The 72,089-nt window shown below is 42.5% G+C and overlaps 2 protein-coding genes across 4 annotated transcripts; both read left to right on the forward strand.

Annotated features, from left to right (window-relative positions):
* Window positions 1-25,256: 25,256 nt before the first annotated feature.
* Window positions 25,257-50,326, forward strand: LOC126991643 (uncharacterized). Of its 3 annotated transcripts, XR_007745721.1 has the most exons (3): window positions 25,449-25,996; window positions 33,529-34,232; window positions 50,082-50,326. XR_007745721.1 is itself a non-coding variant. In XM_050850353.1 (2 exons), the coding sequence occupies exons 1-2, from the start codon at window positions 25,449-25,451 to the stop codon at window positions 34,175-34,177; spliced, it is 900 nt and encodes a 299-aa protein (XP_050706310.1). In that variant the 5' UTR covers window positions 25,257-25,448; the 3' UTR covers window positions 34,178-34,477. The 3 variants fall into 3 exon arrangements, 2 of the variants coding, with proteins under 2 accessions (XP_050706310.1, XP_050706309.1); XM_050850353.1 differs by lacking the exon at window positions 50,082-50,326 and having other exon boundaries at window positions 25,257-25,699; window positions 33,529-34,477; XM_050850352.1 differs by lacking the exon at window positions 50,082-50,326 and having other exon boundaries at window positions 33,529-34,477.
* LOC126991644 (uncharacterized) lies at window positions 47,804-49,878 on the forward strand (the record flags this gene model as incomplete). The annotated part of the gene is made up of 3 exons (XM_050850354.1): window positions 47,804-47,834; window positions 48,472-49,081; window positions 49,378-49,878. Coding segments are annotated over exons 1-3 (1,142 nt in total), but the record flags the coding sequence as incomplete, so codon positions are not given.
* Window positions 50,327-72,089: the final 21,763 nt, after the last annotated feature.

Below are 72,089 nucleotides of genomic sequence, written 5' to 3' on the forward strand. Positions count from 1 at the left end.
TGCTTAGGCATATCTGTGAATTCTGGGTACTTAAATGCCAAGGCATTATATTTTTTACATACATTACAAGAGCTTAGTGTGCTCTTGACTGCCATCCTACCCTTAGGTATCCAGTACCCTTGTTCCCGTAAATATTTCAAGGTAGTTCCAATGCCTAAATGTTGCATTTTGTTATGACAATCATTAATTATCAATATAGTTAACCTGTGCTCCTTAGGGAGAAACACAGGGTGATGTATGTCATACTTGAAGTATTGACACCTACTTATCCTGCCTTTGGACCTTATAATGCCTCTTTCTTCAAGAAATAAGTTGAGGTTAGATACCAGAGGAGGATTTTTTTTTCATTTGCATTATTTGGATTGTTCAAGAAATTCAGTTCATTCTGGAAACGCTCAGTTTGAGCCACCTTTACCCAATACTCTAAGGCTTTCTTTTTAGGATCACAATTCTTTATTTTATTTAGAAATTTATATAGGTAAGCTGTGCACTTCAACAAGCCCTCAAAGGAAGATTATTTATTTATATTTATTACTCCTGTATTTACATTAGGCGATTGAGAGGTACAAGCAGTGCATATTTTGCCTTTTTGAGAAGGTGCTATGCTCAACAAAGGGTATTGAGGCCACAGTTGGTAATCATTAGTAAGCCACTGTGGTCCCTCCAGCCAGAACTTCATTTTATCCAGATATTTGCTATAAGATAACCCTTTGGTTAGCATATCTGCTGGGTTATCTTCAGTGTGTACATAGTGGTATGCTACAGGTAACTTGAATTTCTTACTTATTTCAGTCTTCAGGCCATCAGCTTCTAACACTCTGTTTTTCAATAATTTGGATTTTACTTTAGTATCCTTAGTTAGAAGCCAATTTAGCACCACCTGAGCATCCACACAGATATTTATAAATTGAATTTGGATGTGTTGATGAGCCTCTAAAATTGTAGGTAAGCATTTGAAAGCTAATATCACACCCATGAGCTCTAGAGTGGGGATGCTGTGTTCATTTCTCTATTTAATGGAGCTACCTTAGACTTAGAGTGTAGGTATGTACTTCTACCCTCTCCATCTAGAGCGTAGGCAACAAAGCCATACGCTTCAGCGGAACTGTCTCAAAAATATGTAGCCCATATGTGTTTAGCTCGTTTAGAGCTTGTCTAGAAATGATACTTCTGACAGCATCTCCAAGTCTCTACTTAATTTTTCGTCTCAGTACAGATCTCTTCAGGAAGGGTTCGTCCCAGCCTCCTTCTAGTTCCCATTTTTCCTCATTAATAATTTTTCTCTTAAGGTCACAGGTAGAGCCAAATTCAAAGGATCAAATAGTTCGGAAGTTTGAGAAAGGACATGGCGTTTTGTGTTTGCTTCTGGATTTATTTTGCATGTAGCTATGCTCAGTGAATCCTGCTGAACATTATATCTATACCCTAGCACCTTTTCTTCTTCGCTGGAGTGTTCTACTAATCTTCCATCACTTTCCATCTGTTCTCTCAATTCAGTTGAATTGGAATTCTAAGCTCTTAAGGTAAATCCACCTGCCTTCATTCTTTCATATGCCAGATTATATAATTTCTTCATTTCTGTTATTTCATTTCCTGTTACCAATAGATTATCTACATAAAAATTATTTGCCAATATTTTGCTTAATTTGTCATCAGGAAATGAACTTGCATGATGTTTCATCACATAGTGCAAGATGAATGGGGAAGAGGTGAACCCAAACACTATGGTCTTGAGCCTGTAGGTGACCAGTTTGTTGCCTCTTTTCCAAAAGAAGCAAAACCTGTTTTGGTCTACTTCATTTTTTAATTTAATCATCAAAAAGGCTTGTTTTACATCACTGAGCATGACTGATTTATTGGTGCGAAAATATAAAAGTAATTGAAGAATGTTATTCATTAAATCTACACCTGGGTAGGCAGCCTCATTAAGAGAAGGTAATTCCTTCTTGGTTTTTAATGAACAATTGAACACAGGTCTTATTTTAGTTGTTACTTGTTCTTCCATTTTGATGACAGGTCTATGAGGTATTCAAATCTTTTCATTATACTGAGAAGGGTTTACTTCAATTTCTTCTATTATGCCGTCAGCCAGCTGTTGGTCAAATACAGCTTGATGCTTTTCTAGTAACCCCTTTCTTTTTAAGTGGTCCAGAGTTCGGTCCAACACGTTAAGTGCAACAGAATGATTTGAAGGAACATAACCTATTTTGTCTGAATACCATGACAACTCAACATTATAACGACCCTCTTTGAAAGTAATACCATCTTCAAACTTTTTTTTTTTTTTTTTTTACAGCTAAGGAGACAGCTCAAGGGCGCAAAGGAAGAAAAAAAAGAAAAGCCCTTACTCACTGCTCCCGAGCAGAGGTTAAAGGTGTCCAAAATCAGAGGTTAATTTCGGGAGGAGGTGTCCTGATACCCTCCTCTTGAAAGAGTTCAAGTCGTAGGCAGGAGGAAATACAGATAAAGGAAGATTGTTCCAGAGTTTACCAGCGTGAGGGATGAAAGAGTGAAGATGCTGGTTAACTCTTGCATAAGGGGTTTGGTCAGTATAGGGATGAGCATGAGTAGAAAGTCGAGTGCAGCGGGGCCGCGGGAGGGGGGGAAGCATGCAGTTAGCAAGTTCAGAAGAGCAGTCAGCGTGGAAATATCGATAGAAGATAGAAAGAGAGGCAACATTGCGGCGGAATTTAAGAGGTAGAAGACTATCAGTATGAGGAGGAGAGCTGATGAGACGAAGAGCCTTAGCCTCCACTCTGTCCAGAAGAGCTGTGTGGTGGAGCCCCCACACATGAGATGCATACTCCATACGAGGGCGGACAAGGCCCTGTATATGGACAGCAACTGTGCAGGGGAGAAGAACTGGCGGAGACGGTACAGAACGCCCAGCCTCGAGGAAGCTGATTTAGTAAGAGATGAGATATGAAGTTTCCAGTTGAGATTTTGAGTTAAGGATAGACCGAGGATGTTTAGTGTTGAGGAAGGTGATAGCTGGGTGTTGTCAAAGAATAGGGGATAGTTGTTTGGAAGATTGTGTCGAGTGGATAGGTGGAGAAACTGTGTTTTTGAGGCGTTGAAGGACACCAGGTTCTTCTTGCCCCAATCGGAAATAATAGTAAGGTCTGAGGCTAAGCGTTCTGCAGCCTCCAGCCTTGAGTCGTTAAGTTCCTGAAGGGTGGGTCTTCTATTAAAAGAAGTTGAATAATGCAGAGTGGAATCATCGGCGTAGGAATGGATAGGACAGTTCGTTTTGGAAAGAAGATCATCAATGAACAACAGAAAACGAGTGGGAGATAGGACAGAACCCTGTGGGACACCACTTTTAATAGATTTAGGGGAAGAACAGTGACCGTCTACCACGGCAGAAATAGAACGGTCAGAAAGGAAACTGGAGATAAAGGTACAGAGAGAAGGATAGAAACCGTAGGAGGGTAGTTTAGAAAGCAAAGATTTTTGCCAGACCCTATCAAAAGCTTTTGATATGTCCAGCGCAATAGCAAAAGTTTCACCGAAACGGCTAAGAGAGGATGACCAAGAGTCAGTTAAGAAGGCTAAGAGATCACCAGTAGAACGCCCCTTGCGGAACCCATACTGGCGATCAGATAGAAGGTCAGAAGTGGAAAGGTGCTTTTGAATCTTCCGGTTGAGGATTGATTCAAAAGCTTTAGATAGACAAGAAAGTAAAGCAATAGGACGGTAGTTTGAGGGATTGGAGCGGTCACCCTTCTTAGGTACAGGCTGTATGAAGGCATACTTCCAGCAAGAAGGAAAGGTAGATGTTGACAGGCAGAGGCGAAAGAGTTTGACCAGGCAGGGTGACAGCACGGAGGCACAGTTTTTAAGGACAATAGGAGGCACTCCATCAGGTCCATAAGCCTTCTGAGGATTGAGGCCAGAGAGGGCATAGAAAACATCATTTTGAAGAATCTTTATAACAGGCATAAAGGAGTCAGAGGGGGGATGAGTAGGAGGAATATGCCCAGAATCGTCCAGAGTGGAGTTTTAGAAAAGTTTGAGAGAAGAGTTCAGCCTTAGAGATAGATGAGACGGCAGTGTTGCCGTCAGGACTGAGAGTGGAGGAAAGATGAAGAAGTGAAGTTGGAGGAGATGTTTTTGGCTAGATGCCAGAAGTCACGGGAAGAGTTAGAGAAAGCAAGGTTTTGACATTTTCTATTAATGAAAGAATTTTTGGCTAGTCGGAGAATAGATTTGGCACGATTTCGGGCAGAAATGTAAAGTTCATAATTAGCATTAGTTTGAAGGCTCTGGTACCTTTTGTGAGCTACCTCTCTATCATTGATAGCACGAGAACAAGCGTGATTAAACCAAGGCTTTTTAGCGTGAGGAGTAGAGAAAGAACGAGGAATGTATGCCTCCATTCCAGAGACAATCACCTCTGTGATGCGCTGAGCACACACAGAGGGGTCTCTATCCTGGAAGCAATAATCATTCCACGGGAAATCGGAAAAGTACATCCTCAGGTCGTCCCACCGAGCTGAAGCAAAATGCCAGAAGCATCGCCTCTTCGGTGGGTCCAGAGGGTGTACAGGAGCGATAGGACAGGATGCAGAAATAAGATTGTGATCGGAGGAGCCCAACGGAGAGAACAGTTTGACAGAATAAGCAGAAGGGTTTGAGGTAAGGAAGAGGTCTAGAATGTTGGGCCGATCTCCAAGACGGTCAGGAATACGTGTAGGGTGCTGGACCAACTGCTCTAGGTCGTTGAGGATAGCAAAGTTGTAGGCTTGTTCACCAGGATGGTCAGTGAAAGAGGATGAAAGCCAAAGCTGGTGGTGAACATTGAAATCTCCTAGGATGGAGATTTCAGCGAAGGGAGAGTGGGTCAAGATGTGCTCCACTTTAGAATTCAAATAGTCAAAGAATTTTACATAGTTGGTAGAGTTAGGTGAGAGATAAACAGCACAGATGTATTTAGTAATAGAATGACAGTGAAGTCTTAACCAGATGGTGGCAAATTCAGAAGAGTCAAGGTCGTGGGCACGAGAGCAAGTGATGTCGTTGCGCACGTAGGCGCAACATCCAGCTTTGGATTGAAATTTAGGATAGAGATAGTAGGAGGGAACAGAGTAGAGATTGCTGTCAGTAGCCTCAGAAACCTGTGTTTCGGTAAGGAAGAGAAGGTGAGGTTTAGAGGAGGAGAGATGATGTTCCACAGAATGAAAATTAGAGCGAAGACCGCGAATGTTGCAGAAATTGAGAAGAAAGAGGTTCGAGGAGTTATCAAGACACCTCTCGGGTCGGCAGCCAGAAGGGGAGTCCTCCATGGGGGAATTTGTGGTCCCCCCCCCCAGTCGGGGACTCCGAGGCTTGGTGTATGTGCGCCATTTTGAAATTTTAATTTTGGGAAAAGGTGTATATGTTGTGTGAATGCGGTGTGGTGTGGATAGAGAGAGGATCTGTCTTTAGAGAGCATGCTGAACTACTCTCCGGTGTTGGTGAGACAATAGGGAAACGGTTAGTGAGGACATGGGAAGGGTCTTTGGAGGGCTTCAGCTCCCTTCTCACCTCCCATATATACCTCACCGGGAGTGGCTTGCGCCCGTTCGGTAGGTGTCTTCCTACCTACTCCAGCCGCTTTATTTGTTCGCTTTCTAGGGACAATAGGTCTTGATCAGTGGTTTTAATTCCTAAGGACTCGAGACTAAAAAGATGTTCCAGTCCATTGTCCACTTCCGTGTCCTCTAGAAGGTGATCAAGTGGGTTGAAATATAATTTTATAGGGTCCAAAACGGCATTTACCATTGTTTTAGTTTTGTTGCATAGGTTTTTCTCATCCTTTTTTGTTAGGAGACGCATAACAAATTGCTGTTCTGCTGGACTTCAAAAGTTAAATACATTTCCAATGGGAGCTACTTTGTTGTGCAAAACTAAACATTTACCTCCTAATTTCTCTTGCCAGGACACTGATGACATAGACTGTAGAATGTCAATGCCCTAGCATATCAACTTGGATAGTTTCATGGTTCTTGGCCTCATAGAAGTGTTCATCCAACAATTTTATGTTATTTTCCTTGAATTTGCAAATGACTGCGTTCATCCCTGGAACGTAAAAATTAATGTCCAAGGTCTTGTCCACCAATAAGGGAACAAAAGTGAATCGATCTTCTAATTTAATCCCTGTAGCCATTTGTTTGAAGCTTTTTGTTTCTGCACCAATGTAGGTTCCAATATCGCAATGTAGGGAAAACAATTTATTCACATCTGGGCAAAGGTCTTTGGCAGCGGTTTCCGAAATATATGATCTTTGGCTTCCGGTATCAACAAGGCACCTAACCTTTCTACTCTTTCTGCCATTCTTTAAAGTTAAAGTCATCGTTGGCAGCAATTGGCAAGAGTCGAAACTTCTTTGAGCCAGGCACAAGCTTATATTTGTTAATTTGAGGTTTAGCTTTATCTTTCTTGTCGGCCGAGGGACACAAGGGTGTAATATGTTCTTTGAACCGACAGACTCTGCATTGGTATCTAAGTTTACCCTGTTTTCCATAACAGCTGTTCTCATCGTGCCCCGAACCAGCACACCTGGTACACATAGATAATTCTTTTAGTCGGGCAATTTTGGCTTCCAAGTTGGTAAAGTTCGAGCATTGGCCCAAAGAATGCCCACAATCCCCACATAACTTACAAGTTAATTCTGTGGAGAAGGATTTGTAATTTTGGAGTGTACCCTTTGGGGCTTGGGTTTCTCTGGCCTTCATTGGCGGTTTGTTTTCACCTGAGGAGGGCTTATTGTTGCCTTTATTAAAATTCTTAGGCTTTACTGAACAAGTTTTACTTAGAGTGGTGAGAACTCTGTGATAATTTTCAAAGATATCAGTTATGGTGGGGTAATTCTTGGATAGAAGACGAATAAATTCCCTTTTACTGTTGCTGGCAATTTGTCAAAGATGATGTGGCTGATAAGGGAATGACCAGCTGAGTCTGGCTCCTGAAAGTTAAGGCCATGAGTCTTTAACTCGGCTAAATAGGCCCTTATCTCATTTATGAAAATCTTGGTGGAAGTATATTCAGGGTCAAATGAAGAGCTAGGATAAAATTTCATTATATTCTTATAAGTTTCATCAATAATGAATTCTTTGTCTAAAAATTCTTTCTCCAGCATTTGGACGGCTGTTTTGTAATTAGCATCCGTTATGGATAAATGTTTCACTACAGAGAGAGCATAATCTCTCAAATAGCCAATTAAATAGGCTAGATTGGTAACATCAGTCAGATGCTTTCTCGTCCCAATCACATTATTAAATTGGTTAAAAAGGTATTAAAAGCAAACTTGTCCTTCCCCTTTCCCGAAAATGTTCCACAATTCAATGGGGGAGGCTTACCTGCACTAAAATTCATCTGTGACATAAACTGCATCAGATTCTGTGAAGTAATATCACTTTGAGCACCTCTTAAATCCTGATCCTTATTAAGCTCAACATACCGATCTAATTATATTTCAATCTATAGTGAGAAATTCATTTGATCTTCCAACTCTGAGGCATAGTAAGTTTCATTCTTACTTTCAAGGTCTGTTTGATCCATTACTTTATTTATTGTGTCATCATAGTGTCTCACTTGTACCATTTCTAATTCTATTTTATTGGTCAAGCTCTTACTTAAGGAGGGTGTCAAGGGATCTGAGTTAATTCTTTCAATTGCTTAAGAAGGAGTGTTATTTTTCTTTTAAAGATTCCCCTGCTCCTTCTCAGGGTCTTAATTATCTCTTGGGGAACAGAGTTTTTAACTACTCCTTGGGTGGCTGTTTCCTCAGGGTTTAGCTTTGAATCCATTGTGGCAAATATAGAAGCAAGCTCAATTTTGATATAAACAATCTTAAAGGGTTTCCTTAATAGGGGTGGTTTCAATTAAAAGGACAATTATATAAAAAAGAGACCCCTAACTGTACAAGGAGGCAGTCCCGGACCGGCTAGTTGGCCCTCAATTGCCACTAGCTATTCAACTGAATAATGCTTCGGGCATCTGGGGGTCAACTACTTACTGCCGGTGTTCAAGGGCGTATTTTAAAACCACCCAAGACTGCATCCCCGTAGTACGTACCTCACCAAACCAGTTCCTCGCAGTGAACCACACCCCGAGATACTGAGGGTGGTCGAGGAGGAAGGTCGAAGTACCATTAAGCAACTCATATCACCCGATCTCTGAACCCGTTTGCTAGAACCAACTCGTGGTCCCAACTCCTAAACCGAGACAGATCACGTATACATAAGAATGACCAAACAGTAACACTTTCATCTTTACTTTATGCTGCCTCAGGAGATGAACTAACAAGGCTGTACTCTTTGCTAAATTCAACTGAATCTAGCAAAGAGCAGTTGATGTAGTTACTCACTTCTTTTGAAAATATTGCACTACTTTTGAAAATATGTTGTGATACAGTGAATTCGCCGTACCCAACGGTTATGTTTCTCGCAAGACACTAGAACTGCACCACGACAACTCCACAAAAAAGACACACAAACCACTTACCACTAATTCATCAGGGGTGCCGGGCTTTCCCCTTACAAGCACCTCCTAGCGTTGCAACGATAATCCTAACAGGCCTAATAGTAATATCTATTTGTAATCACTGTAGGAGGCACTTATCTTTCGAAGGGTTTCAAAAGTAGTGGTCTCTTGAATTAAGTTTTGGAGGAGTCCTGTAGTCCTCGGGACTAAGTTTAAGTCAGCACTGTCGCGAGTTAGTGTGGGGCGAAGCGCTGAAGGTGTTGTTTGCTAGAGAGCAGGTGATGTAGTGGGCCAAAAGCCAACCACGTTATTCCTTTGATTGTAAATGTGTTTAGTCTTCAGGCAGTGAATACGGTGATACTGTCTCGGTCTGGGAGCCGATGAGCGAAGCATGTAAGTACCATCCAAGGCTTATTTGAGCTCAGACGACACTCTTAGTTGGCTTGAACTCTTGGCCCGAGACTAGTTCATAAGGGAATAGTTAATTTGTCTAATCCCCTGGTTAATTGACCTAATTCCTAACACCGTTTGCCATAGAAGTGGCTTGCAGGGAAGGATTAAAGCACTTGTGCACCTACTCTTGGATATACGTTCTGTTCACTCCCGATGCAGCAAAGTGGCGATCAATACGTTTCTTGAATGAGTTGATGCTCTCTGCGCTAACCACTTCTGGATGGAGCTGGATGGAATACACTAACACTACAGAGAGAGACAGATCGAGAGACTTATTAGAACCTTTGCTGGAGTGAGCTAGATGTAATACACTAACAGCAGAGTGACAGACAGAGAGCTATTAGAACCTTTGCTAGGGTTGGATGGAGCTGGATGGGATACACTAACACTACAGAGAGAGACATATAGAGGGATTTATTAGAACCTTTGCTAGGGTTGGATGGAGCTGGATGGGATACACTAACACTACAGAGAGAGACATAGAGACTTATTAGAACCTTTGCTGGGGTTGGATGGAGCTGGATGGGATACACTAACAACAGAGAGTGACATGGATAATAGTGGAGATAATTAGTGGCTGATTTTGATCATGAATGTGATAATGAGTAATGATGAAGATGATGAAAATAATGAGGAGGTCAGACAGAGAAATAAATAGGGATAGTTATTAGAGCCTTTGCTGGAGGTGGATGAAGTGGATGGGGTACTCTAACAATAGATAAAATTAAATATGGTGAATTAAGTGTATGGCTGTGATGATGATGATGAGGAGGAGGAGGAGGAGGAGGAGGAGGAAGAGGAGGAGGAGGAGGAGGGAGAGGATGAAAATGATGGTACACTAACAGCAGAGAGCAACAGATGAGGAACAGTGGACTAATATTGACTGATTGTGATGATAATTGTGATGATGATGATGAGGGCGAGGAGGAAAACTATGGTACACTAACAGCAGACAGACAGGATGAAAAAGTAATTGTAATTGTAACTGTAATTATTTTTTTCAAGTGTAATTACTCCAACCCTGGTGACGAGTGCCCCGCCTGCCTGCCCGTCCGCTCGCCTGGCTGCCTACTCTCCTCCTCCTTCCAGCGTGCCAGTGTCAGACCTCCAGCCGGCTACTGAAAGTGAATCAGCTCAGAAGTACCAGCGAGTGGGCTAGTATGTCACCCCCTTTTTCTCTCTTCCTCCTCCTTCTTCCCCCTCCCTACCTCTCTCTTCCTTTGCCCTCTCACATATCCAGCCTCACTATATTGTTCAGCCAGGTCTAGTTTAGTCTTCATCCATCTCTTCTTCACCCTGTTCTTGCATCCATGTCTTTAGTATGTCGCCCGCCACGCCCTTCCTCTCCCTCTCTCCCTCTCTTTCTCTCCCCCTCGCCCACTCAGACATCCAGCCTCACAATATGGTTCATCCAGTTCTAGTTTAGCTCTCATCCATCTCTTCTACACCCTCTTCTTGCATCCATGTCTTTAATATGTCACCCACCACGCCCCTTCCTCTTCCTCTCTCCTCTCGTTCGCCCTCTCTGACATCTAGTTCCACCATATGGTTCATCCGCTCCACTTTAGTCGTCATCCACTTCTCTCGTAACCCTTTTGTTGCATCCATGTCTTAAGGTTGATGGATAAGACTTCATTATTGACTATAATTTTTTTTTCTCGTATGAACTCGGATGTAAAATATCTTTCCTTTGCGTATGACAATGCCTCGCCCAGCACCAGATCTTTCCATCTCCCTTCTTCCCTTCTTCCTTTCCTTCCTTCCTTCCTTCCTTCCTCCCTCCTTTTCTTCTCCATTGCTTCTTTCTTCCTCCTCCCTCCCTTCCTCCTTTCCTTCTCAATTCCTTCTTTCTTTTCCCCTTCCTCTGTTCCTTCCTTTCCTCCTAGCTTCAAAGACATATCAACACAGTATATACCCTACCCTTAAATAAACCCTCCAACCCCCTCTACCCCGCCCTCTCTGACATCACAACCCCCCCCCCCACACACACACACCTGTACACGCCACGCACGCACACACAGCCAGCCAACCATCCACGTGTACATGCTTTTTGTTTGTTTGTTTTATGGACGAAGACTACGGACAATGAGACGCTCGTAAAACACTCTTATACTCCACCGGGACCTCAAGACCTGTATCGCAAATGGGTACGGTGGATGAGTTTTTGGTGCGTGGAGAGCGAGAAAAACTGGATATGGAGGTGGGTGAGTGGAACGAGCTCAGCGGTACCCTTGTGATGGCGGCAAATGAGACTGAGAGTATAAAGGGAAAGGTACTGTAGGTGTGTTTATGAAGGGGATGATATGGTACACAGAATGGGTTAAGAAATAGTTCGTGTACGTTCATTAGGCCTTTTGCAGACACTTTATATCTCTGGAAAGGCAGGGTACTGGAGGTGTTTTTACGGGCGAGGATGTTATGACTAAGAAATGGTTCGTGCACGTTCTTTAGGCCTTTTGCAGACACTTTATATCTCTGGAAATGTATTGTAAGTGTGTTTATGGCCAAGGATGACATGGTGCAGATATAAGGTTAAGAAACGGTTCGTGCACGCTCAATAGGCCTTTTGCAGACTCCTAATATCTCTGGGAAGGTATTGTAGGTGTGTTTATGGACAAAAATGATACAGAATAGGCTAAAAATGGTTAGTGTACGTTCATTAGGCTTCTGCAGACTCCTAATATCTCTGGAAATGTACTGTGGGTGTGTTTGTGGCCAAGGATGACATGGTACACAGAATAGGTTAACCACAGCAGTGTTCCCCTCTTCCCTCCACGGCAGTTCCACACAACTCTTATGACACACTGCTGCCACCTTGATAAATCATGTATAATGTATTCATAATGTATAATTCAGCCTCGAGAATGCCAGACGATAGGGAGGGAAAGGAGGGGAAGGGCAGAACGGTGTGTATATTGAAGGAGAGTAATTTGTCCTGTTTTTCTGCACCTTCGTGACTCAACAAAAGGAAAAAACTCATATCAATAGAAAAAAAAAAGAGAAAAGGGGGAAAAATTAGGAGGGAACGAAAGAATGAAAATAAGAAAATGAAACGAAAAGAACGAAAGAAAAGAAAAATGAAGAGAGGAGGAAGGATGATAAAGAAAAAGGGAAAGAAAGTGACAGAAAAAAAAGGTTAAATACATATATGAGAAAAAGTTTTAGTGATCAAGACGCCATTGGAAGATAAATAAGAGGGAACACAAGAAACAGAAACAGGTAAATAGATAAATAAAACAGCTAACATTTGAACGACTACTCATGAAACGACCTCCACTAGAAACCAACACGGCGCTAAAACATAACCAAACAAATAAACTAATAAATAAACACCCAAAAAACACGCACAGCTAAACATTCTAATCCCCACACATAAAACACCAGCCGCATGCAATAGCCGCCCATCACGCCATTCATATAAACAGCTAAACAAATAAATGGAAAGATTAATATAACACGCGCATGTAAACAGTTTAATGGCTCGACATAAAGCACCACCTGTAGCCAGCACGCCGCTAGCATGATGCACTCCCCCATGACTCACGGAGCGGCGACCACAGAGTTATACACTAGTCGCAGTGATTCCCAACCGGTGTGCCGCGGCACCAAGGGGTGCCGTGAGATCTTTTGAGGGTGCCGCCAAAATTCAGGGGAAAAAATTGCATTAACTTCACTCTCTCTGCTTCTGCTGCTGCTGCACAATTTAGCGATCGAATTTTCAACTTAGCTACTTTTCATTGAATTTGTATAATAATTTGTACTTATGGTAAATTACAATCCAGGAGAACAATACTAATTATATGATTTTGCTGTGTAATAATTGTCTGACATCAGTTTCATAAGTGATGCTAAATCTCTGCACAAGGGCATTCATCAAGTCAATGAAAAGATGGCGACAGTAAGATATGGATATGAAGGAAGGGCAATGGTTACGAGTTATTACTAGGACTGAAATCTTGTAAACTCTGCGGGGTTTTCTTGCGTTAGTTTAATTTTTTGCACTCGACTGCCTCTGCTGTATGTAATAAAACTACAATTAGGTAAATTTCTTTCTCTCTCTCTCTCTCTCTCTCTCTCTCTCTCTCTCTCTCTCTCTCTCTCTCTCTCTCAAGATTAAGTAATATGTATAGTGTTTTGATGTGTTTCTGTTAATATTTTTGAAACTATGAGGTTTGTGGAGAAACGAGAGGGAGGAGGAAGTGGAGGTGGAGGTGGAGGTGGAAGTGGAGGTGGAGATGGAGAAGGAGGAGGAGGTGAAGGTGGAGGTGAAAGTGGAGGTGGAGAAGGAGAAGGAGGAGGAGGTGAAGGTGGAGGAGGAGGTAACTTTATTCTCTTACAGTCCTCATATAAGGCAACCACGAGGTCTGTTTTTTTTTCTTTTTAAAGGAGGAGGAGGAGGAACAAAGAAACACAAAGAGAGAACAAACAACAGCAGGCCTGCTGGTCCTTACGAGGCTGTTTGTGATAAGCTACACTAACTATCTAATCAAAGGTGGAAGATGAAGGACAGCAAAGGCGAAGGCCGTGGTGAGCAAATCAGGGAAGTAAAGTAACGGAACAGGCCTTACTGGCGAGCGTCGCAGGGCTCAGGGCTCCGGCAGGGCGCCTCGGCTCCCCCGGAGCGTCCACGGAGGTGTCGGAGATCCCGAGGGTCCGGGGGTTGGGGGGGCTTGAAGTGGCAGCAAGACATGCAGTTACTGACCTCTTATTAGCCAGACGACGCGTTAATGACACGTTCCAATGGAAGGTTCGACGCATGGGGAGGTACAATTCCCCTAAGCAAGGCAAGTGTCATGCCAACTACGATAAAAAACGAAAAATCCCAAAAAAATACAAAAACAAAAAATCCAAAAAAAAATGTCTTGTTTTGCTTTGTTTAAAGCGTCTTGTATGTTGGTATGGCGGGTCTTCTCTGGGGAGAAGGAGACTAACGCGTTCCAACATACAAAACCAGGAAAAGACGACATGGAAACACCGAGAGAAGGAAGGGGAAGAAGGGAACACCAGAAGAAGGAAAATGAAGAGAAGTAACACTAGAAGAAGGCATATGAAGTAACACAAGAAGAAGGAAGTTGAAAAGAGTAACACAAGAAGAGGGAATTTGAAAAGAGTTACACAAGAAAAAGGAATTTGAAAAGATTTACACAGAAAGTATTGAAAAGAGTAACACAGAAGAAGGTATTGAAAAGAGTAACACAGGAAAAGGTATTGAAAAGAGTAACACAGAAAAAGGTATTGAAAAAAGTTACACAGAAGAAGGTATTGAAAAAAGTTACGCAGAAGAAGGTATTGAAAAGAGTAACACAGAAGAAGGTATTGAAAAAAGTAACACAGAAGAAGGTATTGAAAAGAGTTACACAGAAGAAGGTATTGAAAAGAGTTACACAGAAGAAGGTATTGAAAAGAGTAACACAAGAAGAAGGAATTTGAAGATAAACAACACAAGAAGAAGAAATGTGAAGTAACACCGGAAGGAAAATGCAGAGAAGTAACACTAGAAAAATGAAAATGGAAATGAAAAGAATCATCCACCTTTCGGCCCAAACCAACATCCCAAAATTATGGGCGAGTCTCTTCTGCGAGGAGGGCGGCTCGTTCAGACCCAGGAACACCAGAAAGGATGATAGAAACATCAAGAAAAGGAAAACAGAAAAGTCATCCACCTTTCGGCCCCTGGGGCCGCAGGGTGGGTGACGGGTGAATCTCCTCTGGGGAGAAGGAGGCTAACCCACAGAGTCAAGATAGAGGCTAGAGAAAGGAAATTAAATCATCGAGAATATCGATATTGAGGAGCAGATGAAAGCACATCGATATTGAGGAGCAGATGCAAGCACCTCGATATTGAGGAGCAGATGAAAGCACCTCCATATTGAGGAACAGATGAAAGCACATCGATATTGAGGAGCAGATGCAAGCACCTCGATATTGAGGAGCAGATGAAAGCACCTCCATATTGAGGAACAGATGAAAGCACATCGATATTGAGGAGCAGATGAAAGCACCTCGATATTGACGAGCACATGATAGAACCTCGATATTGAGGAGCAGATGAAAGCAACTCGATATTGAGGAGGAGATGAAAGCACCTTGATATTGAGGAGCACATGATACCACCTCGATATTGAGGAGCAGATGAAAGCAACTCGATATTGAGGAACAGATGAAAGCCTCTCGATATTGAGGAGCACATGATACCACCTCGATATTGAGGAGCACATGATACCACCTCGATATTGAGGAGCACATGATACCACCTCGATATTGAGGAGCACATGATACCACCTCGATATTGAGGAGCAGATGAAACAACATCGATATTGAGGAGCAGATGATAGCACCTCGATATTTAAGAGCAGATGAAAGTACCTCGATATTGAGGAGCAGATGAAAGCACATCGATATTGAGGAGCAGATGAAAGCACCTTGATATTGAGGAGCAGATGAAAGCACCTTAATATTGAGGAGCAGATGAAAGCACCTTAATATTGAGGAGCAGATGAAAGCATCTCGATATTGATGAACAGATGAAAGCACAACAATTTTGAGGAGCAGATGAAAGCACCTTCATATTGAGGAGCAGATGAAAGCACCTTCATATTGAGGAGCAGATGAAAGCACCTTGGTATTGAGGAGCAGATGTAAACAGCTCCATATTGATTAGCAGATGAAAGCACCTCGATATTGAGAAGCAGATAATATAACCTAGATATTGATGAGCAGATGAAAGCAAATCGATATTGGGGAGCAGATGATAGCACCTCGAAATTGATGAGCAGATGAAAGCACCTCGATATTAAGGAGCAGGTGAAAGCATATCGATACTGGAAAGCAGGTGAAAGCACCTCGATATTGAGGAGCAGATGAAAGCACCTCGATATTGAGCAGCAGATGAAAGCACCTCGATATTGAGGAGCAGATGAAAGCACCTCGATATTGAGGAGCAGATGAAAGCACCTCGATATTGAGGAGCAGATGAAAGCACCTTAATATTGAGGAGCAGATGAAAGCATCTCGATATTGATGAACAGATGAAAGCACAACAATTTTTAGGAGCAGATGAAAGCACCTTCATATTGAGGAGCAGATGAAAGCACCTTCATATTGAGGAGCAGATGAAAGCACCTTGGTATTGAGGAGCAGATGTAAACAGCTCCATATTGATTAGCAGATGAAAGCACCTCGATATTGAGAAGCAGATAATATAACCTAGATATTGATGAGCAGATGAAAGCAAATCGATATTGGGGAGCAGATGATAGCACCTCGAAATTGATGAGCAGATGAAAGCACCTCGATATTAAGGAGCAGGTGAAAGCATATCGATACTGGAAAGCAGGTGAAAGCACCTCGATATTGAGGAGCAGATGAAAGCACCTCGATATTGAGCAGCAGATGAAAGCACCTCGATATTGAGGAGCAGATGAAAGCACCTCGATATTGAGGAGCAGATGAAAGCACCTCGATATTGAGCAGCAGATGAAAGCACCTCGATATTGAGGAGCAGATGAAAGCACCTCGATATTGAGCAGCAGATGAAAGCACCTCGATATTGAGGAGCAGATGAAAGCACCTCGATATTGAGGAGCAGATGAAAGCACATCGATATTGAGGAGCAGATGAAAGCACCTCGATATTGAGCAGCAGATGAAAGCACCTCGATATTGAGGAGCAGATGAAAGCACCTCGATATTGAGGAGCAGATGAAAGCACATCGATATTGAGGAGCAGATGAAAGCACATCGATATTAAGGAGCAGATGAAAGCACATCGATATTGAGGAGCAGATGAAAGCACCTCGATATTGACGAGCACATGATAGCACCTTGATATTGAGGAGCAGATGAAAGCACCTCGATATTGAGGAGCAGATGAAAGCACCTCGATATTGAGGAGCAGATGAAAGCACCTCCATATTGAGGAGCAGATGAAAGCACCTCGATATTGAGGAACATATGATACCACCTCGATAATGAAGAGCACATGAAACCACCTCCATATTGATGAGCAGATGAAAGCAGCTTGATATTGAGGAGCAGATGAAAGCACCTCGATATTGATGAGCAGATGAAAGCACATCGATATTGATGAGCAGATGAAAGCACCTCGATATTGATGAGCAGATGAAAGCACCTCGATATTGATGAGCAGATGAAAGCACATCGATATTGAGGAGCAGATGATAGCACCTCGATATTGATGAGCAGATGAAAGCACCTTGATATTGAGGAGCAGATGAAAGCACATCGATATTGAGGAGCAGATGAAAGCACCTTGATATTGAGGAGCAGATGAAAGCACATCGATATTGAAGAGCAGATGATAGCACCTCGATATTGATGAGCAGATGAAAGCACCTTGATATTGAGGAGCAGATGAAAGTACTCGATATTGATGAGCAGATGAAAGCTCCTTGATATTGATGACCAGATGAAAGCACAAGGATATTGAGGAGCAGATGAAAGCACCTCTATATTGAGGAGCAGATGAAAGAACCTCGGTATTGAGGAGCAGATGAAAGCACATCGATATTGAGGAGCAGAATAAAGCACCTTGATATTGAGGAGCAGAATAAAGCACCTTGATATTGAGGAGCAGATGAAAACACCTTGATATTGAGGAGCAGATGAAAGCACCTTGATATTGAGGAGCAGAATAAAGCACCTCGATACTGAGGAGCATTTGAAAGCACATCGATATTGAGGAGCAGATGAAAGCACCTTGATATTGAAGAGCAGATGAAAACATCTTGATATTGAGGGGCAGATGTAAACAGCTCCCTATTGATTAGCAGATGAAAGCACCACGATATTGAGGAGCAGATAATAGCACCTCGATATAAAGGAACAGATGAAAGCACCTCGATATTGAGGAGCAGATGAAAGCACATCGATATTGAGGAGCAGATGAAAGCACCTCGATATTGAGGAGCAGATGAAAGCACCTCGATATTAAGGAGCAGATGATATCCCCTCAATTTTGGGGAGAAGGTGAAAGCACATTGATACTGAGGAGCATTTGAAAGCACATCGATATTGAGGAGCAGATGAAAACACATCGATATTGAGGAGCAGATGAAAGCACATCGATATTGAGGAGCAGATGAAATCACCTCGATATTGAGGAGCAGTTGATAGCACATTGATATTGAGGAGCAGATAAAAGCACCTCGATATTGAGGAGCAGATTAAATCACCTCGATGTTGAGGAACAGATGAAAGCACCTCGATATTGAGGAGCAGGTGAAAGCACATTGATATTGGGGAGCAGGTGAAAGCACATCGATACTGAGGAGCAAATGAAAGCACCTTGATATTGAGGAGCAGATGAAAGCACATCGATATTGGAGAGCGGGTGAAAGCACCTTGATATTGAGGAGCAGATGAAAGCACCTTGATATTGAGGAGCAGATGAAAGCACCTTGATATTGAGGAGCAGATGAAAGCACCTTGATATTAAGGAGCAGATGAAAGCACATCGATATTGAAGAGCAGATAAAAGCACATCGATATTGGGGAGTAGGTGAAAGCACCTTGAAACTGAGTAGCAGATGAAAGCACCTCGATATTAAAAAGCAGGTGAAAGCACATCGATATGGAGGAGCAGATGAAAGAACCTTGATATTGAGGAGCAGATGAAAGTACCTTGATATAGAGGAGCAGATGAAAGCAATTCGATAATGAAGAGCATATGAAAGCACCTTGATATTGAGGATCAGATAAAAGCACCTTGATATTAAGGAGCATATGAAAGCACCTCGATATTGACGAACATATGAAATCACCTCGATATTGAGCAGCAGATGAAAGCACATCGATATCGAGGAGCATATGATTGCACCTCGATATTGAGGAGCAGATGAAAGCACCTCGATATTGAGGAGCAGATGATAGCTCCTCGATATTGATGAGCAGAGGAAAGCACCTCGATATTGAGGAACAGACGAAAGTACATCGATATTCAGGAAGAGATGAAAGCACCTCGATATTGAGAAGATGAAAGCACATCGATATTTAGGAGCAGATATTGAGAAGATGAAAGCATATCGATATTGAAGAGCAGATAAAAGCACGTAGATATTGATCAAAAGATGAAAGCACATCGATATTAAGGAGCAGATGAAAGCATCTTGATATTGAGGAGCAGTTGAAAGACCCTCGATATTGAGGAGCAGATGAAAGCACCTTGATATTGAGGAGCAGATGAAAGGACCTCGATATTGAGGAGCAGGTGAAAGCACATCGATATTGAGGAGCAGATTAAAGCACCTCGATATTGACGAGCACCTGATAGCACCTCGATATTGAGGAACAGGTGAAAGCACCTCGATGTTGAGGAGGAGATGAAAGCACATAGATATTGAGGAGCAGATGATAGCATCTCGATATTGATGAGCAGATGAAAGCACCTCGATATTGAGGAGCAGATGAAAGCACCTTGATATTAAGGAGTAGATGAAAGCACTTCGATATTGAGGAGCAGATGAAAGCACCTCGATATTAAGGAGTTGATGAAAGCACCTCGATATTGATGAGCAGATGAAAGCACCTCGATATAGAGGAGCAGGTGAAAGCACCTTGATATTGAGGAGCAGGTGAAAGCACCTTGATATAGAGGAGCAGGTGAAAGCACCTTGATATTGAGGAGCATGTGAAAGCACCTTGATATTGAGGAGCAGGTGAAAGCACCTCGATATAGAGGATCAGGTGAAAGCACCTTGATATTGAGGAGCAGGTGAAAGCACCTTGATATTGAGGAGCAGTTGAAAGCACCTTGATACTGAGGAGCAGGTGAAAGCACCTTGATATTGAGGAGCAGGTGAAAGCACCTTGATATTGAGGAGCAGGTGAAAGCACCTCGATATTGATGAGCAGATGAAAGCACATCGATAATGAGGAGCAGATGAAACCATATCGATATTAAGGAGCAGATGATAGCACCTCGATATTGATGAGCAGATGAAAGCACATAGATATTGAGGAGCAGATGATAGCACCTCGATATTGATGAGCAGATGAAAGCATCTCGATATTGATGAGCAGATGAAAGCACATCGATATTCATGAGCAGATGAAAGTACATTGATATTAGGGAGCAGATGATAGCACCTCGATATTGATCAGCAGATGATAGCATATCGATATTGTGGAGCAAATGAAAGCACATCGATAATGAGGAGCAGATGAAAACACCTCGATATTGAGGAGCGGATGAAAGCATATCAATATTGAGGAGCAGTTGATAGCACCTCGATACTGATGAGCAGATGAAAGCACCTCGATATTGAGAAGCAGATGAAAGCACCTCGATATTGATAAGCAGATGAAAGCACATCGATATTTGGGAGCATATGATAGCACCTCGATATTGAGGAGCAGATGAAAGCACCTCGATATTGAGGAGCAGATGATAGCTCCTCGATATTGATGAGCAGAGGAAAGCACCTTGATATTGAGGAGCAGATGAAAGCACCTTGATATTGAGGAGCACATGAAAGCAAATCGATAATGAAGAGCAGATGAAAGCACCTTGATATTGAGGAGCACATGATAGATCCTCGATATTGAGGATCAGATGAAAGCACCTCGATATTGAGGAGCAGATGAAAGCACCTCAATATTAATGAGCAGATGAAAGCACCTCGATATTGAGAAGATGAAAGCATATCGATATTGAAGAGCAGATAAAAGCTCCTCGATATTGAGAAGATGAAAGCATATCGATATTGAAGAGCAGATAAAAGCACCTCGATATTGAGAAGATGAAAGCATATCGATATTGAAGAGCAGATGAAAGCACCTCGATATTGAGAAGATGAAAGCATATCGATATTGAAGAGCAGATAAAAGCTCCTCGATATTGAGAAGATGAAAGCATATCGATATTGAAGAGCAGATAAAAGCACCTCGATATTGAGGAACAGACGAAAGTACATCGATATTCAGGAAGAGATGAAAGCACCTCGATATTGAGAAGATGAAAGCACATCGATATTTAGGAGCAGATGAAAGCTCCTCGATATTGAGAAGATGAAAGCATATCGATATTGAAGAGCAGATAAAAGCACGTAGATATTGATCAGAAGATGAAAGCACATCGATATTAAGGAGCAGATGAAAGCATCTTGATATTGAGGAGCAGTTGAAAGACCCTCGATATTGAGGAGCAGATGAAAGCACCTTGATATTGAGGAGCAGATGAAAGGACCCCGATATTGAGGAGCAGGTGAAAGCACATCGATATTGAGGAGCAGATTAAAGCACCTCGATATTGACGAGCACCTGATAGCACCTCGATATTGAGGAACAGGTGAAAGCACCTCGATGTTGAGGAGGAGATGAAAGCACCTTGATATTGAGGAGGAGATGAAAGCACCTCGCTGTTGAGAAGGAGATGAAAGCATATCGATATTGAGGAGCACATGATACCACCTCGATATTGAGGAGCAGATGAAAGCACATAGATATTGAGGAGCAGATGATAGCATCTCGATATTGATGAGCAGATGAAAGCACCCCGATATTGAGGAGCAGATGAAAGCACCTTCATATTAAGGAGTAGATGAAAGCACTTCGATATTGAGGAGCAGATGAAAGCACCTCGATATTAAGGAGTTGATGAAAGCACCTCGATATTGATGAGCAGATGAAAGCACCTCGATATAGAGGAGCAGGTGAAAGCACCTTGATATTGAGGAGCAGGTGAAAGCACCTTGATATTGAGGAGCATGTGAAAGCACCTTGATATTGAGGAGCAGGTGAAAGCACCTCGATATAGAGGAGCAGGTGAAAGCACCTTGATATTGAGGAGCAGGTGAAAGCACCTTGATATTGAGGAGCAGGTGAAAGCACATCGATATAGAGGAGCAGGTGAAAGCACCTTGATATTGAGGAGCAGGTGAAAGCACCTTGATATTGAGGAGCAGTTGAAAGCACCTTGATACTGAGGAGCAGGTGAAAGCACCTTGATATTGAGGAGCAGGTGAAAGCACCTCGATATTGAGGAGCAGATGAAAGCACCTCGATATTAAAGAGCAGATGAAAGCATATCGATAATGAGGAGCAGATGATAGCACCTCGATATTGATGAGCAGATGAAAGCACATCGATAATGAGGAGCAGATGAAAGCATATCGATATTGAGGAGCAGATGATAGCACCTCGATATTGATGAGCAGATGAAAGCACATCGATAATGAGGAGCAGGTGAAAGCACCTCGATATTGAGGAGCAGATGAAAGCACCTCGATATTGATGAGCAGATGCAAGCATCTCGATATTAAGGAGCAGATGAAAGCATATCGATATTGAGGAGCAGATGATAGCACCTCGATATTGATGAGCAGATGAAAGCATCTCGATATTGATGTGCAGATGAAAGCACATCGATATTCATGAGCAGATGAAAGTACATCGATATTGGGGAGCAGATGATAGGACCTGGATATTGATCAGCAGATGATAGCATATCGATATTGGGGAGCATATGAAAGCACATCGATAATGAGGAGCAGATGAAAGCACCTCGATATTGAGGAGCGGATGAAAGCATATCGATATTGAGGAGCATATGATAGCACCTCGATACTGATGAGCAGATGAAAGCACATCGATATTTGGGAGCAGATGATAGCACCTCGATATTGATAAGCAGATGAAAGCACATCGATATTGAAGAGCAGATAAAAGCACCTCGATATTGATCAGAAGATGAAAGCACATCGATATTGAAGAGCAGATAAAAGCACCTCGATATTGATCAGAAGATGAAAGCACATCGATATTAAGGAGCAGATGAAAGCATCTTGATATTGAGGAGCAGTTGAAAGACCCTCGATATTGAGGAGCAGATGAAAGCACCTTGATATTGAGGAGCAGATGAAAGGACCTCGATATTGAGGAGCAGGTGAAAGCGCATCGATATTGAGGAGCAGATTAAAGCACCTCGATATTGACGAGCAACTGATAGCACCTCGATATTGAGGAACAGGTGAAAGCACCTCGATGTTGAGGAGGAGATGAAAGCACCTTGATATTGAGGAGCAGATGAAAGCACCTCGCTGTTGAGAAGGAGATGAAAGCATCTCGATATTGAGGAGCACATGATACCACCTCGATATTGAGGAGCAGATGAAAGCACATAGATATTGAGGAGCAGATGATAGCATCTCGATATTGATGAGCAGATGAAAGCACCTCGATATTGAGGAGCAGATGAAAGCACCTTCATATTAAGGAGTAGATGAAAGCACTTCGATATTGAGGAGCAGATGAAAGCACCTCGATATTAAGGAATTGATGAAAGCACCTCGATACTGATGAGCAGATGAAAGCACCTCGATATAGAGGAGCAGGTGAAAGCACCTTGATATTGAGGAGCAGGTGAAAGCACCTTGATATTGAGGAGCAGGTGAAAGCACCTTGATATTGAGGAGCATGTGAAAGCACCTTGATATTGAGGAGCAGGTGAAAGCACCTCGATATAGAGGAGCAGGTGAAAGCACCTTGATATTGAGGAGCAGGTGAAAGCACCATGATATTAAGGAGCAGTTGAAAGCACCTTGATACTGAGGAGCAGGTGAAAGCACCTTGATATTGAGGAGCAGGTGAAAGCACCTTGATATTGAGGAGCAGGTGAAAGCACCTCGATACTGAGGAGCAGATGAAAGCACCTCGATATTAAGGAGCAGATGAAAGCATATCGATAATGAGGAGCAGATGAAAGCATATCGATATTGAGGAGCAGATGATAGCAACTCGATATTGATGAGCAGATGAAAGCAAATCGGTAATGAGGAGCAGATGATAGAACCTTGATATTGATGAGCAGATGAAAGCATCTCGATATTGAGGAGCAGATGAAAGCATCTCGATACTGAGGAGCAGATGATAGCACTTCGATATTGATGAGCAGATGAAAGGATCTCGATATTGATGAGCAGATGAAAGCACATCGATATTCATGAGCAGATGAAAGTACATCGATATTGGGGAGCAGATGATAGCATATCGATATTGGGGAGCAGATGATAGCATATCGATATTGTGGAGCAAATGAAAGCACATCGATAATGAGGAGCAGATGAAAGCACCTCGATATTGAGGAGCGGATGAAAGCATATCGATATTGAGGAGCAGATGATAGCACCTCGATACGGATGAGCAGATGAGAGCACCTCGATATTGAGGAGCAGATGAAAGCACCTCGATATTGATAAGCAGATGAAAGCACTTCGATATTTCGGAGCAGATGATAGCACCTCGATATTGATAAGCAGATGAAAGCACATCGATATTGAGGAGCAGATGAAAACACATCGATATTGAGGAGCAGATGAAAGCACCTCGATATTGAGGAGCAGGTGAAAGCACATCGATATTGGGGAGCAGTTGAAACCACATCGATATTGAGGAGCAGATGAAATCACCTCGATATTGAGGAGCAGATGATAGAACCTCGATATTGACGAGCAGATGAAAGCACCTCGATATTGAGGAGCAGGTGATGGCTCCTCCATACTGAGGAGCAGATGAAAGCACCTTGATATTGAGAAGCATATGAAAGCACATAGATATTGAGGAGCAGATGAAAGCACCTTGATATTGAGGAGCAGATGAAAGCACCTCGATATTGATGAGCAGATGAAAACACATCGATATTGAGGAGCAGATGAAAGCACATCGATATTGAGGAGCAGATGAAATCACCTCGATATTGAGGAGCAGTTGAAAGCACATTGATATTGAGGAGCAGATAAAAGCACCTCGATATTGAGGAGCAGATGAAATCACCTCGATGTTGAGGAACAGATGAAAGCACCTCGATATTGAGGAGCAGGTGAAAGCACATCGATATTGGGGAGCAGGTGAAAGCACATCGATATAGAGGAGCAGGTGAAAGCACCTTGATATTGAGGAGCAGGTGAGAGCACCTTGATATTGAGGAGCAGGTGAAAGCACCTTGATATTGAGAAGCATGTGAAAGCACCTTGATATTGAGGAGCAGGTGAAAGCACCTCGATATAGAGGAGCAGGTGAAAGCACCTTGATATTGAGGAGCAGGTGAAAGTACCTTGATATTGAGGAGCAGTTGAAAGCACCTTGATACTGAGGAGCAGGTGAAAGCACCTTGATATTGAGGAGCAGGTGAAAGCACCTCGATATTGAGGAGCAGATGAAAGCACCTCGATATTAAGGAGCAGATGAAAGCATATCGATAATGAGGAGCAGATGAAAGCATATCGATATTGAGGAGCAGATGATAGCACCTCGATATTGATGAGCAGATGAAAGCACATCGATAATGAGGAACAGATGAAACCATGTGACACACTGCTGGATGCTGATGGGGTGGTGGGGAAGGGCGAAAAGGAGGCCACTGGCAGGAGGCGTCAGACTCTCATCATCACAATCCACTTGGTGAAGAGAGAGAAGGTCCACAAGCCAGTGGATGATACAACAGTCGCACAAAAAGACTGCACGCAATTGGAGAGCCATGGCAAGAGGGTTCAAACTCTCGTAATTACTCTGCACATGGTCAAGAGAGAGAAAATAAAGGAGGTATACGATGAGCTCCCCTCCGGGCACCAAGGCACGGCTGGGGACGCTCCTTCCAGCAGGAGCAAGGCCGTTACCGGCCCACCGGAAAAGATGCCCCTTATCAGCAGCTTCAAACAGCGGGATGCATCTCAAACTCCGGTCAAGAAAACTATCAGGTTCAACTTCCAAAACCTGAACACTTTCGTCAAAATTCGTGAGCTGTACTGTGCCTACGACTACTGCAAGTATGGCTTCCCTCTCTCCAGCATTCGTCCTGAGCTGAAAAGCCTAAAGGAGAGAGCAGTGGAGCCACAGGAAGAGCCAGCAAAGGAAGCAGTAAACAAACTGCCAGAGGCTCAGAAAACAGTAACAGAGGAAGCAACAGATTCAGCCAACAAAATCAATGAGCCACAACACCTCACAGGGATCCTCAAGAAAGGAAAGACGGCCAGCACCGCTCATAAATGTGTGCGCTTTAACTTCCAGAACCTGAACACTTTCGTCAAGGATCGTGAACTGTACTGTGGCTACGACTACTTCAGGTATGGCTTTCCTCTCTCCAGCATTCGTCCTGAGCTGGACAGGCGAAAGGAGAGAACAGTGAAGCCACAGAAAGGGTCAGCAAAGGACGCGGTAAAGAAACACAACACACGACACCAGCAAACAGTTGGAGCAGCTCGCTGTGCACAAATGAATACCACTACTGAATGGAAGTCTCCTAAAGGTATCCTGAAGATAGATATGAAGCCACGGTCCACCTGTCCAGGACATGTGCTTCAACATTGGTAAACTCCGCGCCCCGTTAAGGAACGTGAGGTGTACCGTGGCCACGACACCTTCAGATACGCCGCGCCGCTCCAAGTCACTCAGCCTCCCAACTTTACCTCGAGGCCTCACCAGCAGCCCGTTAGATCCGCCTCTAACTCGCTGCGTGGCGCACCTCGGCACTTCGAGAGGCCGGCACAGCGGAGCAACGACTCCTTCCAGCAAAACAGTGGCTGGTATGCTGCACACAACTACACCAACAGCCGCCACTCACAGCACCGCCAGCACAACGCCAGCAGCCACGTCCCGCCAAGATACGAAACAAGGCATTTCTACGAGGGACAGACACATCGGGGCACCAACTCCCGCAGCAGAAGTCGTGCCAAGAGAGGCGCAAAGCCGAGTGGTGGCGAGTTTCTGTGAGCACCGGGCGAGTACACAGCGTCGTGATCAAACTCAAATGTTCAGCGACGTACAGGTGACGTACATTCCGGGTGCATTTCTCAACACCCGCTGAACAGTAACTGTCGCTGACTGGTGATAACAGAGACTGAGGAGTGCCAAGAAGCACCACAAACACACTGAGAGGAACGGCTCGCCAGCTGACTAAAATCACCATGCAGAGGAACGCATCCCATGGAACGGTGCCACTTCTGCGGAACAAATTGTTCAAGAGTGTCGCATCTGTGGGGAGTGTTTGGACGCATGTGTGTGCTTACATTTCTTATCTTATATTTCAAATGAAAAAATAGAAAATATTGTCTTACAAAAAACCTTAGGCAGGGATAGTGGGGTCGTGTTGCACCTCAGAACAAGAAACGTTATGTAAGGAGTTGTCTGAACGACCACCTGTTTTAAAACTATATTTAAATGAAAGGTATTAGAATGCTCTTGCCATTATGCTTCAGCTCAGTGTGATGACCTGAGTTTTATTTTCGTTCTCTTTCTCTGCGGAATGATTATAGCTTCCAGGTCTGAGACGCGTGCCCAGAGCGTGACGGAGGTGAGATCGGGATGGAGCCACACATTCCGCGTTATTCATTTATCATGTAAAAATTCCCTGGTTTAGTCACGCTTGTTCGCGTGCTATCAACGATTGAGGCAGCTCACAGAAGGTGCAGGAGCCCTAGAACTTTTGCTAATAATGGTCTTCACATTTATGCCAAGAATCGTGCCAAATTTGTTCTCCGACTTGCCAATAACTCCTTCATCAATAAATCAAAATATTGAAATTTTGCTAACAAAATTGTTTCCATCCACCTGAAAATCGCTCCCACAAAACTCTCTCATATCAAGTGATGATGTCAACACATCAGTCTGGTCGTTCTATTTCTTCACTGACAGGATTTAATCAAAGTCGAACAAAATCAAATGAAAGAATAATAAAAAAAATACGTCCACATAGTACACACTTATGTATCTTTGACCTTTTTATGTTGAAAAGACAGATGAACTTGACGAATTTTACGGGAAATGGAACATTAGAACATAAGAACATAAGAACGTAAGGAGTCTACAAGAGGCCGGTTGGCCTATACAAGGCAGCTCCTATACACTCAACCCCACCTTACCTCACCATCCATGAATTTATCCAACCTCTTCTTGAATGTATCTACGGTATTGGCACCCACAACATGGCTCCCAAGCCTGTTCCATTCGTCCACCACTCTATTGGTGAACCAATTCTTGCCTATGTCTTTGTTGAATCTGAATTTGTCTAACTTAAAACCATTGCTACGCGTCCTACCTGGCTCTTTTACTATCAAAATCTTATTGACATCCCCTCTATTAAAGCCCTTCATCCATTTGTAGACTTCGATCAAGTCTCCTAGCAACCTTCGCCTTTCTAGAAAGTGTAGATTTAAGTGCTTCAGCCTGTCTTCATAAGGCAAGTTTCTCACCCCCTGAATCATCTTTGTCATCCTCCTCTGTACAGATTCTAACATCTTGATATCCATTCTATAGTGGGGGACCAGAACTGAACTGCATAATCGAGATGAGGTCTAACTAATGCTAAGTAAAGTTTGAGGATGACTTCAGCGCTCCTATTGCTTACGCTCCTTGAGATGAAACCAAGTACTCTGATGGCCCGATTTTTAGCCTGAATGCATTGAGCCCTAGGACGGAGGTCATCGCTCACTAGGACTCCTAAAGGTGCGGTCACACTAGCTACTGATATCGCTGGATCCAGCGGTACGGCTTGATCGGCCAGCCATTTGCGCTGCACGAGCTAATGATATCGGCTGCTTTGAGCTATCGATACGGACCGTTTTCACTGGCCGTACTGCTGGCGGCAGCGGTAGCCGAATGGAAGGGAATAAGAAACTATCGTTTATTCAGCATACATGCAATCAAAAAATATTCCATTTCTTTTTTGGGGAGGGACTTTAAATGCGTAATATAAAAGCTAGACGACAATACAAGAAAATTTCCAAATGTATTTTTTTTCTTTAATGGAAATATAATATTCATTTCTGATTTGACCTCGGTGACTTTCTAACGGGTCACCTGTACAGCAAGAGCAAGAGCAAGAGCGAACACACTTGCCAGCCATGGTCTTATCCACTTTCGTTTCACTTTTCTTTTCTTCTTTAAGTCCTCACTGGCTACAAAACAAGTGGCAAGAGTAATTGTGGACAGAGCGAATCCAAGAAGTGCTTCCTCCATAGCGGCTAGTGTTGTTATGATATGATCCGCTAGCTAGCTAGCTAGCGGACTTTGCATGTGGTGTGACCAGACTGCCGCGCGTATCGCTGGCAAGCCAGCGAAAACAAAAGCCAGGCTTGCGTTAACAATAGCAAGTGTGACCGTAGCTTAAGTCTCTCTCACGCCCGGACCTGTTTAGAGGAGTGTCATTTAAGGAGTAATTGTGTGAGGAGTTATTCCTACCTACACTCAAAATGCTACACTTCCCGACATTGAATTCCATCTGCCACTTCCCCGCCCAATCATATAGTCTGTCAAGCTCATCCTGGAGAACCCTAGCGGCCCTGTCTGATTGGACTACTCTACCGATCTTGGTATCATCTGCGAACTTACTGACATCACTACTAATTCCTGTGTCCACGTCATTGATGAAAATAAAAAAAAGGCAGAGGACCCAGCACCGACCCTTGCGGGACGCAACTCGTAACACTGCCCCATCCAAATCCCACACGCGGCTCTGCTGTGTGATTGGCTGTCAGGCCACGAGAAGGGCGGGGCGGAGGAGAGCTGTGCAAAAATGTGACACAGAACGGGAATACGCGATCACACACACACACACACACACACACACACACACACAATGGAAGAATAGTCAGTGAAACATGGTACATCAAACCCGCAGATTCAAATTCAAAATAGGCATACCTACCAACAACATTATAACGATCACCGCCGCTACCACCACTACTAATCACCCACCACTTGGATAACTACCATTAATACCATCATGGCAGGCTCTTCAACCGCCAGAACTACCATACAGCCGCCCCCCACCCATCCATCACCACCACTACTGCAAAAGAGGAAGAGAATAGGAGGAAAATGATAAAAGGGGAACCCAAATATCGAAGGAAAGTTTTTGAGTAGAAAAAAAGAAGAGAAGGAGAAATATGGAAATAATAAGTATGAGTAAGTGAGAGTTTTGAAGGAATAAGAGGAAGAAAAGAAGGAAAAGAAGAGGAACGGAGAAGAAAAGTAAAGGAAAAAAATATTAGATGAGGTGAAAACAAAATATGCAAACACGAAACAAGAAGATGAACAAGAAAACGGGAGAAGGAAGCGGAAGAAAAAATGTCAAGGAATTAAAACTCAAAGAACGTAGAGGATACAAAAAGGAAGTTACGAGGAAGGCGATGGAAGAATTAAAGCAAGGCAGAGTAGGGAGAAGGGATAAGAGGCGAAATAAGACTTAGAATATATGAAAAAGTAAGAGGATATGAAAAGAAATAGAAAAGTTGTAAGAAAACATTAAAAAGGAGAAACTAAACACGGATGGGAAAGAAGAGAAACAAAAGAGAGTATTTAAATGGGTAGAAATTGGGAAGATTAATATTATGAGAATGTAAAACGCAGAAAAGCAAAACGAGGAAGTACTAGTAAAAACAAAAATAACATACAAAATTGAAATAGGAGGAAGGAGGAAGATGAAAGGCAAGAACAATAAAATGGAAAGCCAAAAAAGACAAAACAGACGATACAAACAGAAAAGAAGAAGGATAAAAAATATACGAATAAGGCTGAAAAACAAAATAAAAGGAAGGATAAGTAAAAACACGGATGGGGAGGAGGAGTAAGAGGAAGAGATGAAAGGAAAGAAAACAAAATGGATGACAAAATTTAGATTGAGATAATGAGGAAGTAAAAGAGGGTTTGGAGAATGGCCGCGCGGGAGAAAATATGTGAGCCAAATTAAGAATGAGAGGGTAGGCAGGAAAAAAAAAAAGATTAAACGCAAAATTTGAAGTAAGATAATGAGGTAGCAGAAGAGCGTGACGACTGGAAGGAAGTAGAAGAAAAAGAGGAAGAGGAAGTGATTGAAAGAGGAGGAGAAAGAGGAGATTGAGAAGATTGACGTGCGAGAAAAAAATGTGTAAAGGCAACATAAAAAAAAATGAAAGGGATGAAAAAAAAGATTCAAAGCAAAATTTGGAGTACGATAATGAGAAGGAAGAGCGTGAGGTCTGGAAGAAAGTAGAAGAGGAAGAGGAAGTGATTGAAAGATGAGGAGAAAGAGGAGATTGAGATGGAAGAAAAAAAAGATATGAGATAAAAAGCAAAGTTGGCGTAGGAAGAAGAAGAGGCGAGTCAGGAGTAGAAGGAAGTAGAAGAGGAAGAGGAAGTGATTGAAGGAGGAGATTGAGAAAGTTGACGTGGGAGAGAAAAAGTGTAAAAGCAAAATTTAGAAAGAAATGAAAGGAAGAAAAAAAGAACAAGATTAAAAGGAAAATTTGGAGTAGGGTAATGAGGAAGCAGAAGAGAGTGAGGACTGGAAGGAAGTAGAAGAGGAAAAGGAAGAAGGAAAAAGGAGAATCAAAAAAGGAAAATCAATGGGAAACAGTTTAATTTGAGCAGAAAGTATTGCAAAGACCGTCAGAAAAAAAATGAAAAAAACATAATAAAAAAGGAAAGAGGAAAAAAGGGAAAAAATGGAGAAAAAAACAATGAATAGAAAAGAGTGGAAGATGAAAAAGGAAAAAAAAAGATGAAAACGTAGAATTAAAACTGGGAGAGAATGAACATAAGCAGGAATAAATTAGAAGATGGGTGAGCGGAATGAAAGAAGACTGGACAAAAAAAGGAGAGAGAGAGAGAGAGAGAGAGAGAGAGAGAGAGAGAGAGAGAGAGAGAGAGAGAGAGAGAGAGAGAGAGAGAGAGAGAGAGAGAGTCAGCAGGTGGCAGTAAGAGGTGGTGTTAAGTGTGTGTGTGTGTGTGTGTGTGTGTGTGTGTGTGTGTGTGTGTGTGTGTGTGTGTGTAGTTCAATGCTAACAAGAGACAAATCCATCACCAAGGCTCCTGGAGGGCAAGGCGGGACGATCCAGTAGTTAACAAAGCCTCACGCCGCTGAACGCGTCATCTGTGAAAATTCAGAAGAAAAAAACTACCCGAGAAATCGTATTGTTGCAGCAGCTAAATATTTGTAACTGTAAATATTTTGTACGCCTCCCTTCATTGCCAATAATCAATATAAGGGAAATATATTTGTGTGACATGTTATTATTCTTGTAAGATTAATAATACGAAGTTCTTGCTGGGCTTGTGGGAAGAATTTTCGGCCGAGTGGTTCATTGGGTAAGGTGGGCACGATGCGGCCAGTCCCAGCTCACGGCGGCTTCTCGGTGTGACGAGATGTGTGTTGCGGCGCCGGCAGGTTTAGGTGAAGGTGAGGGGATGAATTATGAGGGTTGGTGTGAGTAGAAGGAGCTAGGAGCATGAGGGCGTGGGTGCAGGGTTGGCATGGGCGTAATACTGGTAGCAATCATTCGGCCTGGGATGAGGGAGGGTTGTGTGGGTTGGTGGCATGAGGAGCATGAGGGCGTGGGGGCGGGATTGGCATGGGCGTAATACTGGTAGCAATCATTCGGCCAGGGATGAGGGAGTGGGTTGTGTGGGTTGGTGTGGGTGGCAGGAGGAGCATGAGGGCGTGGGCGTGGGATGGGCGCACTACTCCCAGCAACATTTCGTCACCTGCATTACGTCCCATCGCCCCAGCGTTACACTTTCAGCCTTTTCTTTGAGCGTCCCCGCCAGTGGTCGGTTTAGCCAAGGCGGCACACGACGAGGAGAAGCCATCCCAGAAGAGGAAGAGTTGATGACCTGCACGTTCCTGCTAAAGATTGTTCATTTACATTAAAATGACTCAGCAAAAACAAGTGAAGAAGTCTTGGTGCTGCGGGTGCTTCGGCTGGCTCTTCGCCAGGCGGAAGCGCCGCAGCCCCTCCGAGGAACCTGACGACATCGTCGAGGAAACCGAAAACGCGGGTGCCCAGGCCGATGCAGGGCAACAGGCCCTGGTCTGCCTGAAGAAGGCTGCTCAGCCTCTCTCAGTGGTGGAGGAGGAGATCCCCTCCGACACCCTGCTGGATGCTGATGGGGTGGTGGGGAAGGGCGAAAAGGAGGCCACTGGCAAGAGGCGTCAAACTCTCATCATCATAATCCACTTGGTGAAGAGAGAGAAGGTCCACAAGCCAGTGGATGATACAACAGTCGCACAAAAAGACTGCACGCAATTGGAGAGCCATGGCAAGAGGGTTCACACTCTCGTAATTACTCTGCACATGGTCAAGAGAGAGAAAATAAAGGAGGTATACGATGAGCTCCCGTCCGGGCACCAAGGCACGGCTGGGGACGCTCCTTCCAGCAGGAGCAAGGCCGTTACCGGCCCACCGGAAAAGATACCCCTTATCAGCAGCTTCAAACAGCGGGATGGATCTCAAACCCCGGTCAAGAAAACTATCAGGTTCAACTTCCAAAACCTGAACACTTTCGTCAAAATTCGTGAGCTGTACTGTGCCTACGACTACTGCAAGTATGGCTTCCCTCTCTCCAGCATTCGTCCTGAGCTGAAAACCCTAAAGGAGAGAGCAGTGGAGCCACAGGAAGAGCCAACAAAGGAAGCAGTAAACAAACTGCCACAGGCTCAGAAAACAGTAGCAGAGGAAGCAACAGATTCAGCCAACAAAATCAATGAGCCACAACACCTCACAGGGATCCTCAAGAAAGGAAAGACGGCCAGCACCGCTCATAAATGTGTGCGCTTTAACTTCCAGAACCTGAACACTTTCGTCAAGGATCGTGAGCTGTACTGTGGCTACGACTACTTCAGGTATGGCTTCCGTCTCTCCAGCATTCGTCCTGAGCTGGACAGGCGAAAGGAGAGAACAGTGAAGCCACAGAAAGGGTCAGCAAAGGACGCGGTAAAGAAACACAACACACGACACCAGCAAACAGTTGGAGCAGCTCGCTGTGCACAAATGAATACCACTACTGAAGGGAAGTCTCCTAAAGGTATCCTGAAGAAAGAAAAGATGCCACGGTCCACCTGTCCAAGACACGTGCCCTTCAACCTTGGTAACCTCCGCGCCCCCGTCAAGGAACGTGAGGTGTACCGTGGCCACGACACCTTCAGATACGCCGCGCCGCTCCAAGTCACTCAGCCTCCCAACTTTACCTCGAGGCTTCACCAGCAGCCCGTTAGATCCGCCTCTAACTCGCTGCGTGGCGCACCTCGGCACCTCGAGAGGCCGACACAGCGGAGCAACGACTCCTTCCAGCAAAACAGTGGCTGGTATGCTGCACACAACTACACCAACAGCCGCCACTCACAGCACCGCCAGCACAACGCCAGCAGCCACGTCCCGCCAAGATACGAAACAAGGCATTTCTACGAGGGACAGACACATCGGGGCACCAACTCCCGCAGCAGAAGTCGCGCCAAGAGAGGCGCAAAGCCGAGTGGTGGCGAGTTTCTGTGAGCACCGGGCGAGTACACAGCGTCGTGATCAAACTCAAATGTTCAGCGACGTACAGGTGACGTACATTCCGGGTGCATTTCTCAACACCCGCTGAACAGTAACTGTCGCTGACTGGTGATAACAGAGACTGAGGAGTGCCAAGAAGCACCACAAACACACTGAGAGGAACGGCTCGCCAGCTGACTAAAATCACCATGCAGAGGAACGCATCCCATGGAACGGTGCCACTTCTACGGAACAAATTGTTCAAGAGTGTCGCATCTGTGGGGAGTGTTTGGACGCATGTGTGTGCTTACATTTCTTATCTTATATTTCAAATGAAAAAATAGAAAATATTGTCTTACAAAAAACCTTAGGCAGGGATAGCGGGGTCGTGTTGCACCTCAGAACAAGAAACGTTATGTAAGGAGTTGTCTGAACGACCACCAGTTTTAAAACTATATTTAAATGAAAGATATTAGAATGCTCTTGCCTGTATGCTTAGAAGGAAGTAGAAGAGGAAGAGGAAGTGATTGAAAGAGTAGATTGAGATAGACGTGGGAGAGAAAAGATGTAAAAGCATAATTAAGAAAAAAATGAGAGGGAAGAGAAAAAAAGAGAAAAGATAAAAAGCAAAATTAGGAATAGGATAAAGAGGAAGAAGAAGAGCGTGAGGACTGGAAGGAAGTAGAAGAGGAAAAGGAAGAAGGAAAACGGAGAATCAAAAAAAGAAAATCAATGGGAAAACGTTAAATTTGAGCAGAATGTAAAACGAAGAACGTCAGAAAAAAACAGTAAAAAATGAGGAGAAAAAAGTAATGAAAGACGAAAGAGGAAAAAAAAGGAAAAAATTGAAAAAAACGATGAATAGAAAAAACTGAAAGATGAAAAAGGAAAAAAAGATGAAAACGTAGAATTAAAACTGGGAGAGAATGAACATAAGCAGGAGTAAATTAGAAGATAGGTGAGGGGAATAAAAGAAGACTAGACAAAAAAAGGAGAGAGAGAGAGAGAGAGTCAGCAGATGGCAGTAAGAATCAGAATCAGAATCAGAATGCTTTATTCCATTAAAGTACAATGTACAATGGCTTTTCTCTTAATTACTAAATACTTTACATGTAGTACAGATATCATATATAAGACTTTCTTTAACTAATCTTTTATCTTAATTACTAAATATTTACATGGGATATCATATATAGGAACTTGCTAGATATAATACATATGTACGAGATAAGTGTATATTATGTCCTTCACGCGTTCTTTAGCAAAAGCCTCCTTGAAGAGCGTGAATAGTTAGGGCTCTCTACAAGCTCGTGAGTGACGGGAGTTCTTTTATATTAGGGGGGGAGCTTGTTCCATGCTCTTGGTCCACTTACTAATAGTGACCGCGCACCATTGTCTGTTCTCACTCTTGGGATAAATAGGTCTTCGTTTTGTCTCGTTACAAGTTCGTTAATTTGTGTTACATATGGTAAGTTTAGTAGCCACTCAGGATAATATTTATGGGTCACTTTATACACCATTATGCACTGATCGAATTTCACTTTTTCTTTCATCTTTATCCACTTTAGTTCTTGTAACACAGGAGTAGAACGGACGAGTATTTTGTAGCACCACGCAGCAACTTTGGCAGCGAAGATTTTCAGTTTTAGCACTAGAGGCATGAGGGTCTCATTGGTGTTGCCCCATATTTTTAGTCCGTAATTGATTAGACTTAACACTAGTGTCTTGATAACAATCACTCTGGTGTCCTTATCAAATATGTCCTTAATTCTGTTTATGAACATTATAACCCCTATTACTTTTTGTTGAGTTGATGTATGTGTGTGTCGAACGTCATGTACTTGTCAAAGTAAACACCCAATATTTTAACATGTTTGCTTATTGGTATATCACTTCCGTCAAAGTTGATGGTCATATCATCTGGTAAGCTCGATAACAGTTGCCGTGTGCCGATAAATATAAATTGGGTTTTGTTAGAATTCAACATAAGGCCACTTTTTAGGAAGTAAGTCTTGGCATTCGACAGTGTTACTTTAGCTCTGGTTATTAGCTGGTCTATGTTATTAATGTTGTCACTGTGGATAAACTGTGTGTCATCTGCGTACTGAACCAGTATACAGTCGCTGATGTGATCTGAGATATCATTAACAAAAATAGTAAAAAGAATAGGGCCAAGGATAGAGCCTTGTGGGACTCCATGTGTTATTAAGGATTTGGGTGATATGTGATTGTTTAGCCGGACTGATTGAGTTCTGTTTGATAGGTAGTCTTGGATCCAGAAAGGGTCTATACGTAGTTTAAGGCATCGCTGCAGTAAAATGTCGTGGTTAACACTGTCGAATGCCTTCGATAAGTCACATAAAGTTATCAGAGTAATTCTCTTGTTATCTAGGTTACTATATACATTATTGGATATTACTGTGAGAGCAGTTTCAGTGGATAGCTCCGGCCTGAATCCGTGTTGAGAGTTAGAAAGTAAAGCATTCCCTTCTAGGTGGTCAGAAAGTTGCTTAGCTACAATTTTTTCTAAGACCTTTGATATTACAGGGAGGAGAGATATAGGTCTGTAATTGGAGTTGATATTACTATCCCCTCCTTTAAAAATCGGGACAACAATGGCATGTTTCCATGGGGTGGGAAATTTACCTGTAGCTATTGAGGTGTTGAATATGCATGTTAGGTAGAAGGCTGTAACAAAAAGGCTGTCTTTTATGAAATTTAAAGAAATGCCATCGCTACCTACAGCTTTGGTCTCCTTTAGTTTGGATATCGTTAGAATTACAGTCTCAACATCAACTGGTTTAGGTCTGAAGAAGTTATTTGTGTCTAAGTTATCAGTAGTGTCATGAGTTACTCGTACGTTGTCTGAGTTAGTATTATTGTTAGTAGAGTCATTTTTGCACCTCTCAAAAGTTTCTCTTCCTACGTTAGCAAAGTAGTTGTTAAAATCCTCCGCCTTGTCATTAATATCTTCGTTAGTGATGATGTTGTTATTAGGTTTATTGTTAGGCACTATACCTCTAATATTACTCCACATTTGTGACGAGTTGCCTTTACTTTGGCGGAATTTATCATGATAGTATGTCTTTTTGCCTTGTGGAGCTTATCCTTAACGCGTTTCTTTTCTTCTTTATATTTGTTGTAAAGTTGTGTGTTGTGTCGATCTAATTTTAGCTGGCCTTGTAAGCTATCCCTGTACTTCATGTTATCTCTTACTTCTTTGTCAATCCAGGGAGCAGGTGGTCTATTTATATATTTAGTCGTCATTGGGGCAACTTGATCTAGGCAAGAATTGAATATTGTGTTAAGTATATTCACCTGTTCGTCAATGTCATCAGTTAACGTGATACTATTTAAGCAGTCTGAGCTGGTTAGCAATGCTTCACAAAAGTTATCTTTATTGTATGTGGCCATGCTTCTGAAAGTTTTCTTTATTTTTGTCCGTTTGGGTTTGCTGATGTCGATTTTTGAGATAATCATGTCGTGATCTGCGATAGTACTGGGAAGGCAATCAGAGGTAACAATACTTTCTTTTTTGTTTGTGATGAGGACATCAAGTAGTGTGGCAGACTGGGGGGTGACACGTGTTGGTTTACTTATTACTTGGAATAAACCGCAAGCTTCAATTATTTTCTGCAGGTTGCTGTTGTTAACTAGAAGGTTATCGTTAAGATCGCCGAAAACATACATGGGTTTCTTTCTTAGGTTAACGTGCTTGAAGACTTCCATTAGATAATCATATGAGGTAGCGGGGGCCTTGGGATGTCTGTATAAGCATCCTACAATGATTGATGGTAGTTTTCTGCTTTGAACTGTGATCCATATGTTTTCGATTCCAGTACAGGGTTCAACATCTGGTGTAATGATCTTGGAGCTTAGAGTATCCTTAACATAAAGACACACTCCACCTCCGCGGCCCTTATCGTGTCGAAATAAATTGTAACCTGGTATTATTATTAGTGAGTCAGGTGTTTGTTGATGAAGCCAAGTCTCACTAACACAGAGAATGTCAATATCACGGTCATATAATAGTAATTTTATTTCCTCGAAGCTAGATAGAAGAGACTGGGCATTGATGTGTTCTATGGAGAGACCGTCCTTAGCTTTACTATAATGTTCAACGGCAACGTCTTCTTCGCCAATGACCTATCCTCTGTAGAAGTTACATAGTCTATTTTTGTGGCCTAATTGGTAACATGTTGTGCACCGTATTTTATGGTCAAACCTGCATGTGTTTTGCGTGTGGTTTGTTTCCCCACTGTTGTAGCACGCTCCTCTTCTGCGTGGCCTTGGTTGGGGTGGTGGTGTTGGTGTGGAGCTGGGGGTGTGGGGGTGGGGGTGGCTTCTAGTCCATCCATGGGAGAGATGCTGTTGAGAGTTGTCATATCGGAGGTGGGAGGTCGGGTAGTGAGGGTTAGTGCCCCTCCTATCGTCAGGTGTGGGACCAGGTGTTGTCAGGTTACTGTCCCGCCTTCCGAGGCCCCCATGAGGATAGGGGTGTGGGGTGGCGCGGAGGATTAAGGTCATTGTTCCGCCTTCCGTGGTTCCCAGCAGGGTGAGGATGGGGGTGGCGAGAAGGATTAGAGTAGGTGCGCCGCCCCGCCCTTCTCCATCCGTCGCTGTCTACCTGGCGTGCTGGTGAGGTGGGGGTGGGGGGGTGGCCAGGTGTCCTCTGTGTTTGCTTGTTAGGATGTTTGTGGAGGTAGTGTGACTGGAGATGTTTTTTTGAGATTTTCCTTGTTCATGTGTCCCTGGAGAGGCGTACACTGGCCAGCCATGGCACGAAGTAGTCTTGTGGCCCCTAGTCTGATAAGCATGGATCCTTGGTGCTGGCCATAAGCGTAGTAGCAATCCTCATCAATGTTACCATCCCCCAGCCTGAATAGCGGGTCAGGGTTTATGATGGGTATTTCATTTTCATTACCCCATTTTTGTAGGTGTTCATTGAAGTCATTTATTTTGGCCTGCAATGTATCACTCTGCAGGCTTGGCACCAGCTGACTAACATAGATGTCCATGTTTTCGTTTTTCGTTTTTAATTCACTGATCAAGGCTCCGAGGTTATCCAGGGCTACTGTGTACTCGGATCTTTCTAGAATGTCAAAAAGGCCAGCGTAGATTATGCAAGTGGCCGGAGACCAGGAGAGTTTTTCTTTCACCCAGCAGCTCATGAGATCATAGTTTGCCTCCCCTAATGTTCTCACACTCCAGCTGTCTGATAAATCCGATACCTGGATGTTGCTGAGATTGACGTCACCAAGAATTAGATGTTTTTTCACTGGAGAGTCATGGTTAGGTTGTGTTGTCTGGTGCACATCACTTGTATTACCACTTGCCTGTGTGTTTTCACTCGCTTTTTCCTCCAGATCACTGATACGGTGGCTTAGGCTAGTTAGGCTCACCGTATTTCTGACCTCAGTATTAACGTCACTATGACCTCCTCTACTTATGATCCTTTCAAGTTTAGTTAGGCGTTCATCCAAATGATGGAAACAGATGTTCATTTTCTTTATTTCCTCGTATGAGTGTTCGATTTCGTTGTTCATACTTTGCAGCATTCCGTACAGTTTATGTATTTCACACTCCAGTTTCTTGTGATTCACTGTAGGTTCTTGAGGGTCATTACTTGAGTTTGAGTTACTGCCGTGTGAGAGAACATTGTCATGGCCACTGCCCAAAGATGCTACACTTTCACTTTCGTTGTTGAGAGATGCAGGACTTTTGTCATGATCACTGCCCTGAGATGCTGCACAGACGGGTTCACTACGGGGGTACACAGCACGTTCACTTTCACTTTCGCTGTTGAGAGATGCAGGACTTTTGTCACGATCACTGCTCTGAGATGCTGCACAGATGGGTTCACTACGGGGGTACACAGCACGTTCACTTTCACTTTCGCTGTTGAGAGATGCTGGACTTCTGCGTTCACAAGAATGATTGTTAACACTACAGCGTTTGTTGGTTGTCGATGTGCTGCACGGTGAAGGAGCTCCGTCGCTGTGGTTTGCCATTATCAATTTCACGAGCTGATCTTTGTTGGCCCACACATTTGTTATTCCTATATTGCGGCAGTGTTTCAGCAGCTGAGCTTTGGTGAGGTTGTGAAGGTATTCTGTGGAAGGATTTGCCATGGAAGGTTCATTCTTGTTTTCCACACGTGTTGTCTCGAGTGCAGAGGTAGACGAATCCATGTTGCTTGCTGATGATGGTATTAGAGATGATGGTATTGCAGTATGCGTCCTTATTAAACAGAGACACGTATGTAGTCGCGTTGCTCTAGTGTGTTATCCCTGAGTAGTGAGGTTTGAGGGATTTGGAGCAAATGTCCCGCGGCTAGCGCGGCGCGGAGCGACCACTACCTCTCCCTACGGGGGGTGTTAAGTGTGTGTGTGTGTGTGTGTGTGTGTGTGTGTGTGTGTGTGTGTATTTGTAGTTCAATGCTAACAAGAGACAAATCCATCACCAAGGCTCCTGGAGGGCAAGGCGGGACGATCCAGTAGTTAACAAAGCCTCACGCCGCTGAACGCGTCATCTGTGAAAATTCAGAAGAAAAAAACTACCCGAGAAATCGTATTGTTGCAGCAGCTAAATATTTGTAACTGTAAATATTTTGTACGCCTCCCTTCATTGCCAATAATCAATATAAGGGAAATATGTTTGTGTGACATGTTATTATTCTTGTAAGATTAATAATACGAAGTTCTTGCTGGGCTTGTGGCAAGAATTTTCGGCCGAGTGGTTCATTGGGTAAGGTGGGCACGATGCGGCCAGTCCAGGCTCACGGCGGCTTCTCGGTGTGACGAGATGTGTGTTGCGGCGCCGGCAGGTTTAGGTGAAGGTGAGGGGATGAATTATGAGGGTTGGTGTGAGTAGAAGGAGCTAGGAGCATGAGGGCGTGGGTGCGGGGTTGGCATGGGCGTAATACTTGTAGCAATCATTCGGCCAGGGATGAGGGAGTGGGTTGTGTGGGTTGGTGTGGGTGGCATGAGGGCGTGGGTGCGGGGTTGGCATGGGCGTAATACTTGTTGCAATCATTCGGCCAGGGATGAGGGAGTGGGTTGTGTGGGTTGGTGTGGGTGGCATGAGGAGCACACACACACACACACACACACACACACACACACACACACACACACACACACACACACACACACACACACACACACACACACACACACACACACACACACACACACACACACACACACACACACAGACACACACACACACACACACACACACACACACACACACACACACACACACACACACACACACACACACACACACACACACACACACACACACACACACACACACACACACACACACACACACACACACACACACACACACACACACACACACACACACACACACACACACACACACACACACACACACACACACACACACACACACACACACACACACACACACACACACACACACACACACACACACACACAATGGAAGAATGGTAAGTGAAACACGGTACATCAAACCCGTACACTTGGACCCAAAATAAGCATACCTCCCAACAACATTATAACGAACACCGCCGCTACCACCACTACTAATCACCCACCACTTGAATAACTACCATTAACACCATCATGGCAGGCACTTCAACCGCAAGAACTACCATACATCCCCCCTCCCCCCCTCACCGAAACTACCACCACAACTGCAAAAGAAGAGGGAAAATAGAAGGAAAATGATGAAAGCGGAATGCAAATTCGAAGGAAAAGTTTGTGAACAGAAAAAAAAGAAGAGAAGGAGAAGTATGGAAATAATAAGTATGAGTAAGTGAGAGTTTTGAAGGAATAAGAGGAAGAAAAGAAGGAAAAGAAGAAGGACGGGGAAAATAAAGAAAGGAAAAAATATTAAATGAAGTAAAAACAAGACTTGCAAAAAGGAAACAAAAAGATGAACAAAAGATGAATCATTCGTAACAGACTCGTCGACATGATGCTTTCAGGAGAATCAGACATCACCGACACAGCTAAAGAAATTTATGCTAGTCTGAATTTCTTTATTAACTTCCAAATTGATTCGAGATTGTTGTTTGACAGAAATATTAACGATAATACTTTAGAGTCAATGTCGTTCCTGATAGACAGATTGAATCAAAGTGAATACGACCTCTGCTCGCCTGGTGCTAAACATGTTTGTTTCATTGACGTCCATTCAGACGCCAGTAAGTTTCCTTTGATGAACACCAAAGGTCATGCGGAATTGTAAGTAAGTGTGGTCAACGCCCCTGGCAGCTTACGTCACCAAAGGTCATGCGGACTTCGAGGTAAGTGTTATGTGCAATCAGCGCTATTGCTTACGTCATTGGTGTAATTATTAACCTTGTCAACAACAATATCCAAATTTGGCATGTGTTAACAACCATCCCTTATTATCAATTGATCGGAAAAATAACAACAAGACTAAAAATCACGCAATGCTTCCTGCCATTTTTAGCATGAGCATAACACTCCTTACGATTTACGTCATCTCAATCAATCGTGCCGAATCCAACAATGTCCAAATTTAGCTTGATTTGGCATACCTTTATTACATGCCAAAATTGGATAACCACGCTTACGTCATTAACAAGTGCGTGATATGCCAAACTACGACTACGTCACAGTATGTATCGATAGGAGGTATTGCTTACGTCACTACATGTGCGATTATCACCCTCGTGTTAGAGAATACGTCACAGTATTGATTGTTAGTGCAATTTATACCCTCGTGTTTTGCAGGTGATTATCACCCTTGTGACTACGTCACAGTATTGTTACGTCACTACTATTTTTGCAGGTGATTATCACCTCGTTATTGTTATAGACTACGTCACATTATTGTTACGTCACTACATGTACATGTGCAATTATCACCCTCGTGTTTTTACAGGTGATTATCACCCTCGTGTTATTGTTAGACTACGTCACAGTTATTGTTACGTCACTATTTTGCAGGTGATTATCACCCTCGTTACAGTGATTATCACAGTATTGTGTTACTGATTACGTCACCCTCGTATTGTTACGTCACTAATACATGTGGAATTATCACCCTCGTGTTTTTTTACAGGTGATTATCACCCTCGTGTTATTGTTAGACTACGTCAAATCCACTCAACGATTTGATTTCTTTAACAAACATAGCCAAAGATTTATGCAGTAAAATATCGACACCTAATACCACAGGTATGTTACGAGAGTAATCGTACGTGGGAGACACCCAGAAGCGAGAGTGAAATATATCCAGTATACTCTGAACGGCATTGACGATAAAGTTGCGAACGAATACGTGAATTGACTTAACACCTCTAAGAATACTAGTCAGTATATCGTTGTTGGTTTTGTCGTTGTATTCACTGTTATTGTTTTTACCGGCTATAAAATCAACAAAGGGTTTACTTGGATCGTTAGCCAATGACGACGAGGAGCGCATGATCGTGTCCGTTAAAATCAAACACTCTCTTTCGGTAGGTAATGGTGGTGGGGAAGAATGCTGCGATGGTCGCTTCACATCCCAAAGGAACTTCTTGTAAGCAAGGCAGTGCTAGTGTCACCATTGACACGCTTCAATTTGTCGTGACTCATTACTTCTTTCAAGACGTACGCTCTTATCTTATCGTCTGACAAATTTAAGAGTCAGCTTTCTCACACGATGTAGTTTGGAAAGCCTTGTTCATGACACTAACCCCGTTGAGAATCTCTATTAAATTTGGCTTCGTTTTTGGATACGATGCTGTTTTGGAATAGTATTTCTTTTCAAGAGAGGCGGTCCTCAATTGTTTGTAAGCACCGATGACAGTTTGTGCGATGGCCCAGTCCGCCTGTTGACTCAATTCATCAGGTTTCTCAGTTCCGTATAGTCGTTTAGCCTTGTTGTACCCCATTAGATTGAAAGCCTTTTTAATTTCAACACAGAGGTCGATCAGGTTAAACATTTTTTTTTTATCTGTTTCACTTAAAGATGAAGTCTTGTTGTCTTTCGAGATACATCTAAAGATAATGTTGTTCAACACGAACGACACGAATAACCCGCGTTGCATGAGACTCGGTTAGACTACATTACACTGTTACATAATACAAACTATATAATGCATGAGACTCGGTTAGACTACATTACACTGTTACATAATACAAACTATATAATGACTTTGTAGTTGATGTAGTTGATGATAATTTGATACAGATCCAGATGTAATAACGTAACTGAGAATAAACTCTATCGAGATGAATGTGTCTTTGACTTTTCTTATTGTCTTTCTCTGCGTTCGGCTTCCCATGGGTGTATTAAATTTGTCAAATCAAATCTTCCAATTGGAGTGTTAACAGAATCGGAAGCTCCGGAAGACTAAAACACACATTCACTTCGATCCCTTAAGGCGAATGTGTGTTTTTCAGTTATGATGCATCCAATTCTTAATTGAAGTGTAAACAGAATTTGAAGCTCCGGAAGACTAAAACACACATTCACTTCGATCCCTTAAGGCGAATGTGTGTTTTTCAGTTATGATGCATCTAATTCTTAATTGGAGTGTTAACAGAATCTGAAGCTCCGGAAGACTAAAACACACATTCACTTCGATCCCTTAAGGCGAATGTGTGTTTCTCAGTTATGATGCATCCAATTCTTAATTGGAGTGTTAACAGAATCTGAGGCTCCGGAAGACTAAAACACACATTCACTTCGATCCCTTAAGGCGAATGTGTGTTTTTGAGTTATGATGCATCCAATTCTTAATTGGAGTGTGAACAGAATCTGAAGCTTCGGAAGACTAAAACACACATTCACTTTGATCCCTTAAGGCGAATGCGTGTTTTTGAGTTATGATGCATCCAATTCTTAATTGGAGTGTGAACAGAATCTGAAGCTTCGGAAGACTAAATTTGTTTCTGAGAAAATGATTTCAGAGTGTCTCCGCAATATGGTACCTCTCATTCATCTCCGGAACATGCATATTGACATTGCCAAACACCACCATCAACAAGGTGGTGGCGGCAGAACGGGAATACGCGATCACACACACACACACACACACACACACACAATGGAAGAATAGTCAGTGAAACATGGTACATCAAACCCGCAGATTCAAATTCAAAATAGGCATACCTACCAACAACATTATAAGGAACACCGCCGCTACCACCACTACTAATCACCCACCACTTGGATAACTACCATTAATACCATCATGGCAGGCTCTTCAACCGCCAGAACTACCATACAGCCGCCCCCCACCCATCCATCACCACCACTACTGCAAAAGAGGAAGAGAATAGGAGGAAAATGATAAAAGGGGAACCCAAATATCGAAGGAAAGTTTTTGAGTAGAAAAAAAGAAGAGAAGGAGAAATATGGAAATAATAAGTATGAGTAAGTGAGAGTTTTGAAGGAATAAGAGGAAGAAAAGAAGGAAAAGAAGAGGAACGGAGAAGAAAAGTAAAGGAAAAAAATATTAGATGAGGTGAAAACAAAATATGCAAACATGAAACAAGAAGATGAACAAGAAAACGGGAGAAGGAAGTGGAAGAAAAAATGTCAAGGAATTAAAACTCAAAGAACGTAGAGGATACAAAAAGGAAGTTACGAGGAAGGCGATGGAAGAATTAAAGCAAGGCAGAGTAGGGAGAAGGGATAAGAGGCGAAATAAGACTTAGAATATATGAAAAAGTAAGAGGATATGAAAAGAAATAGAAAAAGTTGGAAGAAAACAATAAAAAGGAGAAACTAAACACGGATGGGAAAGAAGAGAAACAAAAGAGAGCATTTAAATGGGTAGAAATTGGGAAGATTAATATTATGAGAATGTAAAACGCAGAAAAGCAAAACGAGGAAGTACTAGTAAAAACAAAAATAACATACAAAATTGAAATAGGAGGAAGGAGGAAGATGAAAGGCAAGAACAATAAAATGGAAAGACAAAAAAGACAAAACAGACGATACAAACAGAAAAGAAGAAGGATAAAAATATATACGAATAAGGCTGAAAAAACGAAATAAAAGGAAGGATTAGTAAAAACACGGTTGGGGAGGAGGAGTAAGAGGAAGAGATGAAAGGAAAAAAAACAAAATGGATGACAAAATTTAGATTGAGATAATGAGGAAGTAAAAGAGGGTTTGGAGAATGGCCGCGCGGGAGAAAAGATGTGAGCCAAATTAAGAATGAGAGGGTAGGCAGGAAAAAAAAAAAAGATTAGAAGCAAAATTTGGAGTAAGATAATGGGAAGCAGAAGAGCGTGACGACTGGAAGGAAGTAGAAGAGGAAGAGGAAGAGGAAAAGGAAGTGATTGAAAGAGGAGGAGAAAGAGGAGATTGAGAAGATTGACGTACGAGAAAAAAATGTGTAAAGGCAACATAAAAAAAAATGAAAGGGATGAAAAAAAAGATTCAAAGCAAAATTTGGAGTACGATAATGAGAAGGAAGAGCGTGAGGTCTGGAAGAAAGTAGAAGAGGAAGAGGAAGTGATTGAAAGATGAGGAGAAAGAGGAGATTGCGATGGAAGAAAAAAAAGATATGAGATAAAAAGCAAAGTAGGAGTAGGATAATGAGGAAGAAGAAGAGGAGAGTCAGGATTAGAAGGAAGTAGAAGAGGAAGAGGAAGTGATTCAACTGAGATTGAGAAGGTTGACGTGGGAGAGAAAAAGTGTAAAAGGAAAATAAAAAAAGAAATGAAAAGGAATATAAAAAGAACATGATTAAAAGCAAAATTAGGAATAGGATATAGAAGAAGAAGAAGAGCGTGAGAACTGGAAGAAATAGGAAGAAGAAAAGGAAGAAGGAAATAGGAGAATCAAAAAAGGAAAATCAATGGGAAACAGTTTAATTTGAGCAGAATGTATTGCAAAGACAGTCAGAAAAAATAAATAAATAAAAATGAAGAAAAAACATAATAAAAAGGAAAGAGGACAAAGGGTAAAATTGAAAAAAAAACATTGAATAGAAAAGAGTGGAAGATGAAAAAGGAAAAAAAAAAGATGAAAACGTAGAATTAAAACTGGGAGAGAATGATCATAAGCAGGAGTAAATTAGAAGATGGGTGAGCGGAATAAAAGCAGACTAGGCAAAAAAAAAGAGAGAGAGAGAGAGAGAGAGAGAGAGAGAGAGAGAGAGAGAGAGAGAGAGAGAGAGAGAGAGAGAGAGAGAGAGAGAGTCAGCAGGTGGCAGTAAGAGGTGGTGTTAAGTGTGTGTGTGTGTGTGTGTGTGTGTGTGTGTGTGTGTGTGTGTGTGTGTGTGTGTGTGTGTGTGTGTGTGAAGTTCAATGCTAACAAGAGACAAATACATCACCAAGGCTCCTGGAGGGCAAGGCGGGACGATCCAGTAGTTAACAAAGCCTCACGCCGCTGAACGCGTCATCTGTGAAAATTCAGAAGAAAAAAACTACCCGAGAAATCGTATTGTTGCAGCAGCTAAATATTTGTAACTGTAAATATTTTGTACGCCTCCCTTCATTGCCAATAATCAATATAAGGGAAATATATTTGTGTGACATGTTATTATTCTTGTAAGATTAATAATACGAAGTTCTTGCTGGGCTTGTGGCAAGAATTTTCGGCCGAGTGGTTCATTGGGTAAGGTGGGCACGATGCGGCCAGTCCCAGCTCACGGCGGCTTCTCGGTGTGACGAGATGTGTTGCGCGCCGGCAGGTTTAAGTGAAGGTGAGGGGATGAATTATGAGGGTGGTGTGAGTAGAAGGAGCTAGGAGCTAGGGCATGAGGGCGTGGGTGCGGGTCTGGCATGGGCGTAATACTTGTAGCAATCATTCGGCCAGAGATGAGGGAGTGGGTTGTGTGGGTTGGTGTGGGTGGCATGAGGGCGTTGGGGCGGGATTGGCATGGGCGTAATACTGGTAGCAATCATTCGGCCAGGGATGAGGGAGTGGGTTGTGTGGGTTGGCGTGGGTGGCATGAGGGCGTGGGTGCGGGATTGGCATGGGCGTAATACTGGTAGCAATCATTCGGCCAGGGATGAGGGAGTGGGTTGTGTGGGTTGGTATGGGTAGCAGGAGGAGCATGAGGGCGTGGGTGTGGGATGGGCGCACTACTCCCAGCAACATTTCGTCACCTGCATTACGTCCCATCGCCCCAGCGTTACACTCTCAGCCTTTTCTTTGAGCGTCCCCGCCAGTGGTCGGTGTAGCCAAGGCGGCACACGACGAGGAGAAGCCATCCCAGAAGAGGACAACGTTGGTAATCTTCACTTTCCTGCTAAAGATTGTTCATTTACATTAAAATGACTAAGCAAAAACAAGTGAAGAAGGCTTGGTGCTGCGGGTGCTTCGGCTGGCTCTTCGAGAGCGGGAGCGCCGCAGCCCCTCCGAGGAACCTGACGACATCGTCGAGGAAACCGAAAACGCGGGTGCCCAGGCCGATGCAGGGCAACAGGCCCTGGTCTGCCTGAAGAAGGCTGCTCAGCCTCTCGCAGTGGTGGAGGAGGAGATCCCCTCCGACACCCTGCAGGATGCTGATGGGGTGGTGGGGAAGGGCGAAAAAGAGGCCACTGGCAGGAGGCGTCAGACTCTCATCATCACAATCCACTTGGTGAAGAGAGAGAAGGTCCACAAGCCAGTGGATGATACAACAGTCGCACAAAAAGACTGCACGCAATTGGAGAGCCATGGCAAGAGGGTTCAAACTCTCGTAATTACTCTGCACATGGTCAAGAGAGAGAAAATAAAGGAGGTATACGATGAGCTCCCCTCCGGGCACCAAGGCACGGCTGGGGACGCTCCTTCCAGCAGGAGCAAGGCCGTTACCGGCCCACCGGAAAAGATGCCCCTTATCAGCAGCTTCAAACAGCGGGATGGATCTCAAACTCCGGTCAAGAAAACTATCAGGTTCAACTTCCAAAACCTGAACACTTTCGTCAAAATTCGTGAGCTGTACTGTGCCTACGACTACTGCAAGTATGGCTTCCCTCTCTCCAGCATTCGTCCTGAGCTGAAAAGCCTAAAGGAGAGAGCAGTGGAGCCACAGGAAGAGCCAACAAAGGAAGCAGTAAACAAACTGCCAGAGGCTCAGAAAACAGTAACAGAGGAAGCAACAGATTCAGCCAACAAAATCAATGAGCCACAACATCTCACAGGATCCTCAAGAAAGGAAAGACGGCCAGCACCGCTCATAAATGTGTGCGCTTTAACTTCCAGAACCTGAACACTTTCGTCAAGGATCGTGAACTGTATTGTGGCTACGACTACTTCAGGTATGGCTTCCCTCTCTCCAGCATTCGTCCTGAGCTGGAAAGGCGAAAGGAGAGAACAGTGAAGCCACAGAAAGGGTCAGCAAAGGACGCGGTAAAGAAACACAACACACGACACCAGCAAACAGTTGGAGCAGCTCGCTGTGCACAAATGAATACCACTACTGAAGGGAAGTCTCCTAAAGGTATCCTGAAGAAAGAAAAGATGCCACGGTCCACCTGTCCAGGACATGTGTGCTTCAACCTTGGTAACCTCCGCGCCCCCGTTAAGGAACGTGAAGTGTACCGTGGCCACGACACCTTCAGATACGCCGCGCCGTTCCAAGTCACTCAGCCTCCCAACTTTACCTCGATGCCTCACCAGCAGCCCGTTAGATCCGCCTCTAACTCGCTGCGTGGCGCACCTCGGCACCTCGAGAGGCCGACACAGCGGAGGAACGACTCCTTCCAGCAAAACAGTGGCTGGTATGCTGCACACAACTACACCAACAGCCGCCACTCACAGCACCGAAAGCACAACGCCAGCAGCCACGTCCCGCCAAGATACGTAACAAGGCATTTCTACGGAGGGCAGACACATCGGGGCACCAACTCCCGCAGCAGAGGTCGTGCCAAGAGAGGCGCAAAGCCGAGTGGTGGCGAGTTTCTTTGAGCACCGGGCGAGTACACAGCGTCGTGATCAAACTCAAATGTTCAGCGACGTACAGGTGACGTACATTCCGGGTGCATTTCTCAACACCCGCTGAACAGTCACTGTCGCTGACTGGTGATAACAGAGACTGAGGAGTGCCAAGAAGCACCACAATCACACTGAGAGGAACGGCTCGCCAGCTGACTAAAATCACCATGCAGAGGAACGCATCCCATGGAACGGTGCCACTTCTACGGAACAAATTGTTCAAGAGTGTCGCATCTGTGGGGAGTGTTTGGACGCATGTGTGTGCTTACATTTCTTATCTTATATTTCAAATGAAAAAATAGAAAATATTGTCTTACAAAAAACCTTAGGCAGGGATAGTGGGGTCGTGTTGCACCTCAGAACAAGAAACGTTATGTAAGGAGTTGTCTGAACGACCACCTGTTTTAAAACTATATTTAAATGAAAGGTATTAGAATGCTCTTGCCATTATGCTTCAGCTCAGTGTGATGAGCTGAGTTTTATTTTCTCTCTCATTCTCTGCGGAATGATTATAGCTTCCAGGTCTGAGACGCGTGCCCAGAGCGTGACGGAGGTGAGATCGGGATGGAACCACACATTCCGCGTTATTCATTTATCACGGCAAAACTCCCTGGTTCAGTCACGCTTGTTCGCGTGCTATCAACGATTGAGGCAGCTCACAGAAGGTGCCGGAGCCTTAGAACTTTTGCTAATAATGGTCTTCACATTTATGCCAAGAATCGTGCCAAATCTGTTCTCCGACCTACCAATAACTCCTTCATCAATAGATCAAAATGTCAAAATTTTGCTAACAAAATTGTTTCCATCTACCTGAAAATCGCTCCCACAAAACTCTCTCTCTCTCTCTCTCTCTCTCTCTCTCTCTCTCTCTCTCTCTCTCTCTCTCTCTCTCTCTCTCTCTCTCTCTCATCAAGTGATGATGTCAACACACCAGTCTGGCCGTTCTATTTCTTCACTGACAGGATTTAATCAAAGTCGAACAAAATCAAATGAAAGAATAATAAAAAAAATACGTCCACATAGTACACACTTATGTATCTTCGACCTTTTTATATTGAAAAGACAGATGAACTTGACGAATTTTACGGGAAATGGAACATAAGAACATAAGAACATAAGAACGTAAGGAGTCTACAAGAGGCCGGTTGGCCTATACAAGGCAGCTCCTGTACACTCAACCCCACCTTATCTCACCATCCATGAATTTATCCAACCTCTTCTTGAATGTATCTACGGTATTGGCACCCACAACATGGCTCCCAAGCCTGTTCCATTCGTCCACCACTCTATTGGTGAACCAATTCTTGCCTATGTCTTTGTTGAATCTGAATTTGTCTAACTTAAAACCATTGCTACGCGTCCTACCTGGCTCTTTTACTATCAAAATCTTATTGACATACCGTCTAGTAAAGCCCTTCATCCATTTGTAGACTTCGATCAAGTCTCCTAGCAACCTTCGCCTTTCTAGAAAGTGTAGATTTAAGTGCTTCAGCCTGTCTTCATAAGGCAAGTTTCTCACCCCCTGAATCATCTTTGTCATCCTCCTCTGTACAGATTCTAACATCTTGATGTCCATTCTATAGTGGGGGACCAGAACTGAACTGCATAATCGAGATGAGGTCTAACTAATGCTAAGCAAAGTTTGAGGATGACTTCAGCGCTCCTATTGCTTACGCTCCTTGAGATGAAACCAAGTACTCTGATGGCCCGATTTTAGCCTGAATGCATTGAGCCCTAGGACGGAGGTCATCGCTCACTAGGACTCCTAAAGGTGCGGTCACACTAGCTACTGATATCGCTGGATCCAGCGGTACGGCTTGATCGGCCAGCCATTTGCGCTGCACGAGCTAATGATATCGGCTGCTTTGAGCTATCGATACGGACCGTTTTCACTGGCCGTACTGCTGGCGGCAGCGGTAGCCGAATGGAAGGGAATAAGAAACTATCGTTTATTCAGCATACATGCAATCAAAAAATATTCCATTTCTTTTTTGGGGAGGGACTTTAAATGCGTAATATAAAAGCTAAACGACAATACAAGAAAATTTCCAAATGTATTTTTTTTCTTTAATGGAAATATAATATTCATTTCTTATTTGACCTCGGTGACTTTCTAACGGGTCACCTGTACAGCAAGAGCAAGAGCAAGAGCGAACACACTTGCCAGCCATGGTCTTATCCACTTTCGTTTCACTTTTCTCTTCTTCTTTAAGTCCTCACTGGCTACAAAACAAGTGGCAAGAGTAATTGTGGATAGAGCGAATCCAAGAAGTGCTTCCTCCATAGCGGCTAGTGTTGTTATGATATGATCCGCTAGCTAGCTAGCTAGCGGACTTTGCATGTGGTGTGACCAGACTGCCGCGCGTATCGCTGGCAAGCCAGCGAAAACAAGGTTTGTTGATTTTGTAATTCATCCATGTGCTTCTTTGTAGAATCGGCAGTCAGGTACTCTGATGTGCAATTCGTCTTGTTACACCCATAACATCTGAACTCTAGCAATTCGTCTTGTTAGTTGTCGACATGTCACGACATCGTCTTCTTACACCTCACAGTCTACTACATCTCCACATCTACTACATCTTAACTCTCAGTAAATGTGTGACTTTGTTTAAACAGTCAACTGAAATTCTACTATATGTACATAACCCGAGATTCATGTACATAACCCGAAATGAATCTTATCTTCTCACTTGGTTGCAGCGAAGAGTACGACAACGATTAAAGTAAAAAACAGGATTAAACCAAACATAATTTAGTTCTATAGTGTTCTTTATCCTAAGAATCATATTATCATTTTAATTTATAACCGATAGTATCCTTGTGTGACTGATTAAAACAAAAAGGACAATTGAGATTTTTTTTATTGGAGGTTTTTACGAGGAGGACAACGACATCGGTCCGCCGCCGTCTAAGAAGAAGCGACGACGAGTATGAAACCAAAATTAACATTATAAGATCATACAACGTGCTGAACCAAATATACGATTCTTTGGTAGAAAAAGATAGGTTGAGTCGATATTACAACCTGAAAATAAAATATAACAATATAAAAATTAAACAACTTATCAACGCCATTAATCCTTATCTTAACAACAACAACAGAATTAAGAAACACTTGTTGGACAAATACAAAATTTCCAATCAGAATTGGTTAATGTTTTTGAGAACAAACAGAGGGGACGGTAACGGAGATTACGAAATGTCAGATGCGAATGACACGTCTACAGAAGCCGTTCAGAAATTGATCGCATTATTCCAACCTATATTTCCTAACACGGGTAATGTTGACGAGCCCGTCGCCGATCAATTATTGAATCTGCAAGTAGTCGCGTCCGATTTATAATCTGTCGTTACAGCGTTTGAATTGAATGCCGATGCTGAGTCGATGATGTCTAAAAAAATGTTAAGCTACTTAACGAAAATTCTATTGAACAGAGTGAAAACCATGGAACTGTTCAAAGATTATTGTTCCTCGATTTTGACTAAGTATAGAAATGACGTGAATTGGAAAATAGTGCAAATCAACAAGAAGTATTTCAACAACACAGAACTCGAATTACTTAAACCGATGTTAAAAAACATCGGTGAATATCCCAGTGACTTCGACACTCCGTTCGATGTCGCGTTGCAGTCTCTCATCGATATCGGAGATTTGTTTATCCAAACCTTCTACGGCGACGCTTCCGTCATCTCTCTTTACACCAATGCAATTCTGAACAGTTGGATGACCAATGCCTACAGAGTGGACAACAAGGAAAGACCCTTGGCTCACCACGCAGGTGTGGCTAGGGGGAAAGCTATACCTTTTCCTAGACACATCAAGAAATTGTTTTTGTTCCCAAAACACTCGTTGCCGAAGGACAACAATGCACTTGTTGCCGAATGAGTGCACCGTGTAATGAAATAAAAAAAACTAAGAAAGCAAAATGGTTTTTATTCACACCCAATCTGTAAAACTACACGCCAAGAACTTTTACCTGACAATGCATTACATACACTATTCACACCCAATTGTTTTTATTCCCAATGACAATGCATTGACTATACGGTCTTGACAGGGTATTCGTTGTTATTTCCACGAACCGTATTAAACTCTCGAGACAGCATAGTTTTTAAGTTTGCTTTGAAATCGTTGTTTCTCCTGGCTATAGATTTTTAAGTTGGAACTGCAGTCGGCAACATCAACCTGGACAAAGACGCCAACCCGAACGAAGAAATTACCTTAAATCAACTATTAAAAGATATTCCTCATAACGAAGATGAAAATAAGAAAATAATAGTTTTGGTCAAAAACATCGAAGAGTTTATGAAGGCATGGAAGGCATCGATCGGCTTTCATAAGAGTCTCCTGAGCGGTAACCTAAAATTTGTAAGTCTCTCTGAGGGGGAAGCAAAGGAGACAGAGTGGGGTCCGGATATGCACGGGGGTCTGTACACAACACATGCGTCAAGCAGTCAAGTGCTCAGATGTGCAATTCGCCTTCCTGTTACAATTTATCATCTCAAATCAAATCTTAACTCTATTCTGAATCCATGAGTTCAGTTGACCGTCAAAACAAAGTCACACATTCACTAGCAGGGGTCAGGTGCTCCATCAGAACTTTTAACGCGTCTAATAGTTTAGTTTCATCTGATAATGTATTTATGCATTGTAATAATTCAGTTTTGCATTGTACTAATTCATTAACACATGCGTGAATATGCCTAAATCTCCGTGTAGCTCAGCGGCCAATTTATTGGCTCTAATCTGTTGCTGTGCACACTCATCCGCATTCTTTTTTTATTTCATTTAGTTTTTCTACCGCTTCGTTGAAAATCATGGATGTCTCGTTATTTTTCTCTGTTAATATTCGGTTGACCAAATCATTGAATTCTTGCATTTTTTTTTAAAAATCCAGTTGTTGATTATTGAATTCGGCTTCGTAAAACTCTTTAACTTGATTAATCGCAGTCGAATGTTCGTATGTTCATAAGCGTTTTCTCGCCTCGCTAAAGTGTGGGGTCCAATATTGGACGGGGTCTGTACATTACAATATCATCCACAAATTGAATTTATAATAGTTTCCCCTCGAATTGAATTTATAACAGTATCCCTCGAATTGAATTTATAATAGTATCCCCTCCAATTGAATTTATAATAGTATCCCCTCTAATTGAATTTATAATAGTATCCCCTCGAATTGAATTTATAATAGTATCCCCTCGACTCGAATTATAATAGTATCCCCTCGAATGGAGTTATAATAGTATCCCCTCGAATCGAATTATAATAGTACCCCCTCGAATCGAATTATAATAGTACCCCCTCGAATCGAATTTATAATAGCTCCCCCTCGAATCGAATTTATAATAGTACTCCCTCGAATCGAATATATAATAGTACCCCCTGAAAACTAACAATTGACCTTACAATAGTAACCCCTTCAAACAATAGTAAAGTTCAGAATCGGTAGCGTTATGCGACAAAGTCTCACATGTAACGGGATAGTATCCCCTGAAAAATCACAATTGAGTTTACAATAGTAACCCCTTCAAACATGAGTTCAGAAACTGTTGGTCAGAATCTGCAGTGAACAATCAAAAATTGATTTTATGATATTATCCCAACTCACCATTGAATTTATAATAGTAACCCCATACATTGACTTTATGATAGTACCCCCTGAAAAATAATAATTGAGTTTACAATAGTAACCCCTTCAAACTTTGAGTTCAGAATCTGTTGGTCAGAATCTGTTGGGGTGAATGTGAGACCTTGTCGTACAGGTCGTCTGATTTTGAGTTCAGATAAAAAATAATAATTGAGTTTACAATAGTAAACCCTTCAAACATTGAGTTCAGAATCTGTTGGTCAGAATCTGTTGGGGTGAATGTGAGACCTTGTCGTACAGGTCGTCTGATTTTGAGTTCAGAATCGGTAGCGTTATTCGACAAAGTCTCACATGTAACGGGTATAGCTCATAATCGGTTGATATCTTGGCCAAAAGCGTACATTGGTGCGGGAGGTGGCTTTGATCAACTTGTCCCATCGTCACCAACGCTGGCGGTGCGTCGATCTCCTTCACCATTACATGATTCTGCTTTTTGTTCTCGACGTCCTGCTTCTGAAACACATTCCGTTCATTCGCCAGACGTTCACCACCAGCCGAAGAAGACCTAAGATGCCACCATGACACGACAGAAGAATAAACTAAAACAATCTGTAAATTCTTATTTTTATTTATTACACATAATCATTGCAATGCTTCTTCTTATCTTGTCAGGAGTCTACTTTGCAGACGAAGTCACGCATTCACCAACGTCTCAGAATTGGTCTACATTACAGACGAAGTCACGCATTCACCAACTTCTCAGAATTGGTTTACATTACAGACGAAGTCACGCATTCACATTACAGACGAAGTCACGCATTCACCAACGTCTCAGAATTGGTCTACATTACAGACGAAGTCACGCATTCACCAACGTCTCAGAATTGGTCTACATTACAGACAAAGTCACGCATTCACCAACGTCTCAGAATCGGTCTACATTACAGACGAAGTCACGCATTCACATTTACAGACGAAGTCACGCATTCACCAACGTCTCAGAATTGGTCTACATTGCAGACAAAGTCACGCATTCATCAACGTCTCAGAATTGGTCTACATTGCAGACAAAGTCACGCATTCACCAACATCTCAGAATTGGTCTACATTGCAGACAAAGTCACGCATTCACCAACGTCTCAGAATTGGTCTACATTGCAGACAAAGTCACGCATTCACCAACGTCTCAGAATTGGTCTACATTGCAGACAAAGTCACGCATTCACCCATTGCAGACAAAGTCACGCATTGACCAACGTCTCAGGTGTGGCTATAGGGAAAGCTTTACCTTTTCCGAGACACATCAAGAAATTGTTTTTGTTCCCAAAACACTCGTTGCCGAAGGACAGTGCATGTAAGCATAGTAGCTCGCTGCTGCTGCTGCATGTGTGCTGCTTCGTAGCTTGTTAGTGAATGTAAGCATCTACTACATCTTAACTCTATTCTACATCTTATCTTCAAATATTCATAGGCAAGAGTTCAAATTAATTTATAATAGTACCCCCTGAAAAGCACACGAATGGTTGACTTTGTCTTATATATCGACCGATTCTGAGACGCATGAAAAAAACAAAATTGAATTTATAATAGTAACTCCTGAAAAGTAAAATTGAATGTATAATAGTACTACGCGCACACTAAGTTTATGGACATCGTGTACTGCCCACGAAATTGTCATGAACGTGAAGAGAAAGCGCGTCGTTTTCCGCCTGTCTTCCCACCTCGTGTTAATCGACGGTCTGTATGTACACAACGATAACACCGCCGCCACCGTCAACGAAAGCGGCAGCGGCACCGAGAGTCGAGCGTCTTCCGGGCAACACCCGTCGCTGTTTCAAGCATCTCTCGTCAAATCCGTGTTGGAATCTAACAAAACCGATATTCAGACTTTTACGATTCTTTGGTAGAAAAAGATAGGTTGAGTCGATATTACAACCTGAAAATAAAATATAACAATATAAAAATTAAACAACTTCTCAACGCCATTAATCCTCATCTTAACAACAACAACAGAATTAAGAAACACTTGTTGGACAAATACAAAATTTCCAGTCAGAATTGGTTAATGTTTCTGAGAACAAACAGAGGGGACGGTAACGGAGATTACGAAATGTCAGATGCGAATGACACGCTGACGCCAAACGCAGCAGCCTACCTTAACGTTTTCTTCTGGAGTTCGGATATGGTCGTTTTGTACTTCAGTAATAGTTTTAGGTTTTCTTTGTAGTGTTGAAATAGACTGATTGAAAATGGATATATTCCGTATCCTGTCGTAAAACACTCCGTCAGATACTGGCCCGACGAATTCTTGTCTGATTTGTCTGCTGAGGCGGCAACGTTGATGTTCTTGCAACTGTTGTGTGATTTCTTCACGAGACATATCGAATGATAGTCCACAACGGTTTTTATCGACGGTTCTTTGTTGATGTGTTGAACCAGATTAGAGTGTTCCTACCGTTACAAGTATATTTAGAATAGTATGCCCTAAACATGCGAGTTTGTAAGAATGTCTGACGACTCTGATGAATGTGCGACTTTGTCACGTACGTCGACCTATTCCCCAAAAAGTTATCATTGTTTGTCTGTTCTCTCTCAGTGTGACGTAACCGTGACGACGCCATGACATGAGGCAACGCAGGAGGCGGGGCATGGGGCGGCGACTAAAAAGGCTTGACAAATCAAGGAATCAATATTACAACAAAGTTATTACAATAACTAGACATTGCATAAAACAAAAATTCCAGATTAACTAAGTTTGCTGCTTGACTTCAATGCAATAGTTTATAAGTTTGCTTTGAAACGAGTTGTTTCATCGTATAGTTTTAAGTTTGCTTTGAAACGAGTTGTTTCATTGTATAGTTTTATGTTGCTTTGAAACGAGTTGGCACACAAAGTCACGCATTCACCAGCGACTCAGAATTGGTCTATATTACAAACGAAGTCACGCATTCACCAACGTCAGAATTGGTCTACATTACAGACGAAGTCACGCATTCACCAACGTCTCAGAATTGGTTTACATTACAGACGAAGTCACGCATTCACATTACAGACGAAGTCACGCATTCACCAACGTCTCAGAATTGGTCTACATTACAGACGAAGTCACGCATTCACCAACGTCTCAAAATTGGTCTACATTACAGACGAAGTCACGCATTCACCAACGTCTCAGAATCGGTCTACATTACAGACGAAGTCACGCATTCACATTTACAGACGAAGTCACGCATTCACCAACGTCTCAGAATTGGTCTACATTGCAGGCAAAGTCACGCATTCACCAACGTCTCAGAATTGGTCTACATTGCAGACAAAGTCGTGTATGTTATCATCGAGATAACGCTCTCCGTATTCCCTGTCGAATTCTTGGTCGTTCAGAACCGACATATTGTGAAGAATTTAACAAAAAGCATGCCAACCCGAACGAAGAAATTACCTTAAATCAACTATTAAAAGATATTCCTCATAACGAAGATGAAAATAAGAAAATAATAGTTTTGGTCAAAAACATCGAAGAGTTTATGAAGGCATGGAAGGCATCGATCGGCGATGATAACTCTGATAAAAAAACGATGACAGAACTATATTTCAACGAAGCCGTAGACGCGATTCAGAATATTTATTTCTCTTTTTCTAGCAACGTTTCCTTTTACAAATCAACGCTGAGGAGTCTCAAAAATTTGAAGGAGTGTGTCAACACTTGTATGCATCTACTACATCTTAACTCTATTCTACATCTTATCTTCAAATATTCATTGGCAAGAGTTCAAATGGATTTATAATAGGACCCCCTGAAAAGCACACGAATGGTTGATTTTGTCTTATATATCGACCGATTCTGAGCCGCATGAAAAAAAAAAAATTGAATTTATAATAGTAACTCCTCAAAAAGTAAAATTGAATTTATAATAGTACCCCTTAGAGTGTAAATGAAATACACTGTAGACAAATTTCATTGGTGAATGCGTGACTTTGTCTGCAATGTAGACCGATTCTGAGACATTGGTGAATGCGTGACTTTGTCAGCAATGTAGACCAATTCTGAGACGTTGGTGAATGCGTGACTTTGTCTGCAATATAGACCAATTCTGAGACGTTGGTGAATGCGCAATGTAGACCGCTTCTGCGACACTGGTGAATGTGTGACTTTGTCTGCAATATAGACCAATTCGGAGACGTTGGTGAATTCAGTTCTGAGACGTTGGTGAATGCTTGACTTTGTCTGCAATCTAGACCAATTCTGAGACGTTGGTGAATGCGTGACTTTGTCTGCAAGAAGAAGTCTTAACTTACATTTGCATGCGCGAAGAGAGACCCATGCAAATGTCACACACAACTAGAGAGTTGCTGCGAACAGATTCAGATAGAACAGAATATAGTTAAGATACGATTCTGAACTCTGTAGTGTGTGACACATTCAAGATGTATAGTATTGGTGCTTGTCTGAAATCTGTTAGCACTGTACGACAAGGACGAGAAGGTCTCACATTCACTGGGCAACTTACTCTTCAAACAGATTCTGATAGAACAGATTCTGAATAGAGTTGTCATCGTCACGTTAGACTTTGTCATGTGAGTCTGTACACTCCGATGTTAGGTAGGCAAGAGTTCTTCAACAAAGAAGAAGTCTTAACTTACATTGCATGCGCGAAGAGAGACCCATGCAAATGTCACACAACTAGAGAGTTGCTGCGAACAGATTCAGATAGAATATAGTTAAGATACGATTCTGAACTCTGTAGTGTGTGACACATTCAAGAGGTATAGTATTGGTGCAGGTCATCTCGACTTATGCAAATCATGTAGAGATACATTGGACGGGCATGTAGCAATTACTACATCTTAACTCGAGTGAATGTGAGTTTGTTTGTCTTGTGTAGAGTTGCATTGCATTGTTGGGAGTTGCATTGTTGGACGCACTAGAGCGACAGAGAATACTCGGTTTTGTCATCGGACTCGAATATTGACAGACAGTGCAAGAGATAAACTTTTAAGTTATCGAATTCAAGAGTAATAGACAGTGTAAGTGAAAATGTGTAGTCATGCTCGGACAACACTCACCTCCAATTCTCGGACAACAACGTGGAACGACCGTGTGTGACACACATACCCACACACGTAATACAGACATGTGTAAGTGACACAAATACACACCAGAATCTTTTTTATAATGTGAAATAAAACAAATCATATTACACACAGAAATTTTATTTCTTAACCCTAGGTGGTCACGAACAGACGTGATCTGCAACGAGACGTTGGTGAATGCGTGACTTTGTCTGCAATCTAGACCAATTCTGAGACGTTGGTGAATGCGTGACTTTGTCTGCAATCTAGACCAATTCTGAGACGTTGGTGAATGCGTGACTTTGTCTGCAATCTAGACCAATTCTGAGACGTTTGTGAATGCGTAACTTTGTCTGCAATGTAGACCAATTCTGAGACGTTGGTGAATGCGTGACTTTGTCTGCAATGTAGACTCCTGACAAGAAGAAGCATTGCAATGATTATGTGTAATAAATAAAAATAAGAATTTACAAATTGTTTTAGTTTATTCTTCTGTCGTGTCATGGTGGCATCTTAGGTCTTCTTCGGCTGGTGGTGAACGTCTGGCTTTGAACGACAGAGTGAATCGGAGACTTTGTTCTACACGTCGACAGATTCCTAAACCGTCCGTCATGAACAAGTAAACATTGGATGGACACTCCTGACAAGATTGATTTTGTAAGAAGAAGAAGAAGCATTGCAATGATTATGTGTAATAAATAAAAATAAAAATTTACAGAATGTTTTAGTTTACTCACATCATGTCGTGTCATGGTGGCATCTTAGGTCTTCGGCTGGTGGCGAACGTCTGACTTTGTACAACGGAGTGAATCGGAGACTTTGTTCTACACGTCGACAGATTCCGTCATGAGATTTGTTCTACAGAGTCTGAGACTTTGTTCCACTGATGTCTCTCAGTTGATTGTCTAACTTAGTATGACGGAGAGTGAATGTGAGACTTTGTTCTACATGTTTACAGATTCCTAAACCGTGTGAATGTGCCGTCATGTGGCATATTAAGCCTTCGGCGAACGTCTGACTCTGTATGACGGAGTGAATGTGAGACTTTGTTCAACATGTCGACAGATTGTGGCATCTTAGGCCTTCGGCCTAAGATGCCACATTTTTGGATCGTAAGATCATCGAAAAACGGCACAATGATATCTTTCAAATCGTTATTCAGAACCGATTCGTGACTGTCGATCAATTTAGTTTCTTTTTCTCGGTTGAGTGTGTATAGATTTGTTTTACGACGTCGTTCGATGATCCTGTTGACGCACTCTATCGTTTTAACGACAACGGGATGATCGTTTCGAAGGATGCAATTGTTCGTGTCCGATGTTCTGTCGATGACGAATGCTTTGAGATCGATTCTAGCAGAGAAAATCATCCACGTGATAACCAGACGCGTCACACAGTCTCGCGTCTGAGCGGGAAAGTAAAGTTCACACTTGATGAAAGTTAAATTTGTTATGCTTATGTTGAATCGGATCCTATCGTTCACTTCAACGTGTTTGTTAAACGCTCGTAACTTGATGTAGTCGGATTGAAAATTTGAAAACGTCTGTTCGGTAATCGAGGGGGAGGGAGAATTAATGTTTTGTCGGCAACGTACTCGGTCTAGACTTTGGTGGTGAGTTAAGATAAGGTGAGTTAAGAAGTCTAGTACAATGAACACTATTCAGAATCTGTTCAATCTGTGCGAACAGATTCGTGGTGTCTGTCAGTGTCAGATAAGATTCTGAGTTGCAGATGTTGCTAGTTGTGTGAATGCGAGACTTTATGTCAGCAGTAGACTGATTCTGAATACTATACGAGTGTTGCATGTTTATTCCCTCAGACTTTTCTGACTTGTCACTTTGTCTCAGAGAATGCTGCAGATGTTGTGTGAATATGAGACTTTGTGTCAGTGGTAAACGTATTCTGAATACTATACGTGTTGTTGCATGACTTAAACCCTCAAGAGTTGCAGATGGTGGTGAATGCGAGACTTTGTGTCAGCTGTAGACGGATTCTGAATACTATTGTGTGACCTGCGTGATTCTGAATACAAATCTTACTTTGTCTCAGAGTTGGATCAAATGGGGAGAGGCCGAGAAACGAACGAACGTACGTACGTTTTTCCGGTAACGAGATGTCATGACACCGCTACCGCGTGGCGTGGCGTGGCGCATGGGCGCGGAAATCACGTGTGAGGACTCTTGCGAATCTGACCCTAAAAATATTATCGCCTCATCTTACACAAAACCGAACATACAATACTACCGTGTCGGATCATACGCGCGCGTGTATTGGAAGCCAGACCACACACATCTCTGTATATACATCACCGCGTGTATTGGAAGCCAGAACACACACATCTCTGTATATACATCACCGCGTGTATTGGAAGCCAGACCACACACATCTCTGTATATACATCACCGCGTGTATTGGAAGCCAGAACACACACATCTCTGTATATACATCACCGCGTGTATTGGAAGCCAGAACACACATCTCTGTATATACATCACCGCGTGTATTGGAAGCCAGAAAAAACACATCTCTTTATATACATCACCGCGTGTATTAAAGCCAAAACACACACATCTCTGTATATACATCACCGCGTGTATTGGAAGCCAGAACACACACATCTCTGTATATACATCACCGCGTGTATTGGAAGCCAGAACACACACATCTCTGTATATACATCACCGCGTGTATTGGAAGCCAGAACACACACATCTCTGTATATACATCACCGCGTGTATTGGAAGCCAGAACACACACATCTCTGTATATACATCACCGCGTGTATTGGAAGCCAGAACACACACATCTCTGTATATACACCAGTGTGTATTGGAAGCCAGAACACACACATCTCAATTCAGTTTAGTATAATCCAGAAAGTACATTGGCTATATGGTATGATCATATTTTTACAAGTCTAATATGTGTGTGTATGTGTGTAACGCCCGTACGGAGAGTGGGGTCCGAAATTGGATGGGGGTCGTGACATATGGCAGGTACACAGTTGTGCAATTCTGTTCCTGTAGGACTCAGAGGAGGCAGTTAACGAGCCTGAGAGTGGGGTCCAAAATTGCACGGGGTCGTGACATATAGCAGCAGGTACTCGGTTGTGTATTCATGTTCATGTAGGGAAGGAGTTGACGAGCCTGAGAGAGTGGGGTCCAAATTTGCACGGGGGTCATGACATATAGCAGGTACTCGGTTGCGCATTTCTATTCCTGTAGACTCAGAGGGAGGGCGTGGGAACAGGTCCAAATTGTCACAGGGGTAGCAAGTACTCTTGGTTGTGTATTTATGTTCATGTAGAATTTGGAAGTTATACTCAGGTGTGTGTTTCTGTTCAAGGACGGAGTTGACGCGTCTGGGAGAGTGGGGTCCAAATTTGCACGGGGGTCGTGACATACAGCAGGTGTTCAGTTGTGTGTTTCTGTTCACGTAGGACTCGGGAGAGTGGGGTCCAAATTTGCACGGGGGTCGTGACATATAGCAGGTACTCAGTTGTGTGTTTCTGTTCATGTAGAACTCAACGTGAAGGAGTTGACGAGCCTGAGAGAGTGGGGTCCAAATTTACACGGGGGTCGTGACATACAGCAGGTGCTCATTTTTGTGTTTCTGTTCAAGTAGGACTCAGCGTGAAGGAGTTGAGGAGTATTTGCACGGGGCTCGTGACATAGGAGTCTGGGAGAGTGGGGTCCAAATTTGCACGGGGGTCGTGACATATATCAGACGAGCCTGGGAGAGTGGGGTCCAAATTTGCAAGGGGGTCGGTCCAGCATTAAACGGGTCACAAAGACATGTCTAAGACGTACACTTGAAAAACGATTTAAGTATAATGTACGACATACACTTTCCTCAGAACATGACGCACTTACTAATTCAGAGCGGTACACTGTGCACTTTCGTTCGGTATTCACATGTTGCTACTCATCACACACGATCACATAATTGACGGATGTTCACTAGGTCCAGTGACGGACGGAATTCTTCACACTTCGTGCACTAAAGGTTTGAACAGATTATTGAATTTATATTTACAGACCTTATTGAAGTTCAATCGCAGGCCAGACGCCAGGAGGCGTGAGCTCAGTTGTGTGTTCACATGTGAGCGACGTTTTACTTACTAAAGAAACTTCTCTTCTTGCTTGTTGACATTTGCATCTGCGTGATGTACTTTGATCCATGTCTGTCATTTTAGATCGTATTTAATTGTCATGTCGGTAAACGAACCCGTATATGAAAGACCACACATGCAATTAAATAATTCAACCACATGCAATCACATAATTCACGAGAAACTGCTCTTGACTCGTCATACGAGGCCGTACACGAAAACGAGAGCAATCTCTCAATTACAAAAGTAAACCCATATGGTAAAAATAATACACTGATTATTTTGTTTCATCTTTAATACACCAAGACATTTAAATTAACAAAACATCTCTAAATGTACGTAACAACGGCACAATGATATCTTTCAAATCGTTATTCAGAACCGATTCGTGACTGTCGTTCAATTTAGTTTCATTTTCTCGGTTGAGTGTGTATAGATTTGTTTTACGACGTCGTTCGATGATCCTGTTGACGCACTCTATCGTTTTAACGACAACGGGATGATCGTTTCGAAAGATGCAATTGTTCGTGTCCGATGTTCTGTCGATGACGAATGCTTTGAGATCGATTCTAGCAGAGAAAATCATCCACGTGATAACCAGACGCGTCACACAGTCTCGTGTCTGAGCGGGAAAGTAAAGTTCACACTTGATGAAAGTTAAATTTTTTATGCTTATGTTGAATCGGATCCTATCGTTCACTTCAACGTGTTTGTTAAACGCTCGTAACTTGATGTAGTCGGATTGAAAATTTGAAAACGTCTGTTCGGTAATCGAGGGGGAAGGGAGAATTAATGTTTTGTCGGCGGTGTCTGAAGTAGGAACGTCGCGGCGTTTTAAATGTTTACGGTTCGAGGAACGCTTCATTCCTGTCGTCATGAGGATGCTCATTAATTCTTCGGTGTTCAAAACATTGAAGTCTGTTTCGCCATCTGCTAGGGTGTTCGTCTCTATCACCGGTAGCGAAGATGTCGTGGTGGTGGTGGCTACCTTCGATTTCTTCTTGGTGGGTTTCCTCTTCGTGCCTGCTGCAGCGCCGCTGCTGTTGTTAACGTCCAATCCGTCCTGCTCTGCGTCGATCAACACCTGGACATCAAAGTGGATTTCAGTTGGAATTCTAATTGTCAGATCAAGATCGTAAGGTTACTTAATATTTGCTGGACGTGACAGATTTCCAATTGATAGTTAAGTCTAAAATATTGCTCGTTTTCACGAGGAATCTTGCATGAACAGTACCGCGTCAAAACGAGAAATATTTTAGACTTAACTATCAATTGGAAATCTGTCACGTCCAGCAAATATTAAGTATAGATAGACAATTCGAGTTAATTTTGAAAAATAATTTAATTCCAATGTACGTTAATTAGATTTAAAAAAGCAATGGCAGAACGAAGGAGATGTTTTATTTTAAATTAGTTAATTAATCTGAACTGAAGGTCCTGAATTTTAGTTAATCTGAACTGAAGGTCCTCTGAATCAATCTGAACTGAAGGTACTGAATTTGAATGTGTCACACACTACAGAGTTCAGAATCGTATCTTAACTATATTCTGTTCTATCTAAATCTGTTCGCAGCAACTCTCTAGTTGTGTGTGACATTTGCATGGGTCTCTCTTCGCACATGCAAATGTAAGTTAAGACTTCTTCTTTGTTGAAGAACTCTTGGATGTGTACTAATTTTTAAGATGTAATTTTTAAGATGTTGATAACGGTTGCAAGAACATCAACGTTGCCGCCACAGCAGACAAATCAGACAAGAATTCGTCGGGCCAGTATCTGACGGAGTGTTTTACGACAGGATACGGAATCTATCCATTTTCAATCAGTCTATTTCAACACTACAAAGAAAACCTAAAACTATTACTGAAGTACAAAACGACCATATCCGAACTCCAGAAGAAAACGTTAAGGTAGGCTGCTGCGTTTGGCGTCAGCAGCAGCAGCAAGCGTATGACGTAGGCCAAGACACACCCACTTTTTGTTTTATTTCTTAGAAAAGACATTTTGAAACCAGTTTTGTATTTTTTAATCGTGTGTCTAACGATGCCAGGCATCTGTCGTGTCACCAATAAAAGAAAGAAGGTACGCTGTCCGTCCAGACACTCGACTCGGTGTGTTGGCGAGCGAGCATACTTGGGCTCCTGACTCGACTATCCTGAAGTCCAGTCGTTGAAGAGGAGAAGTGACGAGTGACGTTGTCGTGACTTAGAGTGACTTTGTCGTGAAGAAAAGATTGAACAGTGAGGAGTGACTGAGCAGTGAGCAGAGTGACATCGTGATGAAAATGGGTGGGATCTTTCAACTGTTGCTGATGTTGCTGCTCGCCATAATCACGATCCAGTACCCTGACAGCAGCGGTGTATCGTGGTACTCATCGGACGTTCATCCATCCATCACCTTTTCGAGAAATGGCAAAATGTTGGGATGGACGATCTTCACACCAGTTGGATTTCCGAATAACGCCTTCGACGAAAGTGAGAAGCTACTTTACTTCTCGAGTAACAGTCATCACTTCACCGATGACTATCCAGAATTTGTTCCTATGACCTGGGAGATCAATTCGTGCAACTGTAAAAGGTTCATAGAAACTCCGATTGATTTAGAAACTCAGATTAATCCTCCTCCGATTAACCCTCCTCCTCCGCATACTTCTCCTTCGTTAGAAGCTCCTTCAACGAGTTATCTAACAACTACACCAACACCACCAACTCCCAGTGTTGCATGCTTATTCCCTCAGACTTTTCTGACTTGTCACTTTGTCTCAGAGAATGCTGCAGATGTTGTGTGAATATGAGACTTTGTGTCAGTGGTAAACGTATTCTGAATACTATACGTGTTGTTGCATGACTTAAACCCTCAAGAGTTGCAGATGGTGGTGAATGCGAGACTTTGTGTCAGCTGTAGACGGATTCTGAATACTATTGTGTGACCTGCGTGATTCTGAATACAAATCTTACTTTGTCTCAGAGTTGGATCAAATGCGTTGCAGATGTTGCTAGTTGTGTGAATGCGAGACTTTATGTCAGCAGTAGACTGATTCTGAATACTATACGAGTGTTGCATGCTTATTCTCTCAGACTTTTCTGACTTGTCACTTTACCAATTCTGAGACGTTGGTGAATGCGTGACTTTGTCTGCAATGTAGACCAATTCTGAGACGTTGGTGAATGCGTGACTTCGTCTGTAAATGTGAATGCGTGACTTCGGCCAGTTTGATAAGAACGATGAAGCATTAGAATCCTGTAAACAAAAACTGGATAAGTGCCAGAGTGAGTTAGACGCTAAAATTAATGAAATAAGTTTATTTAGTCAAGAGTTAGCCGATTCTACAAAGAAGCACATGGATGAATTACAAAATCAACAAACTAAACACGAAGAAGAAAAATCTGAATTAAGGAAAGAAATTGAAAAGTCATCTGCCAAAGTACAACAAATAATGACGATATACAAAGATGTAGATAAGAAATTCTTAGAAGTTAATGCAAATATACGAAAGATAATCCAAGAGAAAGACCGACTGAACGCAGAATTATCTGAAAATAAAAACAAGATCGATCTTATGCAAAATGAATACGAACAACTCCAACAACGTAATAACGAATTAGATACAGAGAATGATCAATTCAAACAAGAGTTGACTCAAAATAAAACTTTACTCCTACAAGAGATACAAACGAGAGATGGACTCCAGCAAGATGTCACTCGCCTCCAGCAAGAGAAAACTGCTCTCGAAACCCAACTGAGTGAAAAGAGTAATGACTTATCGATATTACTGAAAAAAACAAGAAGACGAAATTATACGGTTGAACAAACAAATTGAGGATATGACCACAGAGAACAAATCCTCCCAGGAAATACTAGCAGCTGAAACCGCACGTGCAAATGCATTGCAAGTAACTAACCTGACGTTATCAAGCTCTAACGAAGAATTGAATAAGATTGCGAGAACCGTGATTGACAAAGATTCCTAAATCAACCGGTTAAAAGACCAAATTAATGAAAACAGGAAAAATATCGAAGAGTCTAACCAAAATACCGAAACCCAAACAACAGAGATTGCACGGCTGACCCAAGAAATTAACGATCTGATCGCAGAGAAAGAAAGATCAACACAATTGATAACAGAATTGAAGGACTTTCAAGAAGAGATGAAAAAGACCGAAACATTGAATCAGGACCTTATCCAAAAGCATCAGGACGTTATACAACTTAGAGATCCGTCTGTGTTATCTCCATGGATTTATTTGTGAATTACACCAAACGTGTTACATCCGTAGACATATTCGTGATTTGCATCAGCTAGATGACAAAGGTTAATAGAAACACAAAACATCTATGCAAATATTGTTTAATTTAACAATACATTTAATTGACACACACATTCTTTACCTTGTGACGTACATAGTTTCAGGGGTAGTTAATAACAAAACATCTACGCATATATTATATTGTTAAACTTCATCTACGCAGATGTTGTACAAATTACATGTAATTTTATTAAACTTTTAAAAAGTTACATTCTTTCCCAACCCCGTGACCAATATGCAATGTGTGAGCAAACAACAACACAATTAAACACTTTAACAGATCCAGAGTACGCAGACGTGGAACAGCAGCATCCATGAAGCAGCGAAGCGGTGCGCGGTGACCACACATTTCTTGAGAGTACGGTGCACGACACATTTCTTGAGAGTACGGTAGATTCGTCACCTGCTGACGCAACACCTATATCTTCTCGTAGTCTCCGACCTTTGTGGAACGCTTGCCAAAACATTGGTCTCGGAGGAAGTCTTAACTTACAATTGCATGCGCGCAGAGACCCATGCAAATGTCACACACAACTAGAGTTAACGGACCCTGGTGCTGAAAAGATGATTCATGTTGTCATTGTGATCTCTGACGGTGAAAGTTATTTTAAAATTCGTAACTTGCGGTTCTTCACTTTCCTGTTCTCTCCCAAAGTACAAAGTGTTCGATATGGATTGAAGGAGAACGATACTTCACCTTTTCTAAAATTCAAAGAACGTAAAAACGGAGCTAGCCAGGCATGCTTTGCATTTTACTTGTTGAATTTTTCAATGGCGTTGTACGACGTCATCATGATGTTGAAAGAAGGTCAAACCCATCACACACTCTTAATGTCTAAAATAGACCGATTAATCGCACCTTTCGGTTACGATTATCAAACCCCGCTCAGGAACTTACTCCAGAAAGTGTTAGACAAAGCAGGCATCGCTACGATCTTTCAGGACACAACACGGCTCGCTGAGAGAGAGGAGCTTTCAAACTTACCCGTCAAGTCTACCTCCGATGAAAGATAAACTATTAGAAAGTGGTTTTGTTCACCAATTAAATTCTGACAACGTTAGTTGTATGGACTGTAGATTCATTCATACACAACCTCGAATTTCATGTCTCTCAATACTTTGGTAAAATATGAAAGAACATCGTTACATGTTAAAAACAGCCACAACTTCAGTTCAATTTTAATTTTAGGAGTAAAACAAACATACACTACTACAGAACATACACGCACACGAATAACAGATACAGAATTCTCAGTCCACACGCACACGAATTACATAGATACTTTTTCAGCCACAACTTCAGTTCCATTTTTATTTTAGGAGTAACATAAGAGTCTGCACACATGTCTTAGGTTGACTTGATTTCTAATGTTAACACAATTTATATACTGTACAGAACACCTCCATCACACACACATACACAAGTTACATACACTACACACACACACAACAGTTCCATTTTAATACACACACACAAGTTACATACAACAGGAAGAGGTTCAACAGGAAGAGTTCGTTTACAACTGTAAGTTTAAAATTTAGTACACATTCAACATCTTAAAAATTACATCTTAAAAATTAGTACACATCTCAGCATTCACACACATGTAGAATAAACACATTCACACACATGTAGAATAAACACTTGACATTTCATCTTATCACGTGAGTCACACCCTTTCTTCTTCCAGCTTGCAAGAACAACACCAAACTTAAAGTTGACCCTCGGACGAGACTGTTTTACTGACGTGATGAGAAGATGACTGACCAATCGCTCTCTTGTAAGCGATGAGATTGTTGTTGTCCAAGCGACGTATTTCGTAATTGTTGCAATCTATTATGATTAACTTGAAGGCGCCGATTATGTACGTTCCTTTGGAACGGGTTCGTACTCTGTGCGCCACAGCACATGCAAGATTAGGACAATTTTCATTCAAACACGACCGCATGTGTTCCTCCAATATGTATTTGTATAGTTTGGCTATGGGGCAGTTGTGTCTGTCGTACGCGTGTGAGAATGCGTTTGAACAGACTGCAGATCGCATTACATTGGTTATTAGTACATCTGGTGTAGTGAGCAAAGGTAGTGTAAAATACATCCTGAATGTTCTTATCTTGGTTGTTGATGTTTAGAATCACATAGTAAAGTATTTTAGCGTTAACTTGGCAAAGATTATTTTCATTTGACGCACTGGATTTTTTCAATTCAATTTTAGACTTGTTATCGAGACAAGTAGGCAAAGAGGAATTCAAGAACATCCTCGATGGAATCGAACATCGCATCACAGAGAACGATTTGCGAGACACTGTCGATCACCTGTCGTCCGAAGATAATTTTATTTTACTCTTACTGTCCGATACATTCCCATTCAGTCTTTCATACGGAGACATTTCTTCATTTGCTTGATGATTGATTGTTTCATGCATGTCGAAGGTTTTGATCTGGCCTTACCCAGTCTCTTCTTATTCGTCTTCTTAATCATCTGATCGTTCAGCTTGAGGCGCTTAGTGCGTCGCCTCTTCTTCCCGGTGGCATATGTCTTACCCTCGGTCTTCCGACGGCGCCCTTTTTTGTTGGCTCGTCTAATTGTCAAAGCTGCCATCGTCGATTAACTTTAACCAGATAAATATTTAGAATTCGTCGCAGACGGCAGAGTGATTCCTCGGGTGTTAGAGTGATTCTTCGGGTGTTTGGCTCTCTTGCTTTTTCCTAATTTATTTGTAGGTCTTCAACAATACCGGCTGGTCACACTACTTTTTATTCCGTCTTGTGTGCAGAACAGGTGTGTAAATGTGCGTGTTTTGGATTTACAAAGTCGACTTTAAAAACAAAAAGAGGAGGAGAATGGTAGGATTCTTTACGAAATATTACCAGATTAAAGATGTAGCTGCACATGACGGTATCCGTACAAGGCGTATCTATCGAGTCACCTCAAATTCTATCCAAAATAAATTCGGA

Source organism: Eriocheir sinensis, unplaced genomic scaffold (genome assembly GCF_024679095.1).
Source record: "Eriocheir sinensis breed Jianghai 21 unplaced genomic scaffold, ASM2467909v1 Scaffold314, whole genome shotgun sequence".
Classification (NCBI taxonomy): domain Eukaryota; kingdom Metazoa; phylum Arthropoda; class Malacostraca; order Decapoda; family Varunidae; genus Eriocheir; species Eriocheir sinensis.

Excerpts from the sequence above, each read along its gene's own strand:
- LOC126991643 (XM_050850352.1), top strand. The coding sequence starts at position 25,449 with ATGGTCAAGAGAGAGAAAATAAAGGAGGTATACGATGAGCTCCCCTCC. Across the intron at positions 25,997-33,528 it reads TGTGGCTACGACTACTTCAG|GTATGGCTTCCGTCTCTCCA; the intron begins GTATGGCTTTCC and ends CGACTACTTCAG.